The 68404-nt window shown below is 45.8% G+C and overlaps 1 long non-coding RNA gene across 1 annotated transcript; it reads right to left on the minus strand.

Moving 5' to 3' along the window:
* Positions 1 to 31533: 31533 nt before the first annotated feature.
* On the minus strand, positions 31534 to 46325 carry LOC308587428. The gene is made up of 3 exons (XR_014008366.1): positions 46015 to 46325; positions 45562 to 45618; positions 31534 to 32779 (listed from the first exon to the last, which is right to left on the minus strand). It is a non-coding gene; the product is annotated as an uncharacterized lncRNA (long non-coding RNA).
* Positions 46326 to 68404: the final 22079 nt, after the last annotated feature.

Here is a 68404-nt window from a genome sequence, read left to right on the forward strand (position 1 = left end):
CAATACAAACTGTTCCATAATAGTAAGATTAGCCTGCACAATGACAAGCAAAGCATTCGTCTCCATCATGGGGATCTTAGGTTCTGCTATTTGGGGATATTTGGAAACACGATAATGATGGCGATGTTAAGCTAAAGACCCAAGACCCGACGCTCCGCTCTCAGCAAAGTGAGAGAAAGAAAATAGCCTTTGCCGCTTCCAGATTTAAGCTCTTTGGCAAGGCTCCATCAATGCCCAACTCTTTCGGCTTCTCATCTGGTTAAACAGATTAACTGGAAGTGCAAATCATATTATTTAACGTGACGTGACAAAAATAGCAAAATGAGAACCTTTCCTTTCAGCTGAAAAGGCATTTATCTCTTCCCCAACCAATATTCCCATGGGATATCCAAATCTTTACAAGTTCCTTTGTCCCTTCTTTCTCTATTGAAATGTATTTGTTTTGAGGTTTTTACACTACAATTATGAGTCTATTATATCTTTGGCTTAACCCCTGAACAAAGCAAGCCCAAGGAGTGTATCTGCCCCCACATATCCTCACCATTTTCTCCCATCCTGTCTTCATTGCCTTTATTCGTAGGCTAAAGACGTACCTCTTTATCCTGGCCTGTGACACTTAAGATGCCTGTTTTCAGTACCCTAGTTATACTTGTATTTTGTTTTGACTTTTTTTACACTGCTGGGACCTCTCTCTGGGACCTTAGGAAGGAGAATCCAACTGACAGTACCTCCACCTCTAGGATTCTAGGATTCTATGACCTGCTGGTAAATGGTGAGTAAAAAATCATCATCATCATTGTTATCAGACCAGAATGGCTCTCCAAGTCTGCTGCTCATCCTACTATTACTAATAAATAGGATCCCTAGTATGTCTCATAGACCCCAAATTCCCAGGGTGGAAGTGTGGAATGACTATTAAACCAGATTATTGCAGCCTGGCTGTGGAAACAGCTTGCCCTTGTTCTTTCCCTTCATCAGAGCTGCCTCTTATCTCTCTTTTTAACCCCTCTAGGTCTTGTTCTCTGTGCATAAAATTACATCCATCCCCAGCATTACGGCTCCCTCTCCACATAGCTGCTGGTTGTAATCATTCCTTATCTACATGAAAGAGAAAGTGCCGATTTGGGAAAAGGGAAGGAGGCAGCTGCTGAGTTAACATTTCCTTTTCTTTCATCTGATTTGAAATGATTTTCAACCCAGCCATGTCAGAGAACAGACTATCTGGGCGATGTCCACAGGAAATTCAAAAGTCTGTATGCCTAGACATGCATATTTAAAGCTAATATGGTGGTATCGCTTCAAGTCAATAAGATACAACTTTAATTGATTTCCTATACGGAAGCAGCTGGCCCGCAATATCGAAAAGCCATCCGTCACTGTCTCTTTGAAGGAAGGTGTGTATTATGAAACCTCTGGAAGGAGAGCTGTGAGGAAAGGGACTCTCAAAATTCTTCACCTTGCTTGTGGGTAGGAATATTGGGGTGACCATTTCACCAAATTTCTCCAGGGGGAGGAGAAATTCTCCAACACTTTCTCAGGGGTGGGACTCACCATCACAGTAGTGGTGGCAGCGACGCAACTTTCTTTCCACCAGCAGCAACAGCAGAACAATTTTGGTAACCCGGCCTCCATGTTCTTGAGGGATGGAGGAATATGGCGGCCACTACCAAAAAATGGTAGAACATGCAGGGTAATTTATTGCTTTGGCCCAAGCATGGGTTTCCTTGTGGAATTTTAGGACTGTGCAGAATGCTCCTAATCGTATTGAAACACGTTGATTATTATTGATTCAATTTGTTGCTTTTTTGCCGTGGTAAAATGGCGGCTATAAGCTCTTTCTCTCTCTCCCTCCCTCCACCTCTTTTTAAAAACAACAGGACCCTCTAAACAATGCCATTTCTTTTTCAAGTCTAACTGGGTATGGATCCCTCTGGTGTTGCTAATGGTACCCATTATCTCATGCAACTTCTGTTCAGCTCTTCTGTTCTTTTCAAGTTCCCATGATCTGTATTTTGCTCTTCCCTTTCTACATTCTCCCACTTCATTTTAATTAGGTATCTATGGTGGGGAGTGGGGAGGGGGGGTGCTGAGCACTGAGCAGATTCATTAATTATGTCTCCAGGTACATCTGGAATACATATGTTATTTTTCCTATGGCTGCAAGGCAGACGTTCAAGTTTCTAAGTGGTGTGTTAAGAATAACTCATTAAGATGGCCTCATCGTTCTCTCTCTCAATCTCTTTTTCCTTCCGTGATTGACAGCTCCTTTGCCTGTAATACAAAATACTACAAACAGCCTACGCTCACCTGCTAGGAATGCCATTGTTAGAGATTCATAGTGCGATCCTATGCAAATTTACCCAGTCCAACTGTTTTCATTGGGGCCTGTGTCATGGGATGGCAACACAGCTGTGTCATACATTTAAAGCACTGCAATGCCACTTTAGGAAGTCATGGCTCCCCCCTGAAACTTCTGGAAATTCTAATTTGGTAAGGGTGCAGAGAGTTGCGAGTATGGAGACTCCCTGGTCCTCTCCCAGAGCTACAATTCCCAAAGTAGCATAACCACCAATCTCTCTTCACAGAAAACGCTGGGAATGGTTGGTTCTGTGAGGAGACTAGCGGTCAGTCACCTAACAACCCTCAGAGCCCCCCAAACAAACTACACCTCCCAGAATTCATATGGAGAGAGCCATGATTGTTCAAAGTAGTACAGTGGTACCTTGGTTGTCGAATGTAATCCATTCCAGAAGACCATTCAACTGCCGAAGAGTTCGACAACTGAGGTGCAAAGGGAGAATGTCAATTTCAATGGTGAAAATTGAAAAACACACCGCAGAAGCCATTCAACTTCCAAGATGCATTCGAAAATAGAAGCAATTACAGTGGTACCTCGCAAGACGAATGCCTCGCAAGACGAAAAATGCGCAAGACAAAAGAGTTTTCTGTTTTTTGAGTCGTTCCGCAAGACGAATTTCCCTATGGGCTTGCTTCGCAAGATGAAACGTCTTGCGAGTTTGTTTCCTTTTTCTTAAAGCCGCTAAGCCACTAAGCCATTAATAGCCGCTAAGCCGCTAAGCCGTTAATAGCCGCTAAGCCGCTAATAGCCGTGCTTCGCAAGACAAAAAAACCGCAAGACGAAGAGACTCGCGGAACGGATTAATTTCTTCTTGCAAGGCACCACTGTACTTCCGGGTTTTTGGCATTTGAAAACCAAAATGTTCGACTTCTGAGACGCCCGAAAACCGAGGTACCCCTGTACTGTAGTGCTTTAAATGCATACCCTCCAACATTTATCTGATGGAAACAGGGATGTCTCATTCCATAAGGATATTTATTTATTTATACTCCACACATCTCTGAGCAGCTTCCAACATATATAAAAACAAATTAAAATTATTATTTTTTAAACCCTTTCCTTTACAGGATTGTCTTCAGGCAGCTTGGGGGGGGCAGATAACTCCATACCCTCCAACATTTCTCCAATGAAAATAGGGACATCCTAAGGAATAGCGGAACATTCTGGGATCAGATCAGAAACTGGGACCACTTCTCTAAATCAGGGACGTCCCTGGGAAATAGGGACACTTGGAGGGTCTGTTAAATGTATGGTTTGAAGTTGGCCTATGTTTGTTTAAGAAAGCAGTTTTGCAATGTAGTCTCTCTCAGTTACAGCACCTCTCAGTGGGCGCCATTGCCCTTTAAAGAGAACCAGGGACTTCAAAGAGTACAGTGGTACCTCGAATTACAGATGCTTCAGGTTACAGACGCTTCAGGTTACAGACTCTGCTAACCCAGAAATAGTACCTCGGGTTAAGAACTTTGCTTCAGGTTGAGAACAGAAATCATGCAGCAGCAGGAGGAGGCCCCATTAGCTAAAGTGGTGCTTCAGGTTAAGAACAGTTTCAGGTTAAGAACGGACCTCCGGAACGAATTAAGTTCTTAACCCGAGGGACCACTGTACAGCCCTCAGAAAGCTCCTGGTGAGTTCTGGCACCTCTTTTCATAGAAAAACAGCCTTCCTTAAGAGTAAGTCTATTTGGATGGGGTCACCCTGAAATGTATCTTTGGTACAAAATAAAAGCAACTGCATTTCCATTTTTTATGTAATTACTTTTACAACTTTTATAGTGCCACCGCCACACTATTATTGGGGCAGGGGGGACCACACATGCTCAGAATGGTTTTTTAAAAAAAAGAAGTTGAAAAATGAGACAACATAAAAATGCTAAAATTAGTTAGCATTCACATATAATAACTAATAATAAAGAATATTATCTAATACCCGCAACCTGGGTTCCTCCACACATTGTTGCAACTGCCCCTCCCATCATCTCTGACTATATTCCATGCTGAGGAGAGTTGGGAGTCCTAGAACACTGTGAGAGCCACAGGCTTCCCATCCCTGCTCTAGACAGAGATGTTGATTTGCCTGGATCTAAGACAGCGTGGGGCCCATGTAGTTAAAGCCATGGTTTTCCCAGTAGTGATGTATGGAAGTGAGAGCTGGACCATAAAGAAGGCTGATCACTGAAGAATTGATGCTTTTGAATTCTGGTGCTGGAGGAGACTCTTGAGAGTCCCATGGACTGCAAGAAGATCAAACCTATCCATTCTGAAGGAAATCAGCCCTGAGTGCTCACTGGAAGGACAGATTGTGAAGCTGAGGCTCCAAGACCTCATGAGAAGAGAAGACTCCCTGGAAAAGACCCTGGTGTTGGGAAAGATGGAGGGCACAAGGAGAAGGGGACGACAGAGGAAGAGATGGTTGGATAGTGTTCTCGAAGCTACGAGCATGAGTTTGACCAAACTGCGGGAGGCAGTGGAAGACAGGAGGGCCTGGCGTGCTCTGGTCCATGGGGTCACGAAGAGTCGGACACGACTAAATGACTAAACAACAACAACAAGACAGCGTGGTGTAGTGGTTAGAGTCCCAGACCAGGACTTGGGAGACTAGAGTTCAGTTTACCACTCGGCCATGTAGCTCACTGGGTGACCCCGGGCCAGTCCCTGCCCTCAGCCCAACCTACCTTAGGGAGTAGGGGGTAAATGCAGTGAGTAACGGTACTCTATGGCCGACACCTAAAAAATATGAAAGAGAAAGGAAGGATTTAATCAGTCTTGGAAGAAACCCATTAAGAGTTACAAAGGAAATCACTTGACACCTAAAACTCTGATGATCTGAATGTGCAAATCACCTGTCACAGATTAATCACCACATGTCACCTAAGAACTCCGCAGATAAAGGCAGTTCACCTATTCAGCTGAGAATCCAGGAATGACTAGACATGGAGGGATGAGCATGTAGGCATGACAACAGCCCTCAGAAAGCATCATTTGTTGTTCCAACTGTGACGGGGTTCGCTTTTCTACGATGTACTTATTCGTCATTATTAGATTCACATGGCTGCCTCTCGGTGTGCGTTCTGAGGACACCTGTCAGGAGCCAGAGGGAGGAGCAGGTCAGCAATAAAAAATACCGGTGTCAGTGAAGTGGTTTCCTCCCCATTTTTATTTATGATTTTCAATTTTATACATTTCAATACTTTTACAATCATTTTAACATTTCGAAACTCAACTTCCTTCCCCCTCTTTCTGCAGTTCCTAAAATATTTTTTTTATGTTTTCTGCATATTCCACATTAACTTAATTTAAGCATTTATTCCTCTACTTTAAATGTATACTCTTATAAAACTGCCAGTTATTACAATAATCCTGCCAGTGTTATTATCTGTTTACAGTTTGTTAGTAAATATCCAATAAACCATTTCCATTCTTTTGATTTGTTATCTTGATTTCTTATTTTTCGGTTGCAGATAGGTAGCTGTGTTGGGCTGCCATAGTCAAAATAAAAAAAATTCCTTCCAGTAGCACCTTAAAGACCAACTAAGTTAGTTCTTGGAATGAGCTTTCGTGTGCATGCACACTTCTTCAGATACACACTGATATTTTTCGGGTAAGTTTTGCCATTTCTGTGTATTCTATAAGTTTTTGTATCCATTCTTCTTTCGTTGGGACTTCTTCTTTCCATTTTTGGGCAAATAACATTCTTGCCGCTGTAGCTGCATACATGAATAAATTTCTATACAGTTTGGGTAAAAAGGTAAAGGGACCCCTGACCATTAGGTCCAGTCGTGACCGACTCTGGGGTTGCGGCGCTCATCTCGCTCTATGGGCCGAGGGAGCCGGCGTTTGTCCGCAGACAGCTTCCAGGTCATGTGGCCAGCATGACTAAGCCGCTTCTGGTGAACCAGAGCAGTGCACGGAAACGCCGTTTACCTTCCCGCCGGAGCGGTACCTATTTATCTACTTGCACTGTGATGTGCTTTCGAACTGCTAGGTTGGCAGGAGCAGGGACCGAGCAACGGGAGCTCACCCCGTTGCAGGGATTCGAACCACCGACCTTCTGATCGGCAAGTCCTAGGCTCTGTGTTTTAACCCACAGCGCCACCTGTGTCCCCACAGTTTGGGTAGTTCGGTACAATTCGTAAAAGGAAAGCTTCTGGCCAAATGTTATTTTAAATATCTTTTTCAATTCATTATATATCATTTCCCAGTAACCTTTAACCTTACTACAAGACCACCACATATGATAAAAAGAACCTTCTTTCTCTTTACATTTCAAACACTTATTTGATTTTTGCCAAATTATCCAGTGTCAATGAAGTCAACTCTTTACTTGAAGAAACCAAAGCAACACAGACCCAGTGATCCCAGCAACTCTTCCTGGTAGGTTTTGCCCCAGTGAAGCAGTTGTGAAGACTGGAGGTCCCCGCCTTCCCATCACTTGCTATGTCTCTTCCTCCCTCGGTTCCTTCCCCAGCAGCCTAAGGCTCTGTCGTCTTGTCTCTCTTTGCTCCTCCCTCTTCATTCCTCTCCATGTTCTGGGAGGCGGGGCGGGGGCTCTGAGCTGTTCACAGCAGGAGAGACTTCCTGGATTCTTCAGTGGCCTGCCTCACCTCTGTCTTCTGGCCCCCCTCTTCTCCTGCCTCTGATTCCGGCAGGGGTGCCAACTGGAATGAAATATTGCAGGGACCCTTATCATAAAATTCCATGATATATTATCAAAGGCCTTCTCTGTGTCAGTAAACATTACTGCTTGCTTATTGTTCCTGGTCTCTAGATATTCTATTATATTTAATATGTTCCTCACATTATCTTTCATCTGTCGACCAGGAAGAAAGCCTGCTTGATCCTCATGGATCACTTCTTTCGAAATTCCTTTCAATCTGTTCGCCAATATTTGTTCACCTTCTCCTTCCATTGTGCTTCCTCTTCTCCCTCTGACCACTCCTCATCATCCCACCACCAATCCCCTGGCTCTGAGCCTTCTTTCCCAGGGAGTTCCCTGGGGGGTTCCCCAACTGGTGCCTCCCACCACTCCTCTACATCCAGCCAGTCCAGGACAACACCTTGCGAAATCACACTGCAAGGGACCAGTGATGGTCAGTGAGTTGGATGGCTTAAAAGAGGAGAGGACAAATTCATGAAGGAGAAGGCTATCCGTGGCTATTAACCCTGGTGGTTATGTTCTATCTCTACTGATGGAGGAGGCAGCAGTGTCCCTGAATATCAGGCCACCCCCTAAAAATGCTCATGCCTGGGAAGGAGGAACGAGAGCTCTCTCGCTTCTGATGTTGGCCACATTGATCCGCTGCAAGTAATTAGTGTGCCGTTTTCATCTTTTATTTAACCCAAATGTCCATTAAAAGCCCTCAAAATAGAAACAAATATTTGAATAATTTATCTGGGCATAATTTCCTTCTGGCTTTTTGGAGACATTTTGAGTGGGTTTCGCTGTTTGCTTCTAGAAAGCGGCAAGCGAGGCTTTAAACTGCAGAGTTCCTGGAAGAAACAACAATGCCCGTTCATGAACCCTCATTTTATTTATTTTTTACAACAAAACAACAACAACAACACATTCCTTTGGCTATCTACGGCCAAGATGGTGCTGAGTCTGCAGCAGCAGCTGAATGAAGCTATCGCCTGTGTTGCAGGCCATGGGTGCTCATCAGAAGGCACAGCTAGCCAGTTTAATGGGCCTTGGATGAGCATCTCTGTGTGAGTCTACAAATGCAGATCCCAACAGATTTCTTCAATACATTTGGAGCCACATTTTGCTGTGACTGTCGTGGCCTGTTTTGGGGTCATAATCATGACAGGGGACAACACCAGTTGTCATCCTTATGCCTGAAGCATTTTTGTAACAGCTTATAAAGTTTTTAAAGGGCCTTCTTGGTAGTGGCGCCCGCCCTGTGGAACGCCCTCCCTTCAGATGTCAAGGAAATAAACAACTATCTGACTTTTAGAAGACATCTGAAGGCAGCCCTGTTTAGGGAAGTTTTTGAATGTTTGATGTTTTATCATGTTTTTAATATTCTGTTGGGAGCCACCCAGAACCAGATGGGTGGGGTATAAATAAATTATTGTTGTTGTTGTTGTTTAGCTGATAAGTCATGTCCGAATCTTCATGATCCCATGGACCAGAGCATGCCAGGCACACCTGTCTTCCACAGCCTCCTGTAGTTTGGTCAAACTCATGTTAGTAGCATTATTTTTATTATTTTTATTAGTTAATTAAAGGATGCAAAAAAATATTATTGTTATCCACTCATAAACCCTTCCTTAAGTATTTTGATTTGGACATTAGTTGCTCACTCACCCCTCTGGTGCTGTAGAGACAATCTTCAGATATCCCTTTCTTAGAGTTGCATCCCTAACCCTAGCAGAAAGGCTAATTGCCCTGGGAACAAGGCCTGCATTGCATTGATATTGTTACATGCTGCCCCAATCACCAAGTGATGTGAAATTCCAGAGGTCTGGGCGCTTACCCAGGGTTCATGTTTCCTTTGCAAATGAGGCTCAGCAGAGACTGTAGTGTCTTTATGATATATGGTTCATTTACACATATATACAACCTGAGCCTATGATGAAGGGGCTCACAGCATTACACTGCAAGAGGTTCTTGCTTCTCCCATGGCCACAGTCTTGGGTGCCCTCTGTCCTGCTGCTCCAGCTTGCTGCATTTAACAGACTGCCATCTTTTCTCCCTGAGCAGAGGGGAAGTGAGCAGCCAATGTGACTCTGATCTTTGCACAGTAGGCTGTAATCCACCTCTGCAAAGGCCAGAGATTTCTATGCACCTCATGCCCCAGCCATCTTTTAATCTGCTTAAGCAAAGAGCCATCATCAAAGTTCAAGGAAGCATCCAAACAGAGGAGGAGGGGTGAGCATGATAATTCATCCATGTGGTGTTAATGGTGTGTGTGTGGGGGGGGAAACATCTGCATGAAGAGAACTTCATTGATATGAATGCAGGTTATGGACGCTGTATATTTGTAGCACTGTCCATTATTTCAACACAGATTAAGGTTCTGGAGGATTGTGACCATTCCTAGCAATTCTTTGATGGATGTGATTGGCCTACTTAATCATCCTTCAAGCTTCCATACAAGAGCAAATTCTTTTTTAGCTGATGCACATGTGGGAATGCTGTTGCTTTTTCAGATCCCCTAAATACTGAGCGGTGAATCTCTCCCTTTCTTTTAATAGTTTAAAAAATCATTGCAGAGTGACAAGCAAATGATATCCTGCCTTTGCAAACATGCAGACATGAAAGACTCTCTCCACCGTGATTTTCCCCACTGTTGCAAAAAAAAAAAGGAAGAAAGAAAAGTATTTATGTATAATATTTGCATTTGAAGACGTAGACTGCATCACACATGAAGAAACAGCCTTTTTTCTTTCTCACACTGACATTCAGATTCATTTCAGGGATGAGAGTATTAGCCATGGGAAATAGCTTACAGCTTAAATGGGGGCCGCTTCAGATGAGCGCTCATGGCAGAACAGGAAGTGTGAGTGACCCACACTTCCTGTTCTTGAACTCCAGATGAGCACTTAGGGGTCTTCCAACCAGGGAGAGATGCACAATATTCATGTGAGAATTTATAGGCCACTTTGTCCATCAAAATATTCCTGGCGAACAAAATATGCAAATACGTAACAAGTACATTCAAACCAGCTTAGAAACAATGCTGTGACAAGTGTCAACTGCTGGCAAAACCAGGAACTGTTCAGTTAGCAAAAGCCTGATTAAAAAGAAAGGTCTCTGGTAAGCATCTGAAAGTGCCTAGGCCCTAGAAGGTGCCTGTCGAATTGTCAGCGAAACAGAACTTCACATCAACACCCTATCCCACTGTCAAGAAAAGCTAAAAACACCACACACCCTAGAACTATAAAGTCACAAAGTGTTGGTACAGAGCAGTGAACTGCCAGGAGAAGAGAATTTCCACCTCAAAAAACATACAGACACCAAAAATTGTACCTTGGGGCAAAACCACTTCTCTGTTAATAAATAAATCATTGGGGGTGGGGGGGGGCGTGTTGGAGATCTGTAGGGCATTCCCTGATAGAAAAAGACCTATATTAGGGTAGCTGTTAAAATATTCTGCCCTAGGGGGGAGACTTGGCACTGCTTACCAGCCTTGGAGCGATACCTCCAGCATCACTTCTGGGAGAGACTGTGGAGCAAAGAACTCATTATTCATGTTCTCGTTCGAAAGACAGCCCCAGCGCTCCTGCCACATTATATATTAGGAACCGATGTCACCTTAATGCGAATAAATTGATCACACTTTAGGGTCCTTCCTTTTTCTTCTTCTTTTAAATGTGCAAAGGAATGATTTTGTAGTTGACATTTTTCATCGCTGGGCAGACATTACAGAAGACTCATTCCCTGGGTTTTATCCTCTCTCAGACACACAGATAGATTTGTTTTCGCATTCATATTTCATAAGGATTGATGTGAAGTGATTCGAAACAGTAATGATGGCTGTGAGGGGGATTAAAATTGGCAATGGCAGGTTCTGGATAAGAATGGTCAGCCACCCCCAGTTTTTCAAGAGCGTTGGAAAGATGAGTGAATTTAGACTCTGTGAATAGATGCAGTTACGGAGAGTTATTATTGCTCGGAGTACAGTATCGCCTTCCTGGTTGAAGCAAAATGTGAGACCCTATGTGGCAAAAAAAAAAGAGAGAGGTCAGAAACATTTCTCCTTCTCTCTGTTGTATGCCAGCACTGTCTAGATCCCATTAAGGTAAAGCACCCCTGGAAAGTTAAGTCCAGTCAAAGGCGACTATGGGTTGTGGTGTTCATCTCACTTTCAGGCCGAGGGAGCCGGTGTTTGTCCACAGACAGCTTTCCGGTTCATGTGGCCTGCATGACTAAACCGCTTCTGGTGCAACGGAACACTGTGACGGAAAACACAGTGCAGGAAACACTGACCTTCCCGCTGCAGTGGTGCCTATTTATCTACTTGCACTGGTGTGCTTTCGAACTGCTAGGTTGGCAGGAGCTGGGACAGAGCAACGGGAGCTCAACCCATCGCGGGGATTCGAACCGCCGGTCTTCCGATTGGCAAGCCCAAGAGGCTCAGTGGTTTAGACCACAGCGCCACACCTGTCCCCTACAGCAGGGGTAGCCCACCCGGGCAAGGTGAAGAGGCCCTGGAGAGTTGGGGAGGGCAGCAGATCTGCAACCGCCTCCCCCCCCCCTGTGTGCTGCTGCTGCCTGCTCCCCTCTGGGAAGAGCAGGACACAGCGACGAGAGAGTCAGCTGGTGGGAAAAAGTGCTCAAAGCAGTCAGCCTCCCTTGTCGCTGCATCTCTCTCTCTGCCGAGCGTGGGAGATGCAGCTGATGTGAACCCAAAATAACCCCCTTACTCAAGCAGGTTGGTTCACAGTCACTGTGTTTCTTCATTTCCATTACTGATCTTCATTCCCTTCATGTCTGATATTCACCAAGGGAGGTCAGCGTCAGGAAGAAAGTGTGGGCGAGGATCAGCATCAGGGTGGGGAGGCATGAGAAGCAGCAATTGTATACAGGCAACTGTGGGTCATTGCACATGTCAGCAGTTGCACAGAAGCCCGTTCCACCACCCCTACTAAGTTCTCCCCTCCCTGCCACCACCATTTTGCCCCTGTTCTGCCCGCTTCTGGGGCTGAAAATGATGCTCATATCAGCAGCCATGCATCAGTTGGATCATGAGTAAGCAAACTAAGCCCCTGGGGCCGGATCAGGCCCAATCGCCTTCTAAATCCAGCCCACAGACAGTCCAGGTATCAGTGTTTTTACGTGAGTATAATGTGTCCTTTTATTTGAAATGCATCTCTGTGTTATTTGTGGGGCCTGCCTGGTGTTTTTACAAGAGTAGAAGGTGTGCTTTTATTTAAAATGAATCTCTGGGTTATTTGTGGGGCATAGGAATTCATTCATTCCCCCCCCCCCAAAATGTATAGTCCAGCCCCTCACAAGGTCTGAGGGACAGTGGACTGGCCACCTGCTGAAAACATTTGCTGACCCCTGAGTTGGATGCATACAAAATGATGAATCTGCTTTGCAAGCAGGAGTCGCAGGTTCGATCCCCAGTATCTCCAGGTTGGGCTGGGAAAAACTCCCGTCTGAAATTCTTGGAGAGCTGCTATCAGTTGGTGTCGACCAGCCTTTTCCAACCAGGTCTTCTCCAGATGTTTGGGGCAACAATATTTTTCATTTCAATTAATTTCGTTTTTAATTTGTATACAGCCTTTCTATATTTCTATACGCAAGGGGTGAAGAAACGACAAAGCTCTCACACCCTTGTAACAATCGGCTCCAATTAAAAAAAAGTAATAATAAAAACAACTTGTGTCAAATAAAGTAATTTTCAACAATCCATTAGGCTCTCATAGTACAGAATAAAATGAAATATCAGCAGGTAATAATTACACAAAAATTCACTCTTAACCATTACGATAAATAATTGCAAGGCTATAATCAATAAAAACAACATCAAGTCTCAATGCATAAAATGCCACATATAAAACTGTAAAAGGTTTTACACTTGAGACAAATGAAACACAAAGAGACACAACTTATAAAATTATCTAAGCTCTTCCCAGCTGCTGCTGCTGCTGCTGTTCTTAAAGTCATGGTCTGGGAATGGCTCCTAGGGCTGGTGTCCAGCACAAAGTCTCCCTTCTCACATCTATGCTGGCAGAGACATTGTAGTCAAACATCTAGAGGACACCAGGTTGGCAACAGCTGAGTTATAGCACTGCACACCACACTAAAGCTCACCAACGATACCCAGAAAGAATGGGTTCTGTTTTATAGAACAAAGAAGAACAAAAGACCAATGTCTTTTTCTTCCCCACTCCACGCTATACAATTTTGGCTTTGGTTATGGAACAGAAGCTGCTCCATTGGCCATTTCTCACACAGTCACTTCTCATTGTGCAGAGCAGAGTGTGCCGCCGAAATATTAATTTGACTGAGATTACTCCTGAATCTTTCATCACACCCCTTCCTCTGCGCTCAAGGCAATGGCGTTATGATCTAATCTGCATTCTACGCATGCTGCTTCCAAGCAGAATGGAGAGAGATGGCCCGGGGAGAACGAGGGGACAGGAATCTTACACAAAAAGATTCTTCCAAGGTTGCCCTAGAGTGGAAGATGGTGGACCAACACAGCTCTGTGGGGCCCTCAGAAGTTCACAGCTGGAACAATGCACGGGGAGATGACAAACGCATTCTGCACCGTCCTACCAGAGCAGATGGGATGCGTTTGCTGGTTTGATTCCATTCATGGATACGACTTTCCATGCCATATCTCAAAGCAATTTCACAAGAATAACATCAACAATAAGGGCCATAATTCAGTGGTGGAACACCTGCTTTGCCCTGGAAAGATACTAAGCCCTCACCCTTAGTCATTTAGTCGTGTCTGACTCTTCGTGACCCCATGGACCAGAGCATGCCAGGCACTCCTGTCTTCCACTGCCTCCTGCAGTTTGATCAAACTCATGCTGGTAGCTTCGAGAACACTATCCAACCATCTCATCCTCTGTCGTCCCCTTTTCCTTGTGCCCTCCATCTTTCCCAACATCAGGGTCTTTTCCAATGAGTCTTCTCTTCTCATGAGGTGGCCAAAGTATTGGCGCCTCAGCTTCACAATCTGTCCACTTTTCCTTAGGATGTCCCTATTTCATCAGAGTTATGCAACCCCTGAGTCAAGGAGATAAGTACAGTATTTTTCGCTCTATAAGACGCACCAGACCACAAGACGCACCTAGTTTTTGGAGGAGGAAAACAAGAAAAAATATATTCTGAATCTCAGAAGCCAGATCAGCAAGAGGGATCGCTGCGCAGTGAAAGCAGTGATCCCTCTTGCTGTTCTGGCTTCTGGGATAGCTGCACAGCCTGCATTCACTCCATAAGACGCACATATTTCCCCTTACTTTTCAGGAGGGAAAAAGTGAGTCTTATAGAGCAAAAAATACGGTAACTATACAACCTTTAAAGGATATCTGAAGGGAGCTCTGTATAGGAAAGTTTTTAATGTTTCATGTTTTGTTATGTTTTTATATATGTTGGAAGTTACCCAGAGTGCTTGGGGAACCCAGTCAGATAGGCAGCAGCAACAACAACAACAACAACAATGGAATGGGATGTCTCTATTTTCATCAGAGGAATGTTGGAGGATATGTAGTTAGGCTACCAATACTGTTGCTGTCATTGAGCGGGAGTCTGCCTGCACCCAATCCAACCGTCCTCCAGTTGGGCACAAAGAAGGTATCGGGATTGTGCTCTTGGCTGTGCTTCTGCCATTTCAGTTTTACATGTTCTTTTATTTTCATCTTTTATAGGAGGCAAGCATAATTGCCTGCATAAATAAACAAGCGAGCCGTTACAATAAAACATGCCGACAAATCATTTTCATTTGATATTGCCGACTTTTCTGATTTCGTTGTCATAAATGAGAAACATCACAGCATAATCGTGGGTCATAACTCTGGGTCGGCTGAACAAATGCTTAAGAAATAGAAATAGAAATGCAGGCGTCCCTCTTTTTGGCAAGGGGTTGTATTTATGCAGCGCATACCCCTCACTGGGCAGAGAATTGCACTCACAAGATGGAGGCCGTGTACATCATCACTCTACCAAATTCAGCAACTGGGGTTGTTCATCCATAGCTCAGGTGGGGCACTGGCCTCAGCCCAACTCCTCCAGCAGCCCTTTGAGGGTGGGAGAACCAGTGTGATAACCTAGACCCCTTGTTTTCAGAGGCCCGTGCATATGACAGCCACAGTTGGCTCAGTGCACCCACTGCTACGTAAAAGCACACCGTCTCTGAAAACTGACCAAATGGTACACCCTAGAGGTGCAAGAACTTAAATCAGAGCAGGGGGGCAGTCCTGCCAGCCAGGCCCTCTTCTGACATCTCACCCCCCCCCTTCTTATCCATCCTCCTCCTTCTCAAGGTGCAGGGCAGGGAGTCCGGTGAAGTCAGGAACAGGCATGCAAGCAGGGAGCCAGGGCGGGTCAGGAGCTCAGGCAGGGAAGCAGGACAGGGTTCAGGCAGGCACTAACAACCAACAATGTTGCTCCCACAACTTGGGGCTGGCCAGCTTTTATCTGCCCCGAGGCATAGGGCGGCCCCAACCCTCTGGTGAGTCACCTCTCCTGGCCTGGAGGCGAGCATTCCTCCTGTGGGAACTTAGTTTCCTCCGCCTCTCTGCCCTGAGCCTCTGCAGCTCAGGAGAGGCTGGAGGGTTACAGGACCCAGAGGCAACCTCAGCTTCCCCTGACGAGGCTGAGAGTGGAGCACCTGCAGGCAATGGGTCCTCCAGACTCAGCTGGTGCCTGCACCTGAGGATCCAGCACAGGTGAGGACCCTTCAGGCTCATGCCCCAGCCCAGCTGGCTCTGGAGGCAGGGAATCCTGTGCAGGCTGGGATCCCTCAAGTTCAGCATCCGAGTCCGAATCCCAGGCCATCACATCCACCCTCCTCCTCCTCCTCCTCCTCCTCCTCCTCCTCCTCTCAGTTGTTGGCAGACCCATGAAGCGCATCCTTAATATCACAAAGCTTAATTACGCACACAGTTGTACATGTCTAGATGTGGTTCAGTGGCCGGAGCATTTGTCTAGGACTGGGGAGACAGGGGTTCAGATCTCTTCCCATTCACCGTGCTGGATAACCTTGGGCTCATCCTCGGGGAAGACAGCAGTATATGAGCCCCATGGGGGAATGAGGCAATCAAAATATAATAAATAAGCTTTCCTTCAGTTCTGCATCTGCATCTTTCTCAGGAATTTGGTTCTACAGTTTCCTTGCTTTGGAGCTACAGAAGCAGCAGTCCTTGCCAAAAAGCTAATTAGGGAAGTCTGGAGGTACCTGTGGCGCGTCTTCTTCATGTAACTGCCGCATGAGCGATGTCTCTTTGCGGGTCTCTGAGCTCCTTCTCCATGCATAAGAAGGCTCCTAATTTACAACACACATCATCCAAGGCATACCATGGAAGACGGAGGCGAAATGAGCTGTAAATGCAAGCAGCCGTAACTTCTCTGTGCAACATCTCCAGATGCTTTCTGCAACTTCAGCCTTTGTCTCTCGATGGAACATACTGGTGCAAATGGAGAAATCATCCTGTGCAGACAGGACAGCAATGCCTTAACAATAGCCCGGCTAAAGGGATACATGCAGACTACAAGAATAGGGTTGTCACGTGGAAGATAGAGCAAATTGCCCAGGATTGCTTCCATACACATGCTGCTGGACATAAAGACATAAGAAGAGACTTCTGGATCAGGCCAGTGGCTCATCTACTCCCCAAAAGGGAAGGCGAAAAATCTCAAAATGCTGTATAGGATTTTATTTATAAGCAAGCCCAATGCATTTTGGCCTTGCAGATTTTGGACACTCATTAGGTGTCAAAATGCAAAGTTGAAACAAACTGATGTATACAGTAGTACCGCGGAAGTCAAATGCCTTGCCAGCCAAACATTTTGGCTCCTGAACACCGCAAACCCAGGAGTGACTGTTCCACTTTGCGAACATTCTTTGGAACCTGAATGTCCGACACAGCTTCCACGGCTTCCGATTGGCTGCAGGAGCTTCCTGCAGCCAATCGGAAGCCGCGCATTGGTTTCCAAACGTTTTGGAAGTCGAATGGACTTCCGGAACGGATTCTGTTCGACTTCCAAGGTACGGCTATATCTCCTTTCTTGTTCTGGAGGTAGGACTCAAACCTATTGCTTCAAGCCATAGGAGATTCCGACGAAACATCAGGAAGAACTTTCTGGGAGTCACAGCAGAACAGACTAATGGAGCTGGTGGATTTTCCTTCCTTGGGGACTTTTTAGCAGAGGTTGGATGGCCATCTGTCTTGGATGCTTTAGTTGAGATTCCTGCATTGCAGGGGGCTGGACTAGATGGCCCTTGGGTCCCTTCCAACTCGACAATGCTATGATTCTAGTCCAGCATCCTATTTTCACAGTGGCCAAGCAGATGCCTATGGCAACAGAACTCTCCGCACTTGAGATTCCCAGCCTCTGACAGTGGAGGTGGAACACAGGCTTCATGGCTCTCATGCGTGAATTTGTCTAATCCTTTTTTAAAGCCATCCAAGTTGGTGGCCATCACTGCTTCTTGCAGGGAAAAAACCTCCATAATTTAACTGTAAAATACATTTCTTTGGTCTGTCCTGAATCTGCTGGGAGCTCATTAGCAGCGTGTTAAGGCATCCAAGACTCCCCTCTTGTTTATCCCCAGAAAATGGCGAGCTAAGCTATAACCCCCTCTGTACATGGATGGTCCGTTTAATCATCATAGTCATCAATCGTGTTCAATCCTCTGTGAATTTCTCTCTTTCTTGATTTCCCATTTCTCTCAGTGACGACGTCGTAATTTGTGCCACTGAATCCCGCAAAATAATTACTCATTATATGGGGCAAAATAAAGTTTGCAGACTCTGCTATAGCTCGGATCCTGCAGTTCAGGCTGCTGAAGAATGAACATTCTCTCCCTTGACTGTTGCCATGTGCAAGGGAAGTTCTCTAACAAGAGCTCTGGTTGGAGATTTTCCTAAATTAGGCATCCCTCCCCACAAACCTCTTCCTGGAAACATTATGCAACCGTGCGCAGAGGAGAAAATGGTACCTGGCTAATTTGCCAACGTACATGAGACTTTCTAGAGGCTGCCTAACAATTAGTGTCACTCTCAGTTTGGGCTGTGTTTCCCCCCCCCCCTCCACTCCCTTCCAGCAGCAGATTCAATAGCTGCATCAGCCGTATGGGGGGGGGGTGTGCTTGGCAGCTCTGTGACCCAGATATAACACAAGCTGCATTTTCTGCATTATGGACCCAGAGGAATCGCTGGCTTTTTCTTTTTAGACTGGGACTCTCTGCAACTTTCTCTTTATTCTCTGTACTGTACTCCAAAGGCATTCCCACCAGCGTGAAAGGAGAGCAGGGGCCAGATTTTCCTGGGAGAGAGTGTCATGACTCCTGGAGGAGATCCTCCTTCTACAACAGGTGAAACGACGATCTCTGAGTCAGAAGAGGAAATTGCTCACAGGTGCCAGCTTCAGAAGCACGGTGGGTCCAGGGTACCAGGGCCACTCAGGGCTGAGGATGAGGATGATTATAATTTATTCCCAACCCTCCTCCCTAAAGTGCCAGGGTGGGATGCAACCATTAAGCACAATGTTACGCAGGACGGGTGCAACAGCACTCTCCACAGTTGAGTGTCTGGAGCAAGCCAGCAAATTGGACTTCGCTCTTTATTAACACAATCTGCATAGACTTGGCGGAGTGTCAGGCCTAATGAGCACAGCAGTTCATCCCTGGTAGGTCTTGCCCCATGGATCCCCATGGATCCACAACTGTCTATGTCTCCTCCTCCCTCTCCAGGGTTTTACCCAATCAGAGACTGGACCTGTGTGAAGCTAACTTCTCTTCCACCCTGTTCATGCCTCCTCTGGTACTGGGAGACCAGAGGGGATGGGAGCTTATCTCAGCAGGAGGGGGAGACACCTATCATCATCATCATCTTATTTGTATGCCGCCTTTCCATAGTTAAAACAATGCTCAAGGTGGCTTACAACATGACAAGGTTTACATAATTACCAACATAACAAAAGTCATAAACAATAAATAAAGGTAAAGGTAAAGGGACCCCTGACCATTAGGTCCAGTCGTGACTGACTCTGTGGTTGCTGCGCTCATCTCGCTTTATTGGCCGAGGGAGCCAGCGTACAGCTTCCGGAGCAGCGCACGGAAATGCCGTTTACCTTCCCGCCGCAGCGGTACCTATTTATCTACTTGCACTTTGACATGCTTTCAAACTGCTAGGTTGGCAGGAGCTGGGACAGAGCGACGGAAGCTCACCCCGCCGCGGGGATTCGAACCACTGACCTTCTGATTGGCGAGTCCTAGGCTCTGTGGTTTAACCCACAGTGCCACCCGCATCCCTTGAGACTACTTAGGGTAGTGATAAAGCGAGATATCGAATCCAAACTCTTCTCTGTGTCTCGTACATGCTTGTTATGTTCTTTTATTTGATTAATCAGTAGAAATAAATTGTATGCAACAAAACCTCCACAGCTTTGCTTCCGTTACTCTGCTGCTTTTGAGGTGCCCACAATAGCAAATGTGGGTCCACTGCACCAGGACCTATTCCTTGGGAATGCTGCTCTGCTCCTCCTGCGTTCCTGTGATTGGAAAGTAAGAGAAGGTGCTCGCGACACCCAGCCCATGCAGAGGCTGAAGACGTGGGCTGTATATGGGTGTACGCTCATCCTGGTGTCATTCCATCACCCTAGCACATGTGCCCCACACCTGCCAAGTCTTTGGTGCTCACTAATGGCCTTCCCACTTGAACAAATCACAAGGTTTGGCCCTCCTCCTCCTCCTCCCTGTCTCCACCAAGCAGTCAATGCTCCCTGCCGCACCAGCAGCAATTGTAGAGCAAGCTGTCAATCAAGGAAGGAGTTTAAATCCTTTGACAACTCTGTCTCCCCAGACTCTTAATGATACATGTTTCCTTCTGCCACTGTTGTTTAAAGCCTAATGATGTTTCCTGTAGTCGGTGCTCTGCGCTAAAAGCCTTCTCCGACACATGGCCTACTTACATTGAAAGGCCTCGCAACTTTCACAGAGATGATCCAAAGAACTCGCTGAGGCTGAAAGGTGGGCCTGCGCCTTAAACTTCTTTAAAAGCACATTCATCTCGTATCTCTCAGCAACAGCGAGCTGTACAGAGGAGACCGATCTGCGTGCTAAAGCCCTCAATGCTGGAAAACAATAACAAGCCTCAGAATTGCCACCGAACAAAGCATGGAAGTTTTCCAAGCCACTCGTCGGCATGACCTAAATAATATTTTATATATGTATCGTATCGTTCCCTAGCACTTGAAGAAGCAGGAGAGAATTCCTTTGACAGTCACAACAAGTGACATCTTTTTCTAAAGCCTTTCTGCCAAGTTCTCAAAGGACTGCTGGTTGAGATGAAAGATAAGTGTACCCTGGGACTTACGCTGTGACTATTTTTTGTGAGGAGTGGGGTGTCAGGTGCAGATAACAAAAAGGAAGAGAGATGCATGATGGGCAGGTTGGAAATAATGGGGAGGTTGGGAATCCGGTATTTTGCTGTTCTGCAACTTAGCGGCATGTGTTCTTAAGGGCGAGGGTGGCCAGGTGTCCTGTTTTACAGAAGACAGTTCTCTACTAGAAGGGCTATCAGAAGTCCACTATTGGAAGGGCTGCCTAGTTCAAGCCCCAGTGCTTTTTTCTATTTATATATTTTTCCTTTTTTTCCTTCTTTATACCTGAAGGAACATTTCCACCCCCATCATTCTGCCAGACACTGAGGTCCAGCGCCGAGGGCCTTCTGGTGGTTCCCTCACTGCGGGAAGCAAAGCTACAGGGAACCAGGCAGAGGGCCTTCTTGGTAGTGGCACCCGCCCTGTGGAACGCCCTCCCATCAGATGTCAAAGAGATAAACAACTACCTGACATTTAGAAGACATCTGAAGGCAATCCTGTTCAGGGAAGTTTTTAATGTGTGACATTTTAATGTATTTTTAATCTTTGTTGGAATCCGCCCAGAGTGGCTGGGGAAACCCAGCCAGATGGGCGGGGTACAAATAATAAATTATTATTATTATTACTCATGTAATGTAAAAACATGCTGATTCCCGGACCATCCACAGGCTGGATTGAGAAGGCGATTGGGCCAGATCTGGCCCCCGGGCCTTAGTTTGCCTACCCATGGGATAGAGTCTCTCCCTTATCTGTTGGCAGCCTGGCCTCTCCTTGGCCATCTCCCTCTTCATCTGAGCTAGGAGTGTGAAGGGAGGGCTGAGGAGTGTCAGTTTTGGAAACCAGTCCTTCTCCCTCATCAGAACCGTTGGCCTTTGAACTGCTAGCTCTGAAGCTGAAACCTTCTGCCTCCTCAGGAACTCAGACTTGTTCACGCTCCGGGGCTAAGCCTTCTGCTGGCTCCTGGGGGGGGCACGTTCCTGACAGGCGCTATATAAACTATAATAATAGAATCATAGAATCATAGAGTTGGAAGAGACCACAAGGGCCATCGAGTCCAACCCCCTGCCTAGCAGGAAACACCATCAGAGCACTCCTGACATATGGTTGTCAAGCCTCTGCTTAAAGACCTCCAAAATAGGAGACTCCACCACACTCCTTGGCAGCAAATTCCACTGTCGAACAGCTCTTACTGTCAGGAAGTTCTTCCTAATGTTTAGGTGGAATCTTCTTTCTTGTAGTTTGGATCCATTGCTCCGTGTCCGCTTCTCTGGAGCAGCAGAAAATAACCTTTCTCCCTCCTCTATGTGACATCCTTTTATATATTTGAACATGGCTATCATATCACCCCTTAACCTCCTCTTCTCCAGGCTAAACATGCCCAGCTCCCTTAGCCGTTCCTCATAAGGCATCGTTTCCAGGCCTTTGACCATTTTGGTTGCCCTCCTCTGGACACATTCCAGTTTGTCAGTGTCCTTCTTGAACTGTGGTGCCCAGAACTGGACACAGTACTCCAGGTGAGGTCTGACCAGAGCAGAATACAGTGGCATTATAATTATAATACTAATGATGATGATGATGATGATGATGTAGTACCTCGGCTTAAGAACTGAATTCGTTCTGGAGGTCCGTTCTTAACCTGAAACTGTTCTTAACCTGAGGTACCACTTTAGCTAATGGGCCTCCCGCTGCCGCCGCCATGCGATTTCTGTGCTCATCCTGAAGCAAAGTTTTTAACCCAAGGTACTATTTCTGGGTTAACGGAGTCTGTAACCTGAAGCATCTGTTACCTGAAGTATCTGTAACCCGAGGTAGAAGGTAAAGGGCCCCCTGACCATTAGGTCCAGTCGTGAACGACTCTGGGGTTGTGGCGCTCTTCTCGCTTCATTGGCCGAGGGAGCCAGTGTACAGCTTCCAGGTAATGTGGCCAGCATGACTAAGCCACTTCTGGCGAACCAGAGCAGTGCACGGAAACGCCGTTTACCTTCCCGCCGGAGCGGTACCTATTTATCTACTTGCACTTTGATGTGCTTTCGAACTGCTAGGTTGGCAGGAGCAGGGACGGAGCAACAGGAGCTCACCCTGTTGCGGGGATTCGAACTGCCGACCTTCTGATCGGCAAGTCCTAGGCTCTGTGGTTTAACCCATAGCGCCACCCACGTCAATAATAATAATAATAATAATAATAATAATAATAATAATAATAATAATAATAGTGAGGGTGGGAAGCCAACTTATGAAATAGTGCATTTAATTTGAAGGTTATTGTGAAAATGTTTGAATACACACACAGAGGATGCAGTAAGCAGGCCTTTCGCCTGATCCAACAGACAGGCTCTCCTTATATTGCTAAAGCCTACAGGTACAGGGAAGCAATAGCTGCACTTTGCAGTTATAAAACCCAGCTGTTATCAATGGGAAAATATCAAAACTTGTCAGGGAAGCAAGGAGCTGCAGTGCCTCACAATGGGGATGTCTCTTTGTGTGATCTGAAAGCACATCTCACAAGTTCGCAGACAGGGAGAAAAGCTCGCTTGCTATCTCTGACTGCTGGCGTTCCTCCCTCCCTCTCGCTTGACACGCCAAGGCTACCGCGTGAGGGCTGGCAGTCCAGAGCAGCCGATCTCTTTGGGTTTCCTCAGCACAAGGGAGTTGACCTGAGATGTGTACCCGTCGCGTGTGCCACAGAGATACAACAAGGAAAACCTCCAGCTCTTTTCATGGCATAATGGCTTTAACTTTGAAAGGAATGGCCGGTCTGCGGCTCAGACTCCAAAAGGAAGCCAAATATTCTGTAAGGTGTCAGAAGAGCAAGAGGAATCCCAGTCGCTCATTCTCGTATGATGGTTACTCCTACCCTAAGAGCATCAGAAACTGTTCGCATTTGTGCATAATGATCTCATGTGCAATCCAGCCTTCTCTACCTCTGATGCATAGCTGTCAACTTACAGATTTAAAATAAGGCACCAGCAGCCTTGAAAATAAGGGACCAGCAGCCAAAATAAGGGACCTGCAGCCTCACCTGTTCCAGGCACTCCAGTCTTCCTGTCCTCCTGCAGTCTGGTCAAACTCATGCTGGTAGCTTCGAGAACACTGTCCAACCAACTTTGTAACCAGAGGTTCAACTGAATAGAATCTGAATCACATGCATAACAAGGCCTATGCAGCCTCAACTTAAGATGGCTCCCCAGCTTGGCTTGGCACTGCAAAGTTTGCAGCAGCACGTGCAACAAAAAGGCGTCCATCATTCAAAAACCCCTTCAGCTTGCATTAACTAGCCACACACAAGGCATGCAAGCTCCACCCCCCAGTCGTTCTTAGACTTCTTATTGGGTGAGCAACACAGCCAAACAACACAGTTGGAGCCTCCCTCCTCCCTGGCCGGCAGGGAGGGAGGGAGAGGAGCTGCTTCCTTTGAAATTTAAGGGACATCATTTAAGGGACATTTAAGGGACATCTATCAATAAGGGACAGCAGCGGGACATGGCGCTGGAATAAGGGACTGTCCCTTCAAATAAGGGACACTTGACAGCTATGCTCTGATGTCCTGATTTATTGGACTCCATCACAGACTCTGAGCATCTTTCCCACCTGGAATGGAAGCTCACGTATATCAGCTTGAATTGCTTCTTTTTCCTCCCTAAAATTTGTTTGCATCCCTACTCTCCTTTTTTTCTGCACTTGTCATAATCAGATTTTTTTTTTTTAGGGGGCTTTCTTGAAAACCATCTGGAAGCCACGGGGAGCACCAATTATCTGTGTACACTTGAAATCTCAAGCACATTACGTTGGAATATTTCTTGCACTTGACGAAAAGTAAATCCTATAAAAAGATTCAAATTGGTGCAGTGCGTAATTAAGACGGCAGATCCGTAGCGCATGGAAGCACCGTTGTCGTGGTTCCGTGTCCACGGCGCTTCGAATGAATACCAAAAGGCGCATGCTGTGCTCTGTGGTCTAGCCTGTGTTCTGGAACAGACATGCTGCCAACCTATCTGATCAAGCCACTCTTTAAAGGCAGGGACTTTTCAGCCCAAACTTCACAATAGGCAGGAAATCTGTGATGAGATCTCCCCCCTTTTTTAAAAATTTTAAAGCGACAAGGCAATGGGCAGGGCTACAATTTAGATCAGAACAGCATCCTGTGCCCAGTTCTGGGCGCCACAATTTAAGAAGGATATACTGGCAAGCTGGAATGTGTGCAGAGGAGGGCGACCAAGATGATCAAGGGTCTGGAAACCAAGCCTGATGAGGAATGGTTGAAGGAGCTGGGTATGTTTAGCCTGGAAAAGAGGAGATGTGATAGCTGTCTTTGAATATCTCAAGGGTTGTCACGTGGAAGACGGAGCAAGCTTGTTTTCTCCTGCACCGGAGGGTAGGACCCGATCCAATGGCTTTAAGTTACAAGAAAGGAGATTCTGCCTAAACATCAGGAAGAACATTCTGACAGCAAGAGCTGTTTGACCGTGGAACGGTCTCCCTCAGGAAGATGTGGACTCTCCATCCTTGGAGGTTTTCAAGCAGAGGTTGGATGGCCATCTGTCATGGATGGTTCAATTGTGATTGCTGCATTGTATGGGGGGTGGGATCCTTTCAAGATGATTCTATGGTCAACCAGATGCCTATGGGAAACCTGCAAGCAGGACATGAGCAAAAGAACACTCTCCCCTCCCTCCGTGGTTTCCAGCAAATGGTATTCAGAAGCATTGCTGCCTCTGACAGCGCAGGCAGAGCATAGTCATCATGGCTAGTAGCCATTGACAGCCTTCTCCTCTATAAATCTGTCCAATCCTCTTTTAAAGTCAGAGCTAGACCATCAAGAAGGCTGATCGCCGAAGAATTGATGCTTTTGAATTATGGTGCTGGAGGAGACTCTTGAGAGTCCCATGGACTGCAAGAAGATCAAACCTCTCCATTCTGAAGGAAATCAGCCCTGAGTGCTCACTGGAAGGACAGATCCTGAAGCTGAGGCTCCAATACTTTGGCCACCTCATGAGAAGAGAAGACTCACTGGAAAAGGCCCTGATGTTGGGAAAGATGGAGGGCACAAGGAGAAGGGGACGACAGAGGATGAGATGGTTGGATAGTGTTCTCGAAGCTACCAGCATGAGTTTGACCAAACTGCGGGAGGCAGTGGGAGACAGAACTGCCTGGCGTGCTCTGGTCCATGGGGTCACGAAGAGTTGGACATGACTAAACGACTAAACAACAACAACAAGAAGACGAAGAGTTGATGGCCATCACTGTTGGGAAATAAGTTGAGGAATCTGAAAGCCACTTTGTATAGTAGTGGAGGCCCCCCTGGTTACAATCTGTTTTAGTTGTTGCTTTGATTGATATTTTGTATCTGAAATTGTTTGCATTTCTGCTTTTGCCACGGCCTTTGGCGAGCACAAAATGTATCAACTATCTGAAGTAAGTTTAAATGCTTTACTTACAGTAATCAGAGGTCTCAGTCATGCATCGTTCAGTCTTACAGCAGAAACAACACAGGTAAGTTTTTGTTTTTTTGTTTTGTTACAAAATACAGAAGTTGGTCTCGAACACATGGTCTGAGTCTGCAGTCACAGCCTCAGACATCTGCTTGGTTACATGCTTCAAAGAGAAGATAAGAGATAGAATGCAACAGGAAACAACCCTTACTTCTTCCCTCCTCAAAGGTGACCGATCTGAGTCTTCTCTAGCAATTAAAAACTCTGTGATCCTTAACCCTTTTCTTACTGCACAGTTATATTTGACTGCATAAATCCCCACAATCACTGCCCCCTGTGGGAGTGAGTTCCACAGTTTAACTATGCACCAAGTCCTCTGTAGATGCTTTAATGTGGGATAGCTTTAATCATTGTGCCCTCCACAAGTTGGTGGATTCCATTGTCCGTTAGCCAACAAAGCTAATGTTGGAACGGGGTGATGGAGGTTGCAGCCCAACAACATATATAATTGCTTTCGTTGTTGAATTGTTCTTGTCCTCAAGAAGTACTGTGGGTCGAGGGAGGGTGGAAATCTTCCCCCCAACTCCTGCTCCAACGGAAATTTTCATCTTGCAGCTAATAGCAATTTTGAGCAAGGAGCTATTTCCATTCGGGCCACAGCATGGGGGGAAGGGGGTAGCAACCCCTCCCACTCATGTCACAGCCCCCCCCTTGATTGCCCACCCCCTGTGCCTGCTATTTGAAATTTAAAAACTGTACCCATTAATTGCAATCACGTAATTAATGATATGCCTAGCTTGGCCATTAGTGACTTTTAGACTCCGGGTGGAGACTTTTTCATATGCCCAGGTCTTTTAAGCTTGTATTCAATCCTCCTGTCTGCACGTTTAGCTTTAAAAATAACCAAACACTGTAAGCTGTTCCACTATGTTAACTTGTTCTGTGTTTTAAATTTTTGGGGGTTGATCTTTCTTGCAATGATAAAGCACCATGAAAGCTCTAAAAACTGAAAAATAACGTAGAGGTTTCGAGAGCTAATAAAATCTTCTTAACCCATTTACTGGCCTCTGCTTGTGCAATGTTCGCATGACAATGATATTTGTCCACAAGAAAGCTGGACTGTGTGTCTTCCTACAGGCATGGAGATGGTGCACAGGTTTAAGGGTCTTTTAAATAAGGAGCCTAGGAAACTGCCTTACACTAAGTCAGTCTGCTATCCCACCTAGCTCAGTAATGTCTGCATGGACTGGCAGGGATTCTCCAGGATTATAGACATTCCCATCCCTACCTGGAGATGCCGGGGATTGAACTTGGAACCATCTGTATGCAAGAGAAATGCTCTAACACTTCGCCACGGTCCTTGGACTAAGGCTAAGGTAAGAGAACCTTGAGAGACTCGAAGGGAGCACAGGAACTGCAAAGAGATTATAAGGAGGGGGGGAGCCTCTCCAAATATCTCCAGTTGAGCAGCCAGTTCTAACTGTGATGTGTGATTATTATTATTTTGTTTAAATAGCACCATCTAGCGCTTATCATTTGCACTTGAGTTTCAGCAATGCATGGGAAAGCTGATCAGGGGCTGCCACTTGGTGCCTGATTGTAGTATTGCAAGCTAGATTGCAGTATTGCATATCTATATCCTTTTATTATGTTTTGTAACGTGATGTTATTGATGTTTTGTGATGTGTTTTAAATGTACACCGCCCTGGGATCGTTTGATAAAGGGCGGTATATAATTTGTAGTAGTAATAATAATAATAATAATAATAATAATAATAATAATAATAATATCTGGGCATTGATATGATTACAGATTATTATCCACCCTAGTGCCCAACAGTAAAAACACAGCATTAGTATTAAAGCACAATATTAAAAACAACTTAATGTTACAGAATATACACCTCAAGGGTCAAATGCCAGGGTAAAACGTTGCATCTGCGGCCTATGGAGATGTTTATAGAGAGAGCGAGCAATATTGGGATGCAGTCTAGCTAAAGCTAAGCACTTTTCAGCTTCCACTGGATTCAAAAAGAAAGGTTTAAGGATACATTTAAGTGCCAAAGGCTCATACCTCCAGCTTCAGTGCCTGGCATCTAGGAATGGAGGAGAAGTCCCATTCCATTTGCAATTCCACATCGTTAAAATGTGACAGGAGGCAGCGATGTCCACCAACTTTGATTGCTTTAAAAAGGGGTGGGACTAATTCGTGGCTACTATCCAGGAGGACCACGCTCTGCCTCCACCATCAGTATTAATGCTTCTCAATGCCATTTGCTTGAAACCACGGGAGGCCAGAGTGATTTTGTGCCCAGATTCTGCTTTCAGGTTTCCCATAGGGCCATTGTTGGCCCCTGTAAGAACAGAGTGCTGGTCTAGATAGACCTGCTGGAGGTGGCAGCGGGCTGGGCCTTGGAGTTCCCAAACCTAAATCTCCTGGGGAGACTTCAACGTCCATGCCGATGCCGCCCCCCTCCTCATGGGCTCTGGACCTAGTGACTTCCATGGTAACACTAGGGCTCTCCCAGTTTGTTTTGGGCCCCATTCATCAAGCAGGCCACACGCTGGATTTGATCTTTGGTGCTGGCATAGATGTGATCATGCTCCCCCCTATGGAAGTGCCATGGTCTGATCACTATGCTCTGAAAGCCAAGATTGACTTCCCGCTACTCCCCTGCTCAGGTGGTGAGCCTATTTGGACTCGCCCGCGAAGGCTGACGGATCCTGATAGATTATGTCAGGCCTTGCAGGACCCTGCTCCCCCTGGTGACTCATTAGATGACCTTGTCGAGGACTGGAATAACCGGTTCTTGGCGGCCATCACTAAGATCACGCCTAAGCGCCCTCTGCGACCCTGCTGAAACCGGGCCCCTTGGTTTACCAAGGAGCTCTGGAAAATGAAGTGGGACCTCAGATGGCTAGAGTGAGTATGGCGACAGACTCGCAATGAAGCTTCAAGAACATCTTATAGGACGCTTATGAAAGCCTATGAGATGGCTATGAAAGCTGCTAAGAAATCTTACTTCGCAGCTTCCATTGCATCTGCTAGCTCTCGCCCGGCACAACTTTTTAGAATAATTAGGTCAATAACATCCTTAGGAGGACAACCAAATTTAAGCACAAATTCGACTCATAGCTGTGAGGCATTTGCAAGCTTTTTTGCAGAGAAAGTCCTGTTGCTCCGCCGTGACCTCCCTGCCAATTTAGATACAGTAATAGAACTGGAGGCCCCTTGACTGTCTTCGGGTCCAGTGTTGGACCATTTCGATCAAATACTCCCTGCTGATGTGGATAGATTCCTCCGAGCTGGCAGGCCCACCACTTGCCCCCTTGATCCGTGCCCATCTTGGCTGATTAGGGCATGCCCAGACGTCGCGCGGATCCCCCTGGTTGAAATTATCAATTTGTTCCTTGGCACGGGGACATTCCCAGGGGAGCTGAAGGAAGCAGTGGTGTGTCCACTCTTAAAGAAAACTTCATTAGATCCTTTAGATCTATCTAATTACTGCCCAGTTTCGAATCTTCTGTTTCTGGGTAAGGTAATTGAGTTGCTGAACAGCTTGGCAGGTTTCTGGAGGAAACATCGGCTTTAGATCCATTTCAGTCCAGTTTCCGTCCTGGTTTTGGGACGGCTCTGGTCACCCTAACAGATGATCTCCATAGACAACTGGATTGAGGAGGGTCAGGACTGCTGATTCTCTTAGATCTGTCAGCAGCCTTTGATATGGTCGATCATGATCTTCTGGACCACCCCCTCGCCAATGTGGGGATACAGGGCACAGCCCATCAATGGCTGTGCTCTTTTATCTCTGGTCAGGGACATATGGTGGCACTAGGGAGGGAGATATCACTGCGCCATTCCTTGGTGCCGCAGGGCGCATTCCTCTCCCCGATGCTTTTTAACATCTTTATGCGCCCCCTTGCCCAGATTGTCTGGAGCTTTGAGCTGGGTTGTCACCAATATGCTGATGACACTCAGCTCTATCTGCTGATGGATGGCCATACCGACTCAGCCCCGGACACACTGACCAGATGCTTGGAAGCTGTGGCTGGATGGTTTCGTGGGAGCCAATTGAAACTAAATCCTTCAAAGACAGAGGTCCTCTGGCTGGGTCGGGATGGCATGGGGATGAGGGACCAACTCCCTTCTCTTGCTGGGGCCCAATTAGTGCCAGTGCCTTCCGTTAAGAGTTTGGGTGTAATCCTTGACGCCTCCCTTTCCATGGAGGCGCAAGTTACAGCAACAGCTAAGGTGACATTCTTCCATCTTCGCCGCATTAAGCAGTTGGTCCCTTACCTTTCCCGCCCTGACCTGGCCACAGTGATCCATGCGATGGTCACCTCCAGGCTTGACTACTGTAATTTGCTCTACGCGCTGCCCTTGAAAATGTCCCAGAAACTCCAGCGGGTGCAGAGTGCTGCAGCGAGGCTCCTCACAGGGTCCCTGCCATGGGAGCATATTCACCCAGTGCTTTACCAGTTGCACTGGCTCCCGGTGGAGTATAGGGTCAGGTTCAAGGTGCTGGTTTTGACCTTTAAAGCCCTTTGTGGCTAAGGACCCTCATATCTACAGGACCGCCTCTCCTAGTATGCCCCTCAGAGGACCTTAAGGTCCATGAATAACCATAGTTTAGAGGTCCCGGGCCCTAAGGAAGTCAGACTATCCTCCGCCAGGGCCAGGGCCTTTTTAGTGATGGCTCCAACCTAGTGGAATGCTTTGTCCTATGAGACCAGGGCCCTTCAGGATTTAACCTCCTTTTGCAAGGCCTGTAAGACAAAGCTATTCTCTTCCTGGCCTTTAATTTGAATTCAGCCTGATCTTTTATTTCCCTTCTCTTCCCTCCCCCTCCCCTTTTATGACGATTACCCGCTCTGAGACCCCACAGCTAATTCTCCCCTGGTCTCCTCACTGGCCCAAGTAGGACTAATTCTGCCAGCTAGCCCTGGTGACGATCTAATGCTTATTGGATGGATTTTCCCCAAATTGATTTTTGAACTTTGAATTTTATTGTTATTCATGTTTTTATACTGTATTTTATGCTGCTTCTGTGTTGTATTACAATTAAGTGTTTTAAATTTGTTGTTAGCTATCCTGAGTCCAGTTTTCTGAACCGGGAAGGGCAGGGTATAAATATAAAAATATTATTATTATTATTATTATTATTATTATTATTAAATACAAAGGGGGCAATGGGGCTGCACTCTCTCCTCGCAGCTCCTGGTGCTGTTTGCTTGCGCCTTACACATAAATATCCCTGAAGCTCCAAATTTGCCTTGAAATCTATCTCCAGTAAAGTGAGATGAAACCTTGTTGAAACTATTTCCTCCCCCCGTCTGCCTTAAAAATGCAACTTGCCTTTCACGCAAATGAATACATAATAATTGTTCTGCAGGTAAGGATTTCAGATGTTTCGGAGAAGCCCCCAAAAGGGCCTAGCAGGGCTCAATTTTATTTCGGAAGACAATATTTGCGGCAGGCTCTCTGCATCGGCCTCACGTCCCTGTTATTCACTCTTAAACACTGACAGTTGTGGCAGCCAAGACTGCGATTTAAAATGATTAAAATGATTATAAACTGTTAAAATGCAAATTGTCAACACCACATGTCAAAGCAAGCACTCTTTTAAATCAAGCAGGGGGAGAAAGAGAGACCTGCTTTTTACTGGGGAAATGAGAACGTTCCTGGGGGCAGACTTGAAGAGGTTTTAAGACTAGAGGACCAATAAATAATAGCCTGCCTGGGGGTCAAAGGAGTAGGAACCTGTGACCTTTAATGAGAAGATATTGTGGGGAAATTCAATAAAATCATGTATTAGGCGTTCTTAAGGCAAATATACATCTACAACATATTTCAGAAAGTGGTTTGTCTGCTGGTTTGATGCTTGTTCTCAATATAATATTAATAATAATAATAATAATAATAATAATAATAATAATAATAATAATAATAATTTATTTATACCCCACCCATCTGGTTGGTTTTCCTAGCCACTCTGGGCAGCTCCCAACAGAATATATTAAAAACACGATAAAACATCAAACATTAAAAACTTCCCTAAATAGAGCTGCCTTCAGATGTATTCTAAAAGTCAGATAGTTGTTTATTTCCTTGACATCTGAAGGGAGGGCGCCAATAACAAGAAGACCCTCTGCCTGGTTCCCTGTAACCTCGCTTCTCGCAGTGAGGGAACCACTAGAAGGCCCTCGGAGCTGGACCTCAGTGTCTGGGCTTAATGATGGGGTTGGAGACGCTCCTTCAGGTATACTGGACCTTTGAGGCCATTTACGGCTTTAAAGGTCAGCACCAACACTTTGAATTGTGCTCGGAAATGTACTGGGAGCCAATGTAGGTCTTTCAAGACCGGTGTTATGTGGTCTTGGCAGCCACTCCCAGTCACCAGTCTGGCTGCCGCATTCTGAATTAATTGCAGTTTCCAAGTCACCTTCAAAGGTAGCCCCATGTGGAGCGCATTGCAGTAGTCCAAGCGGGAGATAACCAGAGCGTGTACCACTCTGGTGAGAGTCTGTGGGCAGGCAGGGTACCAGATAGAGCTGGTGGACAGCTGACCTGGACACAGAATTGACCTGTGCCTCCATGGACAGCTGTGAGTCCAAAATGACTTCCAGGCTGCTCACCTGGTCCTTCAGGGGCACAGTTACCCCATTCAGGACCAGGGAGTCCTCCACACCTCCCCTATCCCTGTCCCCCCAAAACAGTACTTCTGTTTTTGGATGCCACTCAAGATATCATTGCCAAACAGTCTTCATTGCCATTTAGACACCAGGCACCATTTTGAATCAAGATGGAAGACTAAAACGTGATTTGGGCATGACCTCACTCTTTTTTTCTTTCCTTTTTCTTTTGCAGAGGTTCAGCTGTCACCAAACTTGGCACGAGGGCTTCCTTTTGATGTTTGGATGCCGGGTGTCAGGGAGAATTCGGAGGAGCAAGTGATAGAAGAGGCGGAGCAGGGGCCCAGGGATGCTGTGGAAGCGGAAGAGAGGGCGGAGATTAGCCAGGAGGAGGAAGGGCTCAGGGGTGCTGCAGAGCCCTGCAAGCGTCCAGAGGAAGGGAGCTCAAGACTCTGGAAGGAAGGGGCTTTCAAAACAGCACAGACAAGGAGGGAAATGAAACATAAGGATCAAAGATGTCTCACGCAATTCCCACGCCTACTTTGTTGGCGCGGGAATCAAAGAAAGCCACTCCCCGAATCTGACTCGACAGGTTCGGACGTGTAATCCTGAATTGTACCTGTTTCTTGTAAAGTCATACCTCGGTTTACAGACACTTCAAGTTGTGTGTTTTCGGGTTACGGAAGCGCCGGAACACAGAAGTACCGGAACGGGTTACTTCCGTGTTTCGGCACTCGCGCATATGTGCAGAAACACTAAATCGTGCTTTGCGTATGCGCAGAAGCGCCGAATCACAAACCGCACGTGTGCAGACACAGCGCTATGGGTTGCGAACGCTGCGGGTTGTGAACTTGCCTCCCGCACGGATCACGTTTGCAACCCGAGCGTCCACTGTACATATATAATAAAGACTGTAAATACCGAGCTGACTGTGCCAGGGTGTTAATACGAAGGGGAGACACCACCTTTACACCGCGCCCCATTTTGAATCAAGATGGCAGACCAATACATGACTTTGGCGTCATGGGACCAAACTCACAAATCGCTTTATCCGTTAAAAAAACCAAAAACTTTTTTTTTCTTCTGGTTTCTAAAAAAAATCCTGGGAAGAGCTGGTTGGTACTTACGAACGTTGATATCATATTATTTAAAATATTGTAGATAATTGTTCCTTAATTTCAATTAAGATTTAAGTGGGCTTTCTTAAGGATCCCTGAATACTGATCCAGCTGAACATTCCCAATGAAATAAATGAGGAAGTGCTGCAGCTACGCTGAAGTTGAGCCTTTCTCAACCTGGTTCATGGAGGTAGAGGCTAGCAATGGCTCCTGTCCACGATGCCTGTCCTCTGCCTCCACATTCAAAGGCAGCCATGCTTCTGAACACCAGCTGCTGGGAATCACCAGTGGTGCGAGGGCTCTTGTTCTCGAATCCTGCTCCCTGGTTTTCCCCCAGGCACCTGGTCAGCCACTGTGAGAAGAGGATGCCGGACTCAATGTGCCGCCGTTGGCCTGACCTTGCCGATCTCTTCTTCTCAATAGTGCCTGCTCTGTTTGCAAGAACATTACAAACAGAAGAGGGCAGCAAAGATAAGGAAATGGAGAAGAATAGGCTAACTAGGTCAGTAGTTTTCCAAGATGACGGCTTGGGGATCCCTTTTTGTACTGATATCTGCCAAGGGTCTGCCGTGGCCCCTTGTGGACTGTGGAAGTCTGTAGGTAACAGTGTGTTGCGCATTTATCTGCCCCCGATCTCATGGGCTATTTGATTATTATTATTTTGGTTTTTAATGATTTTTATGAAAGGTTTTCCTCGTTTACAAAAGCACGTGCGTTGTCTCTTTCGAAGGCTGTGTTTTCTACAGATCAGCTATATTTGTTGTGAGATACTGGTGCTATTTGCAGCATAGGGTGGGGAAGAAAAGAGGGGGGAGATGGGAGGGGGGGTGCGGTGGTAAAGCTTAAGTTCTTTTACTTAGTGTATGCGTGGGGTTTTTTGTGTCAGCATCACTTGGGTGGGCTCTCTTTCTGTTCCTGAGCTATTTGTCTCCTGCAGGACGGCCGAACGGTTGTGTTCCATTTTACACTTTTGCAACTTGGTACAGGATCGCTTGCAACAAGGGGAGGGCCTCAAATCCCATGAACAAGACTTTTCAGTTACTCTTCAGGCAAATGTTAAGAACGATCAGGAAAGCCGCACCTTCGAATACGTGACGGCTGAGGATTTTTAAAATGCCATGATGTAAACATCGTTCCCTGATGTCGTAATTCCACAGCATCTTCGGTTAAGTCTGGGAGTATCTCCTGACTGAAACACTGGGGAGCCGCTGCCACTCAGCGTAGTCAAGACTGGGTTAGAGATAGACCAAACAAACGTTGTATATACCATTGTAATAGCATCAGGTAAAAGGTAAAGGGACCCCTGACCATTAGGTCCAGTTGTGACCGACTCTGGGGTTGCGGCGCTCATCTTGCTTTATTGGCCGAGGGAGCCAGCATACAGCTTCTGGGTCATGTGGCCAGCATGACTAAGCCGCTTCTGGCGAACCAGAGCAGCACACAGAAACACAGTTTACCTTTCCGCTGGAGCGGTACCTATTTATCTACTTGCACTTTAAGGTGCTTTCGAACTGCTAGATTGGCAGGAGCAGGGACCAAGCAATGGGAGCTCACCCCGTCGCGGGGATTCGAACCGCCGACCTTCTGATTGGCAAGTCCTAGGCTCTGTGGTTTTAACCCACAGCGCCACCTGCTTCCCTTGTAATAGCATTATAATACAATTAATCATGAGAACAGTCTCTGCCCTCACACCTTTAAGACGCCATAGATTATTTCATGGCCAAAGGTCTGAGTAAAAAGGAATGTTTTTGCCCGTCATGATGGCACCAGGCGAGCCTCTCTGGGGAGAGCATTCTATAGTCGGGGAGCCATCACACAAAAAGCCCGTTCTCATGTTGTCACCCTCCGAACTCCACCTTTTACCTGCACCTCCTGCCACTGTCTTCTCGCAGCCACAATGCATGCCTTTTTATATAGTGGGCCTCAGGGGCGGTGGGCAGGGAGGGGTGGTGGCCTGCTGTCAACCACATCACTGCCCTTGCCGGGAGAGAAAGAGGAGGTCTCTGGTGGTGGGAAGACCAGCAGGACGTGACAGCAGTGGCGGTGGTGCCCTGCACTGACCTTTGGTCTGTGTGTGTGGTTTGGGAGCTGCACGGCCAGGGAAAAAACAATGCTGTCCAGGGTTGTAAAGACTGCAGAGAGAATAATTGGGTGCACTCTTCCCAACTTAGATCAAATCTATGCTTCCAGGTGCCATAAGAAAGCTGCAGAGATAGCGCAGGATAATACGCACCCCAGAAATGATCTCTTTCAGCTTCTGCCTTCTGAAAGAAGGAACAGGTTTATAAAAACTAGGACTAGCCGCCTGAGAAACAGTTTCTACGCAAATGCAATTCTGGTTCTAAACGCAGCATAAGGAGTCTCTATAGTATATTGTATTTTAAAATGGGGTTTTAGAGTTTTTAGGGGTTTTTGAATGTCTTATGTCTTATGTAGATTTTGTAGAGAGCCAGTGTGGTGTAGTGGTTAAGAGCGGTGGACTCGTAATCTGGTGAACCGGGTTTGCGTCCCCGCTCCTCCACATGCAGCTGCTGGGTGACCTTGGGCTAGTCACACTTCTCTGAAGTCTCTCAGCCTCACTCACCTCACAGAGTATTTGTTGTGGGGGAGGAAGGGAAAGGAGATTGTTAGCCGCTTTGAGACTCCTTAGGGTAGTGAGAAAGTGGGATATCAAATCCAATTTTCAATTTCATTGTTCTGTATGGGACAAGGACAATAAAGATATCGTATCGTATCGTATCGTATCGTATCGTATTGTATCGTACCACAATACCCTTCTCCCTCCCAGTTAGCACAGCAATGCAGCGGATGGGAAGCCCGGCGTCCAGGGAGGCCTCTCCCCGCTGCCCACCCCTGGCCAAGGCCTCCCTTTGTGCTTGGCAATGGGGCCCCACAGCAACGACCGCAGCAGGGTGCATGCACAGTGTTCCCATGGCCATGCAAACACGGCGAGGCACTTGCTCCTCTACAGCTGAGAAAACCTTCCGCCGTTTCCCACATTTGATCAGCCGGCTCGAATGAATGGCATGTGCCGCTGTGAGAAACTTCAAGAGTCCACATTGTTGGCGTTCTTGCTTCCCAGTCGGATTTGCCAGCGTTCAGATTCCAAGCCGGCGACCAGACCCTTCTCCGCTTACAGTGTGTGCACAAAATACGTCTCACGGTTTTACTACAGAGGCTTTGCGTCCCTGAGCACCCTATCGGCTTTCTTAGACCCTCCAACCAGGACACTCTCTGCCTAATCTGGGTAGGTGCCAAACTGCAGAAGACTATTGAGGAAACAAGACTCTGAAGACACAGGAATAGGCGCATTCTGGACATTCATTTGCACACCATTTAACACTGGAATAGTTCTGTGTCGCTGTGATGTGTGCATTTTTAAAATAAATAAATTTGCAATGCAACGAGCCAGACAGACATGGAAGCTGAGTCCCAGGCACCCTCTTCAGACTATGAGAAAGATCCTCCATCAATAGAGTCTATTGCAGGGCAGATTCGAGGATAAACCATACGTGGAACGAGTCTGCCCCTGTGGCTTGATGGAGGTAGAAACTGTCTCTCATGCCTTGTTACGCTGCTGTCTCTATGGGGTTATACGCTCGGTATGTATTACCCCTGCTATACAAAAATTTCCAAATGAATCCAAACTTCAATGTCTAAAATCCCTGGTAGAGGACAAGGATCCTGAGATCACGTTAAGGGTAGCCAAATTCTGTGCGATTGCCATAAAACGTAGGGAACAAGCTGTGCTATCATAATGATTAAGGCCTTAAATGATTAATTTAGGTTATATTTTAGTGACTAAGTTTTAATTTATATATATTTTCAACTGTTGCTATATCTGCATAGCCCAAGAAGGTTACTCCTTCCCATGGGTGGGCAAACTAAGGCCTGGGGCCAGATCCGGCCCAATTGCCTTCTAAATCCAGCCTGCTGACGGTCCAGGAATCAACATGTTTTTACATGAGTAGAATGTGTGCTTTTATGTAAAATGCATCTCTGGGTTATTTGTGGGGCATAGGAATTTGTTCATTTTTTTCTCTCTTCAAAATATAGTCCAGCCCCCCACAAGGTCTGAGGGAAAGTGGACCAGCCTCCTGCTAAAACAATTTGCTGACCCCTGTTCCAAAGTAATAAAAATGATCTCAGTTAACTTGTGGGAATTGGCATTCTGTGAACCGTGTGCAGAGAAGTCAAGGAGATGACTAAAAGCTGAGGGATTCATCCTCTCGCAATCTCATTGCCTGAAATCAAATATTGCCCAAACACTTGGAGTCTCAGTTCTACTGTCCTACTGAGCGTTGACCCGTTTTAGGGGCAGGGAGAAACTTGGTTCTGTTCTCCTTCTAATGCAAACCTATTTAAATTCACTTTCCCCAAAACAATACTTGGCAGCACATTCTAGTTAGAAAGTCTTCTGTGAAACCCAAACAGACATTGATTTATTTGTCCAACTTTTCATGTCCTGGAGGTACTGAATCGGTTTCCCACCTTCCATTTTCTTTCTGTCTCTCTGGAACTTTCTCTGGCCTAATATCCATTTCTCCTCCTAGTTCAGGCATAGGCAAACTCTGCCCTCCGGATGTTTTGGGACTACAACTCCCATCATCCCTAGCTAACAGGACCAGTGGTCAGGGATGATGGGAGTTGTAGTCCCAAAAATATCTGGAGGGCCCAGTTTGCCTATGCCTGTCCTAGTTCCTCTCCAGGTTAATTAATTAATTGATCTTTTCAAAGTTTTCAGACTAAGATCCGACCCCTTACAGCAAAACCCTATGCATATTTACTCAAAAGGAAGCCCCATTGGGTCTTCTTCACTAGTGAGTGTGTTTAGGATTGCAGCTTCTACTTCTAAAAAAATTAACAATCTCAAGTCTATCAAAAAGCTCACAGTCTACAGATGATTTCCTTATTTTCTTTATAGAAAATGTGTCATTTCTGTGTTTCTTTTTCAAAAAAACAACAACATGCAAGTGACACGCAATTCATAAAATGCAAAGGAAAATAGCATTTTATTGATTCATTTCTGGGTGCTATTTTGGGTTCTATTTCTGGCGGAGGATGCAGCCAAAACATGCTATAGCTAAACAAAAGGACATTTTGTTGCAAGGGTAAAATAATTCCTACTTAAAAATAAAAATAAACTCACATTGTTATCGAACTAATTTAATGATGATGAAAAGAACAGCTTCTTAATTGGGGGAGGGGCGTCGATATTTCAATAAAATATACCCACATGAAAGATATCCAGATTGGGTTTTTTTAAATTATTATTACAAAAAAATGCAGATGATGTGATTCCAAGATGGAAAACATTCCTAGGGTGAAACATTGTTTAGAACCCGAGGGTCGCTTTGGAATGTCGGCAGCCAAGACCTAAAATTCTTTGTGTCGGAATAATAACAACAGGAAGCTTAAACAATGGCTCTGATCTGAAACAAGAAAAGGTTTCCTCTCTTGCTTTTTAAAGTGGAATTGCACTGCACGGCTGGCGAAGATGGATGGGGGAGAAATTCAGTTCCATTGGCATTTAAACGTGAATCTACCAACTTCAGAATTCCTGAAACTATACGCACAAACCAAAACACAGCCATCTTCCTAAATCCATACTACCCCAGATTTTGCAGTGCAGCTTCTTCAGCCAAGTATTGTGTAGAAAGCTGCGTTGAATGGGGGTAAAGTATGCATTTAAAAATGCACATTTAGTGAAAATAACATACAAACATGTATTATTTTAAGGGTTCATAAATTTTTTTTGAAATAGCAACAACCTCAGATATGCAGATGACACAACCTTGATGGCAGAAAGTGAGGAGGAACTAAAGATCCTTTTAATGAGGGTGAAAGAGGAGAGCGCAAAATATGGTCTGAAGCTCAACATCAAAAAAACCAAGATCATGGCCACTGGTCCCATCACCTTCTGGCAAATAGAAGGGGAAGAAATGGAGGCAGTGAGAGATTTTACTTTCTTGGGCTCCATGATCACTGCAGATGGTGACAGCAGCCACGAAATTAAGAGATGCCTGCTTCTTGGGAGGAAAGCAATGACAAACCTAGACAGCATCTTAAAAAGCAGAAACATCACCTTGCCGACAAAGGTCCGTATAGTTAAAGCCATGGTTTTCCCAGTAGTGATGTATGGAAGTGAGAGCTGGACCATAAAGAAGGCTGATCACCGAAGAATTGATGCTTTTGAATTATGGTGCTGGAGGAGACTCTTGAGAGTCCCATGGACTGCAAGAAGATCAAACCTATCCATTCTTAAGGAAATCAGCCCTGAGTGCTCACTGGAAGGACAGATCATGAAGCTGAGGCTCCAGTATTTTGGCCATCTCATGAGAAGAGAAGACTCCCTGGAAAAGACCCTGATGTTGGGAAAGATGGAGGGCCCAAGGAGAAGGGGACAACAGAGGACGAGATGGTTGGACAGTGTTCCCGAAGCTACCAGCATGAGTCTGACCAAACTGCGGGAGGCAGTGGAAGACAGGAGTGCCCATAGGCGCCGACTCCATGGGGCCTGAGGGGGCCCGAGCCCCCTCAAAAATTCGTTTGGGGGGCTCTGCCCCCCCAATAATCTCGGGCGCCCCTCCAGCAGAGCGCCACCGCCGTGACCCCCGCCTCCTCCCCACCTGCTCCCTCGCCAGCCAGCCGCGCGCCCTAGCCGGAGAGCCCCGGCCGTCCCCGTCGCGCAATCGGCTGGATCTCCCTTCAGCAGGCCGTGCTCACAACTTGGCCCAGGGACCCCCCAGCAGCGGATCTCCGGCCCAGCTGAAGAATCCGGCAACAAGCCCCCTCCTCCCCAATCGCTCCGCCGAAATACGCTCCAAAACCCCCCAGATAGGCCGCCGGCCGCCAAGTCTCGTGGCGCCCTGAGCGAGGGTCTCTCCCCAACACCACCACCTCGAACTGCGTTCTCCCGGCTACCCGAGCGAACCAGCGGCAGGACCCCGGTATGGGCCCCCCCAATATTTTTTATAAGTCGGCGCCCCTGGGAGTGCCTGGCGTGCTCTGGTCCATGGGGTCACGAAGAGTCGGACACGACTAAACGACTAAACAACAACAATTTTTTTTGGGGGGGAGGGAATGTATCCTAGGCAACATTGTTTACAAAGTTGTACATAGTGTGAAAATTCACATTAAAACACAGGTGAATTTTCACGACTTGAAAACAATATTCGCAAAATGGTGTGGAGAATGGAACTGAAGATCAGAAAATAGGAAGCAGAGAGAAACCGAAATGGAGTCACCCATCTCTACTGATAACGGAGTGTGGGTGCTTGAAAATGCAGCAGTTACACTGTCTTGAAAACTGGACCATTTCCCAATCCATCTTGCACACTTCTTCGACAATGGGATTTGCTCCCACAAGTTGGTGATGGCAAACGCGGATGGTTTTAAAAGGGGAATAGAAAATTCGTGGAGGCTAAGGCAATCAGTGGCTGCTATTCCTGGTGGCTATTTATTACCTCCCTTGTCAAAGGCAGCATGTCTCTGATATCTGTCGCTGGGAATGACAAGCAGGATAAAGCTGCTGTTTATTATGAGCTTCTCATAAGTATCTGGCTGGCCAGTTTAAGACAACAAGTAACCAAACAATTAAACCCCTGTGTTGCAAACAGTAATATCCAAGGCAACACGATGACCAAGTACAACAATGCGATGTCAATATAAACTCTTTATATAATCTGTACAGAACACTGAACAGTATGAAATATATAAATTATGCACTCTCTGCAAAACCAAATAAACAGAAATATTGTAAATCTCTGAAAATCACAAAAAATGCTCTCTTGATGGATTCTCTTGACAACATAGAACCAAATAAACAAAGAACCAAATATGTTCTATGTTTTCAAGAGAATCCATCAAGAGTGCATATTTTGTGATTTTCAAAGATTTACAAGATTTGTTTATTTGGTTTTGCAGATGGTGCATAATTTATATATTTCATACTGTTCAGTGTTCTGTATAGATTATATAAAGAGTTTATATTGACATCGCATTGTTGCACTTGGTCATCGTGTTGCCTTGGATATTACTGGCCAGTGTAAGAAACAGGATGTTAGAGAAGACAGTCCTTTGGTCTGATCCAGGAAGGCTCCATTATGGTCTCATCACCCAGTTGGCCCTGCGCCCTGGGGAATCCCTGTGCCCAGGTCTGCCAGCCACTGACCAGTCTGCAGGCCTCCCCAAGAAGGCTCCAGATTGTTGACATGGGGCCGGGGCCAAGCCACGATGCTGCCTGACTGTTTAAAGTAAGCAGACTAACGTAGTTCCTTAGGGTGTTATAAGCACTTCCTTTGCTATCATAGGTACTGTAAATGCAGGTCCTGCTATCCACCTGCTCGTTGTGCAAAAAATCAGTTATCCAAACATAAAGAGTGATGCCCAAACCTCGCTTTACACTTTGCATATTCAGATATCTGAACAGGCAGAATTTTCCCACTTCCTTACTTGCTTGTGCTTTGCTAGTTGGTGGCAGCCATTTTCAGGCAGAAACTATGCGGGGAGGTGAGGGAGGGAAATTGGACAAATCAGAGAGCAGGAGAGATTATTTTTTAAAAAAAAAATGTTTTCCCATTGCCTCTCTTTTGCTGGGTGGCTGAAGCCATTTCAGGAAGAAGCCATGGAGGAAGCGAAGCGAGAGATCAGACAAAGGACAAGTTAGAAAAGTTATGTGTCAAGGTCCCCAAGCCACCCCAATAAAACACAATTCACACAGAATTTTTGTTTAAGGTTTTTGGCATATTTTTGGCCACAACTTTATTAAAATACAAAAAATGTGAGTGGTTGCTTAGGCATTGGTTGTGACTATCTGACCCCACACGGGGACAGACTGACATTCGCACGACCACGAAAGTCAGAAAGGGGGAAACACTTTGGGGGAAAAGATGGAGCTGGGTACCATGCCCTCACCTCTCCCCAAATGCTCCCAGAGGCTCTTGCGTGGCCCTAGCCCCTTGACAGGGGTTCGGACAAAAGCATGGCGAGCCCTGTATTCCTTTAATGGAATATCCTTGCAGCAGCATTGGAGGGGAAGGCACAGCCAATCCATGCCCCTCCACCTACCAATTCATAAAACCAATGCCTAACTGCAACCTTACAAGTTGTGACGATTTGCTACGCAGTAGGCAAAGCCCAAATGGCCCCAGCCAATCAGCCAAATGGACAAAATTCCTACCGGGCCCCTGCCCCAAGAGCAGACGACCCCATGACAGCCATAGCAAGGTCAATGCGAACAACCCTAAATATAGGGAGGGTGGGCTTGTGATCCAATGCACGCAGCGAAAAGAGGAAGCTCAACACTGCACGCAGGGAATAAAAGATTTCTTGGCTGTCAATCAAAAAATGGCAACATCAAATTCTCCCCAACGACAAGAGGAGCCCAATCGGAAAGGTGGTCAACTACTTTCCCCCGCCCGTCAACAGTGAGGTGTCTTGTTAGACCCCATCGCAACACGTGCTCTCCATGAAGGAGAACACACTTTCCCATAGGAATCAATGGAAATTGTGGACTTTATGTGAACACTTGCCTAATGAACACTTTCCAGGAAACGCATTGTGTTTGTTAAGTGGGACCTGCATGTACATAAGAGCCCTGTAGCTGAATAAGTTCAACAGAACTCCTCACCCTCTGCGCGCCTGCACGTGCACGCATGCACGTACACATACACACACTCTTCTGATTCCCAGCAACTGCCTCCAACTGTAGAGGTAGATCATAGCCGCCATAAGATCAATAGCAAGCAAGCCAGCCTCTGCCTGCAGTCCTAGAATCTAAAAGACAAGGCGCAGATTTCATTCTGTGCACATCCAAAGGTGAATCTAGCAGGTTCACATTTTACAAAACAATACGCCAGCTGAAATGCAGCCATCTTTCAAAAATCAACCTTCTGCAAGTTTCTAGCAGAGTTCTCTGGTCAAGCAAAGTGCACAGAAATTCATACATTCATGAAAATAACATTCTAGAAATTCATTACATCAGAGGAAATCAGAAAACGTGTCTATTAAGCAAAACTCTATACGAATGTGTACGTTAGGAGAAAATTGCATGCAAACGTTGATGAATTTGCGCGATGACGTCTTGTTGCTTTTTAATTGCAAGTGGGTGTGGAGATGAGGAGAGCTGGACTTAAGGCCAGGAGAAATGAGAAACAGATAAACCGAAACTGGCAGATTCCCACGTCCCTATGTGTGTACACCTATATGTCCCTATAGCTGATGTACACGTTACAAATTGCAATGTGTGGGGGTGGTTTAAGCCTGTGTGCTTGAGCCCCACTCTGTTTACAGATTTCCTCCATTCCCGACTGTGTGAACCAGCCTTATTATCTCATTGCAATCCTTGAGAAACCGGGGTCCTCCCCAGGTTCCCCCGGAGCCAGTATCAATTCAATCGCCAGCAGTGACAAGCCTGAGGGCGCTATTCATGAGACCATAATGCCTGGGCGCAAGCCTGATAAGCAATATCAGCTTTCCCAGCAACCCAGCCTAACCTTATGAAACTGCAGAACAATAAATTTATTGAAGGCTGCCCTAAAATAGCAGGAAATTATTACTCATTTGAATTATGTTCACGTTAAGGTCAATCCGCCTCCCCCTCCCCTCTCCCGGACTCTGATTGTTAATATTAGATGAAAGGACATTTCCTTTACATTGTATTTGGCCCAGCCATCGCTCCAAGAAACAGGAGAGACACATACATTACACCCCAGAAAACAGTTCTGGGCTGAATATTGTTTCGCACTTCGGCCGTTAGTCATTTTTTCCTCTGACCTTTACACTAATAATGGCAGGTTTCTATAAATGACAGGTAACAAATGGAGGAACCGAGGCACAAGGAGACAGGGTGTTTCTTAGACATAATCACACAGGAAAACCGAGATGGAGCCAGAGGACGTCGTGTGGGGGCAACGAAGCAAGATGCCCAGCTAATCAAATGCATTTGGAAAGATTTTGGGCACCAAGGAAAAGTAACGTCACAGACTCTTAGAAGGAAGGCTGGCTCCTTCTGCCATAATACTAGAACTCACACAATCAAGATGGATGTTGAAAGGTTTGGGGCAGATGAGAGAAAGGACTTCTCCACATACAGTGGTACCTCGGGATGCGAACGGGATCCGTTCCGGAGCCCCGTTCGCATCCTGAATGGAACGTAAGACATGACGGCGCGTGGGCGGGTCGCGTTTTGCTGGTTCCACGTATGCGCGTGATGCCATTTTGAGCGTCTGCGCATGTGCGAGCGGCGAAACCCAGAAGTCACGTGCTCCGTTACTTCCAGGTTGCCGTGGAGCACAACCCGAAAGCGCTCAACCTGAAGTGCATTCAACCCGAGGCATGGCTGTAGTTAAATTATGGAATTTACTCTACAAGATGGAGACTTGGGTGCCAACTGTGATGGCTTGAAAAGTGGATTAGACAAATTTGTGGAGGGTAAGGCTATAGGTGGCTATTTGCCATGATAGCTATGTTCCATGTCCACCATTGGAGGCAGTGTGCCTCTGAATACCATGTGCTGGGAACCACAGATGGGGAGAGAACTGTTGCATTCAGCTCCTGCTTTCTGGCATCTGGTTGGCCACTATGAGAACCAGAAGCTGGAGTAGATGGGCCACTGGTCTCACCCAGCAGGCAGGCTCTTTTTATAGAATTATAGAATCATAGATCTGTAGAGTTGGAGGGGACATTGAGGATCCTCTAGTCCAGTGGTTCTCAACCTGTGGGTCCCCAGATGTTGTTGGACTACAACTCCCATCATCCCTGAGCTCTGGCCTTGCTAGCTAGGGGTGATGGGAGTTGTAGTCCAACAACATCTGGGGACCCACAGGTTGAGAAAGGCTGTTCTAGTCCAACTCCCTGCAATGCAGGAATATGCAGCTGCCCCATGCAGGGATCGAACCTGCAACCTTGCCATTATCAGCACCACGCTCTAACCAACTGAGCTATGTTCTAATAATTTTGGTATGGCACTAGGGATAGTTTGGAAGCAGTATTTTTGGATTCGGTGCAAACATACCTTGAACATTCTGCTACATTTTTGATTCATGGATCAGAAGCGTCGACTCCGGAGCACCTGCAAGAGAACTAATGCAGATGTTGACAAACTAAGATAACCTGGGAATTCTAGAATCTTATGCTGCAAGACGTGGATCTGTTCTGGATATTGCATACCTGCTATTTTCCAAAATAAACTTTGAAAATGCACATTGAAATCTCCCAGACTGAGCTCTGGAGTGTGGAGAATCAGCTGCAGGCAATATTAACAGGAGACATTAACAGTGCACAGTGCCAGTTGCATAGTACCCATGCCGTCACCAACACCCCTTCCAGGCCAACCCCCAGGGCTGTTTTGCAATTGCTCTCCCACCCCCCCAAAAAGTGCTTCTGCTGCTTCTTTTTTAAAAAGGGACGTAAACATACAAGCAGCTCAGTATATATGATAATTATTGAAAGAAATTGGACAACCTACCTGGAACAAGACAAACAGGTGACTCAACATCATCGATTGTACAACCATCCAGCAAACTGTTACATTGGAAGGAAGCCACAGGGAAGTCTCTTTAAATTTAACCTTTGTCTTCAATGTAGCATTTCAGAAAGCAACATTAGCCGGATGCTGTTGAAGGGTTTTGTCGAAAACTGTGGAGAGCCTGGAAAAAAGAATCACCAGAGAGGAGAAAATTAGGCACAGTCTTGCTAAGAGACATAATATCTCTGGTCGTTTTCCCTTTATATTTCAGATGCAATTATGCAAGGCTGTTTTCAAGCTGCGAAACACGTTCAAGAGATGATAATATCACTTTGATAACTTCCCAAGTGTTTGCATTAACATGTCTCCAAATCCCGCCCCGCGGTCCCCTCTCATCTGAATTAGCCACACATTCTTTCTTTGACTCATCTTCTGTAATGAAAAATTGTGCTTTTTTTTTCATCTATTCAGAAAAAGGTCTCTACTAAACCTTGTGTTTAGTACATGCAGGCTTCTCATTTATTTTTTAGAAAACAAAAGTCTGCCCCTGCTAGGGCATACAGATAAGCCCTCTTCAGATATTCTTAAATTTTAGTTGGGGGAGGGCAGAGGAGCATCAAAGGAAGTTCCTGCCCACCCACCCCAGATTTGAAAAGTGGGTCTTAAGCACACTGAATTAATTCATTTAACCATTGCATTTATATCAAGGTTATTGGTGGAATCCTCTAAACAAAGACACTCCTGCCTTCTGTTCCAGGAGTTCCAACACATACCTTGGTTTGTGTTTCCTTGGAATGAAAGTCACTGGACAAGGTGGTGCCTTTATATATACAGTGGTACCTCGGGTTACATACGCTTCAGGTTACAGAAGCTTCAGGTTACAGACCCCGCTAACCCAGAAATAGTACCTCGGGTTAAGAACTTTGCTTCAGGATGAGAACAGAAATCGTGCAGCAGCAGCACGGTGGCAGCAGGAGGCCCCATTAGCTAAAGTGGTGCTTCAGGTTAAGAACAGTTTCAGGTTAAGAACAGACCTCCGGAATGAAGTTCTTAACCCAAGGTACCACTGTATTATTATTATTATTATTATTATTATTATTATTATTATTATTATTATCCCACCCATCTGGCTGGGGAAACCCACTCTGGGCGGCTCCCAACAGAACTCTAAAAACAGAATAAAAGGTCAAACATTAAAAACATCCCTAAACAGGTCTGCCTTCAGATGTCTTCTAAAAGTCACATAGTTGTTTATTTCCTTGACCTCTGATCGGAGGGTGTTCCACAGAGAGGGCACCACCACCGAGAAGGCCCTCTGCCTGGTTCCCTGTAAGCTCACTTCTCGCAGGGAGGGAACTGCCAGAAGGACCTCGGAGCTGGACCTCAATATCTGGGCTTAACGATGGGGGTGGAGACGCTCCTTCAGATATACTGGGCTGAGGCAGTTTAGGGCTTTAAAGGTCAACACCAACACTTTGAATTGTGCTCGGAAACGTATTGGTAGCCAAAATAGGTCTTTCTAGTTTTGCAAAGAAGATTTGGCTAGACCCTGTTAAGTTAAATGTCCCTATTCCTACAAAATCCCACCAAACCAATAGGAAAACGCAGCCTTGAGGGGGCCCCAAAATGGCATCCATGCCCATCCCTCAATCCTATAACAATAGACTCTACAGGGCAGCGGGGGGAGCTAGTCTCAAACGTTTGTTGGGGGAGACCTAGGTTTTTTTTTTTGTGGGCGAAGTTATTTGTCCTGTCTTCAAGCTTTTTATGATGGAGGACCTCTGTAGCCACCCCCAACAACACGATCTCAAGATGGAAGGGGAGGGAACAGCTGCAGTCGCCTGCGATTCCTGCGCAATGTTTGCCATCTTGCCAAAGGTTGCAGGCAGCTTCACCTGCAGCAATTGCATGTTGATTGCCCTTTTAAAAGACAAAGTCCAGCAACTGGAGGAACGTGTAGCTACGCTCCAAAGAATTAGAGAGCTGGAGCTCTTCTTGGAAGCAACAGAGCACACCGTCCCCACCAAGGAGGAGACAGGGGACTCCCCTGAGAAGGAGGCTAGTTCATCAACACAGGAGCCAGATATATGGAGAAACGTGACTCAAAGAAGTAGGAGGCCCAGGGTTCAGTCTGATTGTTTAGAAATACACAATCGCTTTGAGGTCCTTTCCCCTAGCATGGAAGACGAAGAGCAGACTCCATTTGAGGATCTCTCCCTCATTACAGTCGATCAGGTATATGAAGACGAGCAGCAAAGTCAGTCCTCAGGGAATGTGCAGGCGACCTTGGAACGGACAGCTCACGGAAGAACCCCGACCAAACCCAAGAGGAGGCGTGTAGTGGTGATAGGGGATTCCCTACTGAGGGGAACAGAAGCAGTGATCTGTGGGCCTGACAAGATGTCTCGGGAAGTGTGCTGTCTCCCCGGGGCTAAGATCCAAGATGTAACTGAACGACTGCAAGGAATCATAAAACCCACTGACAAATACCCCTTCCTCTTGGTTCATGTGGGAACCAATGACACTGCAAGCAATAGCCTCCAGAAGATCAAAAGAGACTACGAGGCTCTCGGCAGGAAATTGAAGCAACTAAATGCACAAATTGTCATCTCGTCTGTCCTCCCAGTTGAACGACGTGGCCCAGGGAGAGAGGGGAAAATAGTGGAAGTGAACAGCTGGCTTCGCAAATGGTGTAAACAGGAACGGTTTGGATTCTTAGATCACGGACTGCAGTTTCTTGAAGATGGACTTCTGGCAAGTGATGGGCTGCACCTCACAACGGTTGGGAGGAATGTTTTTGCCAAAAATCTCAGAAACCTCATCAGGAGGGCTTTAAACTGACTAATGTGGGGGAGGGAGACAGTGCTCCTGAAGGTAGGAGTCTATCAATTAATGAAGATGATCATCCAAATGTCATAGACCAAATGGAGCAAACAGCACGCGGACCTAGTGGTGGGAGGAAAAAATCCTTAAATAAGAGACACGGGGGAATGATTAATGGACTTCAATGTCTGTACACTAATGCGCAAAGTATGGGAAATAAACAAGATGAGCTTGAGCTCTTGGTACAGCAAACTAAATATGACATAATAGGCATCACTGAAACCTGGTGGGATAAGTCCCACGATTGGAATGTAATAATGGGGGGATACAATCTATTTCAGAGAAACAGACCAGACAAGAAAGGAGGAGGAGTGGCATTATATGTCAGGGATGTGTATACCTGTGAAGAGATCCAAGATTTAGAACCTCAAAGCCAATGTGAGAGCATTTGGGTCAAAATTAAGGGAGAGAAGAATAACAGAGACCTCATTGTGGGAGTTTACTATAGATCCCCAAGCCAAACGGAGGACATAGATGATGCCTTCCTGGAACAGATGGCCAAGCATGCAAAAGGAAGGGAGATAGTAGTAATGGGGGACTTCAATTACCCGGATATTTGTTGGACGTCAAACTCAGCCAAGAGCATAAGGTCAAACAGATTCCTCACTGGCCTTGCAGACAACTTCATTGTCCAGAAAGTGGGAGAAGCAACAAGAGGAACAGCCATTTTAGATCTGGTCCTAACCAATGTTGATGACCTGGTTAGTGGGGTAGAAGTGGAAGGATCATTAGGCGCGAGTGATCATGCTCTTCTGAAGTTTACTATACAGCGGAAAGGAGCAGCCAAGCATACTAGGACTCAATTTCTTGACTTTAAGAAAGCCGACTTCATAAAACTTAGGGAAGTGCTGGGTGAGATCCCATGGACAGCAATACTAAAAGGAAAGGGAGTTCATGATGGCTGGGAGTTTGTTAAGAGGGAGATAGTAAAAGCACAACGTCAGGCAATACCAATGAGACGGAAACATGGAAGGTGCCTAAAGAAGCCAGGGTGGCTATCTAAAGAACTTTTAACTGAATTAAGATTAAAAAAGGATGTGTACAAAAAATGGAAAAGGGGGGAAACCACCAAAGAGGAATTCAAACAAATAGCCAGCACGTGTAGACACAAAGTCAGAAAAGCTAAAGCACAGAATGAACTCAGGCTTGCTAGAGAGGTTAAAAGCAACAAAAAAGGCTTTTATGGGTATGTTCGTAGCAAAAGGAAGAACAAAGAAACAGTGGGGTCACTCAGAGGAGAAGATGGTGAAATGCAAACAGGGGACACAGAAAGGGCTGAACTCCTCAATGCCTTCTTTGCCTCAGTCTTCTCCGATAAAGAAAACAATGCCCGACCTGAAGAATTTGGAGCAAATGATTCAGCAAAGGAAACACAGCCCAGAATAACTAAGGAGACAGTACAAGAATATTTGGCTAGTTTAGATGTATTCAAGTCTCCAGGGCCAGATGAACTGCATCCAAGAGTATTAAAAGAACTGGCAGATGTGATCTCAGAACCACTGGCAGTCATCTTCGAGAAATCCTGGAGAACAGGCGAAGTCCCGGCAGACTGGAGGAGGGCCAATGTTGTCCCTATTTTCAAAAAGGGGAAAAGAGAGGACCCAAATAATTACCGCCCAGTCAGTCTGACATCAATAGCAGGGAAGATTCTGGAGCAGATCATTAAGCAAACAGTCTGTGAGCACCTAGAAAGGAATGCTGTGATCACCAATAGTCAGCATGGATTTCTGAAAAATAAGTCATGTCAGACTAACCTGATCTCATTTTTTGACAGAATTACAAGCCTGGTAGATGAAGGGAACTCAGTGGATATAGCCTACCTTGATTTCAGTAAGGCATTTGACAAGGTGCCCCATGATATTCTTGTAAAGAAGCTGGTAAAATGCGGTCTTGACTCTGCTACCACTCAGTGGATTTGTAACTGGCTGACTGACCGAACCCAAAGGGTGCTCATCAATGGTTCCTCTTCATCCTGGAGAAGAGTGACTAGTGGGGTGCCACAGGGTTCTGTCTTGGGCCCGGTCTTATTTAACATCTTTATCAACGACTTGGATGATGGACTCAAGGGCATCCTGATCAAATTTGCAGATGACACCAAACTGGGAGGGGTGGCTAACACCCCAGAGGACAGGATCACACTTCAAAACGACCTTGACAGATTAGAGAACTGGGCAAAAACAAACAAAATGAATTTTAACAGGGAGAAATGTAAAGTATTGCACTTGGGCAAAAAAAATGAGAGGCACAAATACAAGATGGGTGACACCTGGCTTGAGAGCAGTACATGTGAAAAGGATCTAGGAGTCTTGGTTGACCACAAACTTGACATGAGCCAACAGTGTGACGCGGCAGCTAAAAAAGCCAATGCAATTCTGGGCTGCATCAATAGGAGTATAGCATCTAGATCAAGGGAAGTAATAGTGCCACTGTATTCTGCTCTGGTCAGACCACACCTGGAGTACTGTGTCCAGTTCTGGGCACCACAATTCAAGAAGGACACTGACAAACTGGAACGTGTCCAGAGGAGGGCAACCAAAATGGTCAAAGGCCTGGAAACGATGCCTTATGAGGAACGGCTAAGGGAGCTGGGCATGTTTAGCCTGGAGAAGAGGAGGTTAAGGGGTGATATGATAGCCATGTTCAAATATATTAAAGGATGTCACATAGAGGAGGGAGAAAGGTTGTTTTCTGCTGCTCCAGAGAAGCGGACACGGAGCAATGGATCCAAACTACAAGAAAGAAGATTCCACCTAAACATTAGGAAGAACTTCCTGACAGTAAGAGCTGTTCGACAGTGGAATTTGCTGCCAAGGAGTGTGGTGGAGTCTCCTACTTTGGAGGTCTTTAAGCAGAGGCTTGACAACCACATGTCAGGAGTGCTCTGATGGTGTTTCCTGCTTGGCAGGGGGTTGGACTCGATGGCCCTTGTGGTCTCTTCCAACTCTATGATTCTATGATTCTATGATTCTATACCCTTGAGTATTCCACTCCACTAACTGGAGCAGTGCTTGGTGGCAAAGGAGGAAGCAGAGCACAAGGGAGCCATCATGCCCCCTGCCTTGCCCAGAGACAAGGAAGGATCTACTATGAAAATGATCAAGCTTAAGCTTCAGAGGCCTTCATGCCAGAACAGCCCCAGGAGCGACTTTAGTTCACATTGCTTAAAAAAATAATGGGTCTAGTAGATGTAATTTGAGTCACATTGACATGAGCCAAATTGATTACTTTTTCATTGTATATATTTCAACACTTTCAAAGTCTGAGATGTTGTGAAGGTGTGGTGATCTGTCATGGAACAACCTTATTGAAGAAGGTAACAGTGGTTGTCCAGGCCTTGTTGCTGGTTGAGAAGTATCCCTCCTGACAGTTCAAGCTTTAGGGTCCAAAAAATGCAGGTCCGCCACAGCCCACAGAACACCCCAAAGACTCCTGCAATATCACAGTGGCGTGAACTGGCATTTCCCAGTCAGAAGAACCTTGGAGGAAGCATAGGACAACTCATTTGTCCTCATTTTAGCGCTGCTGGTACCAACGAGGCTAAGAAGAAGGTGAAAGATTCATGGTCCACTTCCTCCAACAGAGGAACAAAGGAAGCAGTCTCAGTCAGACCACTGGTCCAAGCAGATCGGTAGTGTCTATATAAGGATGGGGAAGTGGACCTGACTGTTATCTTCCCCACAATGCCAAGCCAAATTGGACAGGTAGGAGGAGGCCTCCACCTGCCTGTCAACTGACATCTCAATGACATCAAGGCATTTATTTATTTTTGTCCACAGGGGTCTTCAGAAGCACCTCTCCAAACACCATCAACCAGCTCATCGTTGGCTCTTCAGAAGCCTAGTCCAAAGCAATGCGTAGCATCTTATCCTGCACCTTGAATGGGGCTTCACAAGCACTGATTGGTGGTTCCAGCAAAGCCCCTTTTGGCTGTACCTTCCCACATCTGGCATTATATACAACATCGAGTATAAGGCGGTGGGCATAGCTGGGCTGGAATAGCCTCGTAGGCCAAATGAGGAGGCCTGTTAGGTCAAACTAAGCCCATGGACTAGTGGTGGCTCTCCAGTTTCAGGCAAGGGACATTCTCATCCCATGCTCTCTCCCTTTCAGCTTCAGTCCTTCTGGCGCTGTGGGTTAAACCACAGAGCCTAGGGCTTGCCGATCAGAAGGTCGGCGGTTTGAATCCCTGAGACGGGGTGAGCTCCCGTTGCTCGGTCCCTGCTCCTGCCAACCTAGCAGTTCAAAAGCACGTCAAAGTGCAATAGGTACTGCTCCGGCGGGAAGGTAAACGGCGTTTCCGTGAGCTGCTCTGGTTCGCCAGAAGCGGCTTAGTAATGCTGGCCACATGACCCAGAAGCTGTACGCCGGCTCCCTCGGTCAATAAAGCAAGATGAGTGCCACAACCCCAGAGTCGGCCACGACTGGACCTAATGGTCAGGGGTCTCTTTACCTTTACCTATGAAGACAGCTGAAATTGGAGGAGGTGCAGGGAGTCTTTCGCCCAAAGGCTAACAAGCAAAACAAAACGAAGCAAAAACCAAACTGGCCCTGCATGGATATTGATTTCGGTGCTAAGCAGGTAAGACTAGAATTCCAGCCTGTCTGTCCAAAAGTCTTAACTGTACACTTATCAATCCGGACTACCATCCCCCAAATATTAATTCCATTTTGCAATCTGTCCCAATAAATCCCACATGTTTCTTTTGTGTCAGATGATTCTTTCTTTCCCTCCCCCCGGCCAAGAGTTGTTTAAAATACCCTGCCCTCTAACCCCGCTGCCCTTCCTCTTGTATGTTGAGAGGCGTAAAGAATTCGCCAGAGTGACTTTGACTAGATCCAGGGAAGGGAAACGAAGGAGGAACAGCTGGGTGGGGAGAGGGGGAAGGTGGGAGTCGGGTTGCATGTGTCTCATCAGGAAGAGCCACAGGTCTGACCTGCAGGAATGAGGAGGACAGCTGACTGGTTGTGGTGGGGGGGGGGAGAGAGAGCTATTTAAAGGGTCGAGAGACCATATTCTCAAAAAATGTTAAAATGAGGTGGGTTTGATGTACAGAGGAAGCAAAGCGTAGTTTACTGGTATATATATGCAACAGTCCATATGTAAGAACATGTGAAGAGTTATCAGATGGAAGGTCCATTTAGTTCAGCATCCAGCCAACTTGTGAACATTCAATGAAGCTGGATGTTGAGAGATTCACGGCAGGTAAAAGAAAGTCCTTCTTCACATCGTGCCTAGTTAAAGTAGGGGGCATGCTCCCACAGGAGACAACTTGGATGGATTTAAAATAGAATAATAAAGTCTTTTGTCCTGAAGAGTGGCAAGAGAAATTGATGAACTATGCAGAACTGGCTAAACTGACATACAAACTGCGGGAGAGAAGGACAACTGTGATTTCAAAGAAGAACAGGAACTTTTTACAAATTACTTTAAAAGACAACAAAATGAACTGGACTCTTTGGCAGGTTTTGAAGAAACATACACAAATGTATTGATTGTTAACATAGTAGACAGATAATATAAAGATTTCTACAATTTTACAATATGCAGAGAATAATATGTGTGGAGAAATCAGAAACAGGAGCTGAGGGAAGTCTCTGGGGGGTAGGGTTTGATGGGGAGGGGGGAAGGTGAAAAAATAATGAATCGGATATGTTTTGATACTTTGTTATGTTGAAATTGCTAATAAAAAATATTGAAAAATAATAATAAAATAGAATAAAATAATAAAGTAATGGATATGTAAAGTTGGAAGGGACCCTGAGGATCACCCCTCTGCAATATAGTGGTACCTCAGGTTAAGTACTTAATTCGTTCTGGAGGTCCGTTCTTAACCTGACACTGTTCTTAACCTGAAGCACCACTTTAGCTAATGGGGCCTCCTGCTGCCGCTGCACCACCAGAGCACAATTTCTGTTCTCATCCTGAAGCAAAGTTCTTAACATGAAGCACTATTTTTGGGTTAGCGGAGTCTGTAACCTGAAGCGTATGTAACCTGCAGGGTATGTAACCCGAGGTACCAATGTACAAGGATTATGCAGCTGTCCCATGTGGGGATCGAACCCGCAACCTTGACATTATCAGCACCATGCTCTAACCAACTGCACTATCCAGGCTGGCTCAGGATTGGAGAACTTCATGGAGGATAAGGCTGTCAGTGCCGTGATGCCTATGCTTCTGACTGTGGAGTCAGAAGCAGCCACACATCTGAATACCAGCTGTTGGAACCCAATGGGGTGGGGCAGGTGGGAGCTCTTTTTTTAAATATTTTTTTTTATTAGATATTCCACAATGATAACACAAACCACAAAGCAAAATGATACACAAAAACGGGGGGGGGGGGGAGAGAGAAAAAGGGAGGGGGGAAAGGGAACAATAAACAGCTAAACAATAACAACAAACTTAATTCTTCACAAATCCAACCTTTTAAACATCTTGGTTGACTTCCTCAAATCCCTCCCTTCTGAGTTTCCTTGTAATTAAAAGTAACAGCTTTCCAGTATCATTATTAAACTAAAACATTATAGTCCATCTTATTCACTTTTCTTAACATTCTAAATCCCATTTATTTAATTATAACTTAGTTTAATCCTAGGCCTATTTGTTTCTTTCAAGTAATTTCTAATTTTTTATATTACAATATTTATTCAAATAATCCTTAAATTTCTTCCAGTCCTCTTGAAACCCCTCTTCTTTCTGGTCGCGGATTCTTCCAGTCAGGTCCGCTAGCTCCAAAAAGTCCATCATCTTCATCTGCCGGGGCAGGTGGGGGCTGTTGTGTTCAGGTCTTGCTAGAGGGTTTCACACAGACATCTGGTTGGCCACTGCGATAACAGGACGCTGGGCTGGATGGGCCATTGCAAACAGAAATAGGAGTGGAAAGATCAACCATTTGCATGTTTGTCCGAGGTCAGGAATGAAAATTATGCAAGTGAGTATGGGCAGCTTTTGCCGTCTTGTCTGCAAAGGTTATGCAAATAATTCAGTTTTTTGCATTGTTTTTTATTGTTTCCCCTCGCGTTGAAAGACACTGAAATTGTGTGAATAATTACATAATTAATTACATTTGCTTTGGTCATAGCGGGCACTGATACAAAAAACATAGGTTTTAGCGGAAACTGAACTGCAGAGGAAAGGGTACGGCGTTGATGGAAATAGCTGCCTCCTTACAATCCCATATCGATAATAGAATGAGGGTTGCCTTTTATAAAAAGAAAGTCCTTCTTTTTTGTGATTTTCAATTTTATGCATTTCAATAATTTTACAGTCATTTTAACATTTCAAAACTTGACTTCCTTCCCCCCCTTTCTGCAATTTGTTAAATTTACTTTCTTAATATTTTCTGCATATCCAAATTAACTTAATTTACTCCTTTATTCATCTGCTTTAAATATATACTCTTATAAAACTGCAGGTTATTACAATAATCCTGCCAATGTTCTTATCTGTTTACAGTTTGTTTGTTTGTTTGTTTGTTTGTTCTTCGATCACCTCTTCAATCACCTCTAACTTTAGTAGCTGCCAACCACAGGAAAGGTGTCCGAAACTGGTGAAAACAACAACAGGGGTTTCTACAGGCATGGTGACCTCAAATAACTTTCTACCTGGCCCACCATGGAGAAGAGTTTGGAATCTTCCATTCCCAAAGTAAAGAGAGAGGCAAGACGAGACAAGCTTTGGAGATAGCTGAAGACTGGCATTCTCCGACGCTTCCTTGAGGTTCGTCTTCCTGTTTCAGGAGTCTGCCTGAATCGCTGTAGGGAGGGCAGAGCAGGATATCTTCAAGCAACAGACTCGTGGTACATCGTCTTACTCATGCAAATTCAAAGATGGAGAAGAGCTTGTGAGGTCTGTGCCGGGGCTGCAAAGGCAGCTTCAGACAAGACTGAGGCTTGATCTGCCACCAATAGGATCCTGCTCATATAGCGAAGTGAGCCGAGTGAGTCAGATGCACAACAGCAGCCACTTCCAGTTGCTGCTCCGTTGGTTTGGAACGGTTACAGAAGCAACAGTTGTGAGCTGTATCAGGGACATTCACAAAGCTGATCCATCGTTTTCAAAGGGCAACAGAACCTGCACCAGCAGTTGGTATTTCCAGGAAGCTCAGGAATAATAATAATAATAATAATAATAATAATAATAATAATAATAGGCGGGAAATAAATAATAATTATTATTACTATTACTTATTATTATTCCTTTGTAAGAAAATATGAAATAATGTAAAACTATTTTTGCAGGCAAAAAAATTAAAATCAATGTGGGGGGTGACAATAAATTTTCCACACCGAGTACCACCTGACCTTCCTACGCCTCTGGGCCGAGAAAGAGACTTTTGTACTTAAGCCTAGATTGGGTTTTCTTTCTTCTGTAGTATTGAATTCAGTCTGTTTGCTAAATTATTTTGAATTTACTGACATGTTCTGTATTTTGTACATTTGAATTTCCAGCGTTCTCTATTTTGATACTTTGAATGTTTGTTCTAAGCCGCTTTGGGCACAGCTCCTGATGGAAAAGCTGTAGATAAGTACTGTCAACTCCCTGTTTGCACAGGGTTTGCATTCTGGGTCATTGCACATATCAATAATAGAGTGTAAGGCTGTTCTGCACTCTGAGACTCAACTCCCTGCTGAGTTAGTAAAACAAAAAAAGCCCACCTCTCTGGATAACCTTGGGTGAATCCCTGTCGCTTGGCCTGGCCCACCTCACAGGGCTGGTGTCAAGTTAAAATGAAGCAATTCTATCCACACCGCTCCAAGTTACTTAGAGTACGAATAGAATGCAAATGTAATAAATAGGCAATCTTCTCGTGTTTTTTGCCCCAGGCCTCAGCAAACCTCTGGGCGTCCCTGACAAAAGGATGTTTACAAAGGGTTTCGGTGCCCTCAGGCGAGCTCATTCTGTCAGAGTGAGTCACCGTATCCCAATTCACAAGCAATAAATCTCCCCCATATATCAAGGAAGAAGAAAGGGTCAAAAACATAAAGAGATCAGCCAGATGTCCAACTCTAGTTTTATATAACCACAGCAGCATGCAACACCCTCACTGTAACTGAAACTTCCTAATCAAATATACTAAAACTCCTCCCAGGTCTCATCCAGCAGCTGTGCCTTCTCTGCTTTTGTGAGGCTGTATAATTCCGACCGGTTGCACACACAGCCAAGTAACCACAGCCAAACGTCGAATACAGTAAGGTTTAGGAGCTGAATATAAAGGTAAAGGTAAAGGGACCACTGACCATTAAGTCCAGTTGTGACCGACTCTGGGGTTGCGGTGCTCATCTCGCTTTATTGGCCGAGGGAGCCAGCGTACAGCTTCCGGGTCATGTGGCCAGCATGACTAAGCCGCTTCTGGTGAACCAGAGCAGCGCACGGAAACACTGTTTGCCTTCCCGCCGGAGTGATACCTATTTATCTACTTGCACTTTGACGTACTTTCGAACTGCTAGGTTGGCAGGAGCAGGGACCGAGCAACGGGAGCTCACCCCGTCGCGGGGATTCGAACCACCGGGCTTCTGATCGGCAAGTCCTAGGCTCTGGGGTTTAACCCACAGCGCCACCCGTGTCCCACGATCTGAATATAGAATATAGAAGACTGATCTAAAATATCATTACGCCGGAAGACCTGCAGTTGTACCTAATAAACCTTTGTCCCAATGACTCAACTTTTCTTCCTGTCTGGAGCCTGACTGGTTCTTGGAGTTTTTGTTTCCCCTTTATTCAGAAGAAGGACACTTTTTATTATTATTATACATTTTTATGATTTTTTAAAACATATCATTTCCAACAATCATTTAACATACATTAATATTTTAGACTTCCGTCAACTACCTCTGAAGATTTTCCATTCTTTATCACTTAATCTGCATTTCTTAATTTCTCTGTTACTTTTAATTGCCCTTAACTAATAATTCTCTTCATAGTCTTCCTTGCAATATTTCACATAATCCTCCTTACAAAACTTATTGCAGTCCTACTAGTGTACTCTGTTTATTACAATTGCTTTTCAAATAGTTCAAATATTTACTCCAGTCCTCTAAGAATCTCTGGTCCCGCAGGTTTCGAATCCTTCCTGTCAGTTTGTCTAATTCTGCATAGTCCATTAATTTCATTTGCCACTCTTCTTTCATCGGTAATTCTTCTTGTTTCCATTTTTGTGACAATACTATTCTTGCTGCCGTTGTTGCATATAAAAACAATTTACAATCCTATCTATTAATATCCTCCCCTACAATGCCAAGTAAAAATGCTTCTGGGTTTTTTTAATAAATGTATATTTCAACATCTTTTTCATCTCGTTATATATCATTTCCCAGAAGCTTTTTTACTTTCTTAGATTTACCAGAAGAAGGACACACTTATAGTGCAGGAGTCTGGGAACACCTGCTTGCTGCTAGTGATGTGATTTATTTTGGGGGTGTCTAACCGAGGAGGCTGATCGCCAAAGAATTGATGCTTTTGAATTATGGTGCTGGAGGAGACTCTTGAGAGTCCCATGGACTGCAAGAAGATCAAAATGATCCATTCTTAAGGAAATAAGCCCTGAGTGCTTACTGGAAGGACAGACCCCGAAGCTGAGGCTCCAATACTTTGGCCACCTCATGAGAAGAGAAGACTCCCTGGAAAAGACCCTGATGTTGGGAAAGATTGAAGGCACAAGGAGAAGGGGACGACAGAAGATGAGATGGTTGGACAGCGTTCTCGAAGCTACCAGCATGAGTTTGACCAAACTGTGGGAGGCAGTCGAAGACAGGAGTGCCTGGCGTGCTCTGGTCCATGGGGTCATGAAGAGTCGGACACGACTAAACGACTAAACAACAACAACAAACCGAGGAGGAGGAAAGAACATAAATGGAACCTCGAAGTGGTGGGGCTTTCAGGATTGTTTCCACGCGCATTGCAGAGGGAAAGCATGTTCAGATGGAGATGGGAGCTCTGCGTGGCTCAGAGGGGTAGGAAAAGTAAACGGGTGGGGTGTTCTCTCTTTCCGAGGAAAAGATATCCCAGGGGGGAAAGAGAACAAGGATAGGTTTCAAGGGTCTCAGAGGAAATATGAAAGAGAGGATCTGTTGGGGTGGTGCAATGTTTGCATTCTTGTCTATGGCATTCATTTGCATTTACAGTGCCAGCATTTTGCTTTAATATTTTTTTTTATGTTTAAAATTTTATTTTTTACCAACAACCAAAGCACAAACAGTGAAACCCCCCAGGTGGCTGCTACATTGGGTATACATAATCAATAATAACATTAAAATCAACCATATGTACAATTTTATATACGTTAACACTCCTCCATCTACAAGGTTTATTTAACTTTTGACATTTTAATTGCCCCAAATTGTTCAAACCTACCCAAATCATTCAATATCTTCTCAAACTAATCCTCCTCTTTCTCAATGAAGCATTTTGCTTTAATATATCCCTTAAATCACCCTGGTTTCCCTCCTCTGGACAGACTCCAATTTGTCAATGTCCGTTTTCCAATGCGGCAGCCATCTCTGGAAACAGTAAAGGCTCTTTGTTGGTGAAAGTTAACGAGGGACAGATAAGCAGGAGAGGACACAGACTTCCACGCCTACTTTTTAAATACACGATATGTATTTGTTTTAGTTTTCACCTAGGCTTATCTTTCATCTTTCTGTGCTGTGGTCGTGCACGGTTTCAGTAACGGTCTTAAATGAGAAGTCAGGGCAGTGATATTCAGTGGCATAGCGTGGGGGGTGCAGGGGGGGCCGGCCGCACCGGGCGCAACATCTGGGGGGGCGCGCTCGCACTCTCAGCTCTCTGCCCCTACCTGGCTCACTCACTCTCTCTCACTGCAGTGCTGGCTGTGTGAATCCGATCCGAGCCGCTGGGTCGCCGCCCACTGTGGAGGGGGTGGGTGCCAGGCGTGCGGTGCGGAGAGAGAGCAAGGGACTATCTGGGGGAGGGACAGTGCAGCGGCCGCCCAGCGCAGCGCTGAGCGAGGGAGAGAACCACACCAGACCAGACCAGGCAGCAGCAAGAAGAAGCTGGCAGCGACGGCAGGTTAGGGGTTAGGGGGCGCAAATTACTTGCCTTCCCCGGGTGCTGACAACCCACGCTACGCCACTGGTGACATTCACTTTATTACTAAAACATTATAAATCTATGTCATGGGAAATAGAAGGCTGATCTCAAAATAGCTGCTGACTAGTTTTTGATTATCTACCGGTGTTCCCTGGTACTTGTTCCCTCCATGCCCCAATTCAGGTAACACTTTAGTTCCTATTACAACTCCCTTTTGTAGAAAAGATGCTTCTCGGAACATATCTACTAGATTTTCTTTTTAAACTCCACTTTATAGGGAACCAGGCAGAGGGCCTTCTCGGTAGTGGTGCCCGCCCTGTGGAACACCCTCCCATCAGAGGTCAAGGAAATAAACAACCATCTGACTTTTAGAAGACATCTGAAGGCAACCCTATTTAAGGAAGTTTTAATGCTTGATGTTTTATTCTGTTTTTAATCTGTTTGGAGCCACCAAGAGTAGCTGGAGAAACCCAGCCAGATGGGTGGGGTACAAATAATAAATTATTATTATTATTATTATTATGAGTCAACAGGGAAGCTCAACAGAGCTGTCTGTTGCCCCAAGATGAACTTACTGACACCCCAGAAAATGCCCCCCCCCAAGTCCTCTGCAACACCCTCAGGCTCCATGATAAATGTGCAGGGAATCTCATACAGAATAACTGGTGTGGAGAGGGCTCCGTAGGGAAAGAAAAATTGAAAGCCCCTTCCCTAGATGGAGACCCCAGTGAAGTTTGCATCCAGGTAAATGCATGTTGGGACGCGGGTGGTGCTGTGGGTTAAACCACAGAGCCTAGGACTTGCCGATCAGAAGGTCGGTGGTTCGAATCCCTGCGACGGGGTGAGCTCCCGTTGTTTGGTCCCTGCTCCTGCCAACCTAGCAGTTCGAAAGCACATCAAAGTGCAAGTCGATAAATAGGTACCGCTCGGGCGGGAAGGTAAACGGCATTTCCGTGCGCTGCTCTGGTTCGCCAGAAGTGGCTTAGTCCTGCTGGCCACATGACCCGGAAGCTGTACGCCGGCTCCCTCGGCCAATAAAGCGAGATGAGCGCCGCAACCCCAGAGTTGGCCACACCTGGACCTAATGGTCAGGGGTCCCTTTACCTTTAAGTGCATGTTACATAGCCTCGCATCCTGCCTTCCTATCTCCCCCCCCCATCTTTTACAAAAATACCCCGCCCCAACCAGGCAGATCGCTTTCCCTTCCCTTTTGTCCAAGTACAAATTTACAAAGCTTGTTTGCTCGCTGTGCCCTGGATTTTAATCAAGTTCACAGTGAAAAGAGATAATAGTTTAAGAAGAAAAGGAGACCCGCGATTACTTCACAGCCGACTTCACCGAAAGAAAGGAGCTTCTCCCAAAGACAGATGGTTGGTAGCGCTTCTCCCTCTGCAGCCATCCGCGGGGCTGCATAATCACAAGGAGGTGTGCGCACAAACCGCAGTCCTTGATTTCCTACATGTCTTATCTGCAGTCATGTTTTATGCATTGGGGGAATCAGATCACACATCATTTTTTATTCAGCAGAGGGGTGGGAGGAAGGTAAAGCACAATATGGATACTTTCTAGGTACTGTTCAGAGTTCGTTGGACAAGGTGGAACAAGCCAAAGAGTTTACGGGAATTTAAATTGGCAACTTCAAGTTGTAAGTGGATTCCCACCCCCCAAGGAAGGTCCGATTCTATGAAGGGGCTTATTTCACCACCTGAACTGATTGGGAGAGTTGAATTCCCTCAGAACACAAGGCCGCTGCTAACATCCCAAAGTGATTTTTAATAACTTTTAACCAGGGCTTCTATTCAGCTGGAAGTCACCGGTCCTCAGCCCTGACACCTACCATTATTATGGTAGCTAGGCAGGAAACGCAAAACTACAAGAAGTCTAAGAAGATGACTGTAGTTCGGTGGCACAGCATCTACTTTGCATGCAGAAGGTCCAGGTACAAATCCTGACATTTCCAGGTAGGACTGGGAATATCTTCCTGCCAAGTGTAGGCCAAGTGTGAGGAATCCTTGGCCATCCAGATGTTCTGAACAACATCTTCCATCATCCCTGGCTATTGGCCATCCACGCTGGGGCTGTTGGTGGTTGTGGTTCTGCAATATCTGGAGGGCTAAAGGTTCCTCACAACTGGCATGGACAATACTGGTCAATGGTCTGATTTTGGGCAAGCCAACCTCCTATGTTCCTAAGTATCCAGAAGTCATTGGTGCAACAAATGCAGAGAAATGAGCAAAGCAACTAACAAATTGTTGTTGTTGTTTAGTCGTTTAGTCGTGTCTGACTCTTCATGACCCCATGGACCAGAGCACGCCAGGCACTCCTGTCTTCCACTGCCTCCCGCAGTTTGGTCAAACTCATGCTGGTAGCTTCGAGAACGCTGTCCAACCATCTCATCCTCTGTCGTCCCCTTCTCCTTGTGCCCTCAATCTTTCCCAACATCAGGGCTTTCCCAGGGGGTCTTCTCTTCTCATGAGATGGCCAAAGTATTGGAGCCTCAGCTTCAGGATCTGTCCTTCCAGTAAGCACTCAGGGCTTATTTCCTTAAGAATGGATCATTTTGATCTTCTTGCAGTCCATGGGACTCTCAAGAGTCTCTTCCAGCACCATAATTCAAAAGCATCAATTCTTCGGCGATCAGCCTTCTTTATGGTCCAGCTCTCACTTCCATACATCACTACTGGTAAAACCATAGCTTTTACTATACGGACCTTTAGCTATAAGCTAAAGATGCAAAGATTATTTTACTGAAACTTGGGAGCATCTTATCATCCGCTGCAATAAAAAAAGACAGTACACAGCCACCAGTGACTCATAGGAAAGTCTGGTCGGATATCCTAGCATGACATAGAGTGCTTACCTCTTGCAAAACAGAAACTAGCACATCAAAGGAAATGGCCTATATTGGAAAAATAAATTCTGTACCTCCTCACTGCTTTTTGTTCATTGTTGAAGTTTTTTTATGTTTATGCAATGAAAATAATGGACATATGCTTTCAGAAGGAAGGCACCAAACTGTGCCCTGCGACCTCCAGGGTTACAATTCCCTCACATCACAACTTCCCCAGACACCCACTCCCCTCCCCCACAGAACCAAGCTGAATTTGTATTCAGTTCTAGGCACCGCACTTGAAGAAGGATGAAGACCAATGCAACAGTTCAGAGGAGAGTGATCAGGATGGCCAATGGTGTGGAAAACAAGTCCCATGCAGAAGGAACTGGGTATATCTAGCCTGGAGAACAGAAGGCTGACAAGGAGCATCATTGGAGCTCCCTCTGAAAATGTGAAGGGCAATCTCATTGGAAAGGACAAGACTAGCTCTAAGCTAGGAGAGTTAGATTTCAGTTAAGCATTGGGAGAACTGTCACGAGAGGAAGAGCAGTTCAACTAGGAAACCAGTTCCGTAGAAGAGGCATGGGGAGGCTCCAGCCCATGGATCAGCTTGGGCCTAGTTGTTGTTGTTGTTGTTTAGTCGTTTAGTCATGTCCGACTCTTCGTGACCCCATGGACCAGAGCACGCCAGGCACTTCTGTCTTCCACTGCCTCCCGCAGTTTAGTCAAACGCATGCTGGTAGCTTCGAGAACACTATCCAACCATCTCGTCCTCCGTTGTCCCCTTCTCCTTGTGCCCTCCATCTTTCCCAACATCAGGGTCTTTTCCAGGGAGTCTTCTCTTCTCATGAGGTGGCCAAAGTATTGGAGCCTCAGCTTCACGATCTGTCCTTCCAGTGAGCACTCGGGGCTGATTTCCTTAAGAATGGATAGGTTTGATCTTCTTGCAGTCCATGGGACTCTCAAGAGTCTCTTCCAGCACCAGAATTCAAAAGCATCAATTCTTCGGCGATGGGCCTAGTAGACGGTACTAATTTGGCCTTTGAGGCTGTTTCCTCCAAACCACATCCACCTAACAATGTAAGAAGGCCCTGCTGGATCGGTCCAGCATCCTGTGACCAACAAGAAGCCTGTGGGAAACCAAGAAGCAGTAGCCAATCACTGCAGGAGCCATGAGCTTTCCCTGCATCCTGAGGGAGCAGGTCCCACCATCTAAGTAAGCGCTGCATGAATAAGTACAGTGGTACCTCTGGTTGCGAACGGGATCTGTTCCAGAGGCCTGTTCACAACATGAAAAGAGCGCAACCTGAAGCACCGTATCTGCGCAGGTGCGCAGTGCGATTTGGCGCTTGTGCGCATGCGCAAAGTGCGATTTAGCACTTCTGCACATGCGCGAATGGCAAAACCCAAAAGTAACCCTTTCCGGTACTTCCGGGTCGCCGCAGGACATAACCTGAAAGAACATAACATGAGGTATGACTGTACTTTCTTTTAACTTCCAACAAGCTTTGAAGTGGCGTGGGTCTGCTGCCGAATGTTCAGTTTGGCTTCCAGTTATTATTATTGCTTTTCTAAAGTCTTCACAAAAGCAGGAGTGGGACGTTGTCAATGCCTTGGAGGGAACGGTCGCATCCGGTAACTCGGAAATCCAAGAAGCACCTTGTAACTTAGCCATATGGAATGACAAGTCTTCTCTGATGCATTATTGATGTGCAACCAGATTACCCGCAGGACGGCCGGGCGCATGGAGGTGTGCTGCTGCCACATGCACACAAAACAAGCCGTTCACTGCACGGCAGATTCTTTTATTTGCCATCCATTCAATATGTAAATAGCCAAGCCGGTTCAGCAGCTGTAACTAAGGAAGAAATAGCCTTACGTTCCACTCACTTGCATTTCGCAACCTCTCTGGTTAAAATTTAAAGCTTAAAAGTGTCACTGATTCCAGGAACTTTAAAGGCTTTGACGCCTGCCATCGCATAGCCAAATAACCACATTTGCTCGCTTGGAAATGTGTTGCTTCTATAAATGGGCCCCTGCCTTCTGCACTGTTGACTTAACGTTATCGTTAGATTGTTTTATTCCATGGAATCACAGAGTTGGAAGGATTTCCTAGTCTAATCCCCTGCAATGTAGGAATATGCAGCTGCCCCATATGGGAATCGAACCGGCAACCTTGGTGTCATCAGCACCAGGCTCTAACCAACGGAGCTATCCAGGCCCTGATTATAGAGGTATATTTGGGATATAGGTGTATGAAGCTAGCAGGATGCCTACCCAATGGGGAGATGGCAGAGAGGCCAGGAACCGACGCAAATGCTGTTCAGCTAGAATGGGACAAGCCTGTTTCACTGGCTGCTGTTCAGTTGGCTCGGATACTTTTATTGTTCATTTTAGACATTCAGCGATATTATTAGTATTCGTATTTGAGATGCCATGCTGTTAGTTGCCAGGGGAACCTGCCCGTTGGCAGGATAAACATTTTACAATAAAGGAATGAGTAAATGGACCCGGAGAAGGCCCTAAGGCATAAGTACAGTTCACGGTGAAGCTTAGCTGAGGTCGACGGGGCAAGAAGTCTAAATGAGTCGCAACCCAACCCACAGATGAGATGAAGAGTGCTGCTGCAACGTGGCAGGCAACTGACACCAAAGGGCATCACTTCTTCAGATCTGCCATTCGGGGTTGCCCAGGAGGGCAACGTTCCCTTCCCCTTTAAGTTTGCCTTGTTGAATTTATCATCTGGTAGGCAAAAGTGAAGAGAAAGCAAGCCATGCGTTGTTGAGTAGCAACAGGAATCATGTTTGGCTTTGTTGTTGTTGTTTTTGCTGCCCAGAGTAAGAGGCTGGGTGGCAAGGTTGCCGTTGTGTTATGAAGTTGTCGAACACCGTTCGGTGTGAGATGCTGAACCAGTGTAGAGCAAAACGCTACCAGGTGGGCAACAAACAGGAAGTGGTGACTGTGTTGGTGTTCATGCTGTAGTGTATTGTTCTAGTCCATGGGTAGGCAAACTAAGGCCCGGGGGCCGGATCCAGCCCAATCGCCTTTTAAATCCGGCCCGTGGAAGGTCCGGGAATCAGCGTGTTTTTACATGAGTAGAATGTGTCCTTTTATTTCAAATGCATCTCTGTGGGCCATAGGAATTCGTTCATATGTTTTCCCCTCCAAAATATAGTCCGGCCCCCTACAAGGTCTGAGGGACCTGCTGAAAAAGTTTGCTGACCCCTGTTCTAGATGGAAGTGGGTGAACGAGTATTTATTTTTAAACACAAGGATTCTTTGAAGTCCATACACTCACTTTGTGGCAAATGGTTAGCTAGGGATTGACTGTTATAGGTATTATTGGTGGGAATAGTTGGGAGCGATTGCATGTGAGATAGTGCTGAGTGTATATTCGGGAGATGTTACTGTGGAGGAAATAATAATAATAATAATAGCTGAAGATTACTAAAATAGGGGGAAAGTGGTTAAATGGGAAGATATTGGAACCTTTTGGAGGTGCAGAAGGAAAAAAGAGAAGTCTTTTGCTTTTAGTGGCAATGGGGTTCCTGTTTTGCAGCCAAGCCCTCCCTTTTTTGGGGGGGGGGAACTGATCTCCATTAAATCTGGAGTTATCACACACAGAATCATGCTCGGAGGCCTCTGTTGATCCAGCATCATGCTGCATTTTGGCAAAATTGTGTGAACTTGCTTTCCACCTACATGCTGGGGCAGGGTGGATTTTGCTGATAACGCTGTGCAATTCTTCTTGCTTCCATAAATATGCCAACTTTTAATTTATTTTTCTGGGTTTTTGTGTTTTGAGAAAGGGATGCAACACTAATGAAGGAAAGAAGAATTTCCCCCTATTAAATGCCACTTTAGTACATAATAGGGAAAGGCAACTAAAAGTTAAAGGGTTAAACACACACACACACACACACACACACACACACACACACACACAGCACCTTTCCAGGTTTCTCATTCAGCCCACCAGCACAGCCCTGATTCCAAACCTCCTGTTAATCTTCATTTCCTAGGCAGGGTGAGACCGCTGCCTTAGCTCAGGGTAGGTGAGAAATTCAGTCCAGTTCACATTTAGCTTCCTAATTCACAGTCCCCCCCCCCAAAAAAAAAAACCACGAGAAACCAAATCAATGCCATCCTTTGAAATTCACACTTCTCTGAATTCTGCCAGGTGAAGTATACATAAATGCATCCTGTTGGAGGGAAATGCTTTGCAAAAATAAAAAGTATATATTGGACAAAATTGCATACAGACTTGTATACGGAGATAATCTTACAGCTGAAATTTCAATATGACTTCTTCGTTTAACACAAACTGTTGTGGAAATGTGAAGAAGTGAACTTAAAGACAGGGTAAATTAGAAAATGAAAGAAACTTAAATCGACAGATTCACCCACTCCGAGCCAGAGCATCTTGTGCAGTGGACAAGACAGAAAGAGAGGGGCCAGAGGTTTGGCTGGTCCTCTCCATTGCTCCTTACAGCATGGGCTACCTATCAGAATGTCCCCTAGGCAGTAGAGCAGTGGTGGGGATCCTTTGTCCCTCTGAATGTTAATAGATTATAGCTCTCATCTTCCCTGACCCATGACCACAGTGGCTGGAGCTGATATTTCCATGG

Source organism: Podarcis bocagei (assembly GCF_964188305.1).
Source record: "Podarcis bocagei genome assembly, chromosome: 1".
Taxonomy (NCBI): Eukaryota; Metazoa; Chordata; class Lepidosauria; order Squamata; family Lacertidae; genus Podarcis; species Podarcis bocagei.